This window comes from Drosophila erecta, unplaced genomic scaffold (assembly GCF_003286155.1).
Source record: "Drosophila erecta strain 14021-0224.00,06,07 unplaced genomic scaffold, DereRS2 tig00000092-arrow-pilon, whole genome shotgun sequence".
In the NCBI taxonomy this organism is placed as follows: domain Eukaryota; kingdom Metazoa; phylum Arthropoda; class Insecta; order Diptera; family Drosophilidae; genus Drosophila; species Drosophila erecta.
In genome coordinates, this window is record NW_020825207.1 from 8,465,116 (window position 1) to 8,526,063 (window position 60,948).

At 45.9% G+C, this 60,948-nt stretch overlaps 16 protein-coding genes and 1 long non-coding RNA gene across 26 annotated transcripts; 7 read left to right on the plus strand and 10 right to left on the minus strand.

The window, feature by feature from the left end:
- Window positions 1–4,885: 4,885 nt before the first annotated feature.
- On the minus strand, window positions 4,886–24,235 carry LOC6546593 (RNA-binding protein fusilli). 9 transcript variants are annotated; one of them, XM_015156858.2, is made up of 13 exons: window positions 23,017–23,608; window positions 19,315–19,608; window positions 15,000–15,254; window positions 13,206–13,482; window positions 12,958–13,047; window positions 12,839–12,893; window positions 11,876–11,986; window positions 11,466–11,736; window positions 10,965–11,291; window positions 10,725–10,871; window positions 10,413–10,659; window positions 6,092–6,330; window positions 4,886–5,957 (listed from the first exon to the last, which is right to left on the minus strand). In XM_015156858.2, exons 2-13 carry the CDS (start codon window positions 19,441–19,443, stop codon window positions 5,520–5,522), a joined length of 2,586 nt encoding a protein of 861 aa, XP_015012344.1. In that variant the 5' UTR covers window positions 19,444–19,608; window positions 23,017–23,608; the 3' UTR covers window positions 4,886–5,519. The 9 variants fall into 9 exon arrangements, with proteins under 9 accessions (XP_015012344.1, XP_026836535.1, XP_026836537.1 ...); XM_026980734.1 differs by having other exon boundaries at window positions 10,725–11,291; XM_026980733.1 differs by lacking the exons at window positions 4,886–5,957; window positions 6,092–6,330 and having other exon boundaries at window positions 7,480–10,659; window positions 23,017–23,925.
- Window positions 24,236–24,686: 451 nt separating this feature from the next.
- On the minus strand, window positions 24,687–26,878 carry LOC6546592 (mannose-1-phosphate guanyltransferase alpha). Its single transcript, XM_001975445.3, has 4 exons — window positions 26,032–26,878; window positions 25,277–25,979; window positions 24,952–25,216; window positions 24,687–24,899 (listed from the first exon to the last, which is right to left on the minus strand). The coding sequence occupies exons 1-4, from the start codon at window positions 26,277–26,279 to the stop codon at window positions 24,799–24,801; spliced, it is 1,317 nt and encodes a 438-aa protein (XP_001975481.1). The 5' UTR covers window positions 26,280–26,878; the 3' UTR covers window positions 24,687–24,798.
- Window positions 26,879–26,927: 49 nt separating this feature from the next.
- Window positions 26,928–27,616, minus strand: LOC6547126 (V-type proton ATPase subunit F 1). The gene has a single exon (XM_001975444.3). The coding sequence runs from the start codon at window positions 27,480–27,482 to the stop codon at window positions 27,108–27,110; it is 375 nt and encodes a 124-aa protein (XP_001975480.1). The 5' UTR covers window positions 27,483–27,616; the 3' UTR covers window positions 26,928–27,107.
- A 42-nt stretch (window positions 27,617–27,658) lies between these two features.
- On the plus strand, window positions 27,659–28,214 carry LOC26526248. The gene is made up of 2 exons (XR_003407902.1): window positions 27,659–27,789; window positions 27,853–28,214. It is a non-coding gene; the product is annotated as an uncharacterized LOC26526248 (long non-coding RNA).
- An 839-nt stretch (window positions 28,215–29,053) lies between these two features.
- LOC6547125 (importin-11) lies at window positions 29,054–33,734 on the plus strand. Its single transcript, XM_001975443.3, has 2 exons — window positions 29,054–31,285; window positions 32,534–33,734. The coding sequence occupies exons 1-2, from the start codon at window positions 29,180–29,182 to the stop codon at window positions 33,647–33,649; spliced, it is 3,222 nt and encodes a 1,073-aa protein (XP_001975479.2). The 5' UTR covers window positions 29,054–29,179; the 3' UTR covers window positions 33,650–33,734.
- LOC113564304 (spaetzle-processing enzyme) lies at window positions 31,336–32,576 on the minus strand. Of its 2 annotated transcripts, none has more exons than XM_026980737.1 (5): window positions 32,520–32,576; window positions 32,180–32,443; window positions 32,072–32,117; window positions 31,836–32,017; window positions 31,336–31,768 (listed from the first exon to the last, which is right to left on the minus strand). In XM_026980737.1, exons 2-5 carry the CDS (start codon window positions 32,394–32,396, stop codon window positions 31,380–31,382), a joined length of 834 nt encoding a protein of 277 aa, XP_026836538.1. In that variant the 5' UTR covers window positions 32,397–32,443; window positions 32,520–32,576; the 3' UTR covers window positions 31,336–31,379. The 2 variants fall into 2 exon arrangements, with proteins under 2 accessions (XP_026836538.1, XP_026836539.1); XM_026980738.1 differs by having other exon boundaries at window positions 32,552–32,562.
- On the minus strand, window positions 33,703–35,566 carry LOC6547124 (protein Cep89 homolog). The gene is made up of 3 exons (XM_001975442.3): window positions 35,076–35,566; window positions 34,518–35,024; window positions 33,703–34,453 (listed from the first exon to the last, which is right to left on the minus strand). Exons 1-3 carry the CDS (start codon window positions 35,292–35,294, stop codon window positions 33,749–33,751), a joined length of 1,431 nt encoding a protein of 476 aa, XP_001975478.1. The 5' UTR covers window positions 35,295–35,566; the 3' UTR covers window positions 33,703–33,748.
- A 472-nt stretch (window positions 35,567–36,038) lies between these two features.
- LOC6547123 (serine protease grass) lies at window positions 36,039–37,717 on the plus strand. Its single transcript, XM_001975441.2, has 4 exons — window positions 36,039–36,270; window positions 36,327–36,372; window positions 36,611–36,789; window positions 36,846–37,717. Exons 1-4 carry the CDS (start codon window positions 36,054–36,056, stop codon window positions 37,277–37,279), a joined length of 876 nt encoding a protein of 291 aa, XP_001975477.1. The 5' UTR covers window positions 36,039–36,053; the 3' UTR covers window positions 37,280–37,717.
- A 112-nt stretch (window positions 37,718–37,829) lies between these two features.
- On the plus strand, window positions 37,830–38,885 carry LOC6547122 (serine protease grass). Its single transcript, XM_001975440.2, has 4 exons — window positions 37,830–38,079; window positions 38,146–38,185; window positions 38,249–38,424; window positions 38,488–38,885. The coding sequence occupies exons 1-4, from the start codon at window positions 37,848–37,850 to the stop codon at window positions 38,883–38,885; spliced, it is 846 nt and encodes a 281-aa protein (XP_001975476.1). The 5' UTR covers window positions 37,830–37,847.
- A 249-nt stretch (window positions 38,886–39,134) lies between these two features.
- LOC6547121 (serine protease grass) lies at window positions 39,135–40,539 on the plus strand. The gene is made up of 4 exons (XM_001975439.2): window positions 39,135–39,365; window positions 39,428–39,467; window positions 39,528–39,706; window positions 40,105–40,539. The coding sequence occupies exons 1-4, from the start codon at window positions 39,140–39,142 to the stop codon at window positions 40,500–40,502; spliced, it is 843 nt and encodes a 280-aa protein (XP_001975475.1). The 5' UTR covers window positions 39,135–39,139; the 3' UTR covers window positions 40,503–40,539.
- A 247-nt stretch (window positions 40,540–40,786) lies between these two features.
- On the plus strand, window positions 40,787–41,877 carry LOC6547120 (transmembrane protease serine 3). The gene is made up of 4 exons (XM_001975438.2): window positions 40,787–41,000; window positions 41,058–41,100; window positions 41,161–41,312; window positions 41,391–41,877. The coding sequence occupies exons 1-4, from the start codon at window positions 40,808–40,810 to the stop codon at window positions 41,837–41,839; spliced, it is 837 nt and encodes a 278-aa protein (XP_001975474.1). The 5' UTR covers window positions 40,787–40,807; the 3' UTR covers window positions 41,840–41,877.
- A 1,464-nt stretch (window positions 41,878–43,341) lies between these two features.
- On the minus strand, window positions 43,342–43,878 carry LOC26526878. Its single transcript, XM_015157384.2, has one exon. It carries the CDS (start codon window positions 43,792–43,794, stop codon window positions 43,654–43,656), a length of 141 nt encoding a protein of 46 aa, XP_015012870.1. The 5' UTR covers window positions 43,795–43,878; the 3' UTR covers window positions 43,342–43,653.
- Window positions 43,846–44,529, minus strand: LOC113564320. The gene is made up of 2 exons (XM_026980917.1): window positions 44,316–44,529; window positions 43,846–44,253 (listed from the first exon to the last, which is right to left on the minus strand). Exons 1-2 carry the CDS (start codon window positions 44,489–44,491, stop codon window positions 44,223–44,225), a joined length of 207 nt encoding a protein of 68 aa, XP_026836718.1. The 5' UTR covers window positions 44,492–44,529; the 3' UTR covers window positions 43,846–44,222.
- A 205-nt stretch (window positions 44,530–44,734) lies between these two features.
- Window positions 44,735–46,417, plus strand: LOC6547119 (serine protease grass). Its single transcript, XM_001975437.2, has 6 exons — window positions 44,735–45,020; window positions 45,072–45,229; window positions 45,287–45,500; window positions 45,557–45,596; window positions 45,690–45,883; window positions 45,946–46,417. The coding sequence occupies exons 1-6, from the start codon at window positions 44,924–44,926 to the stop codon at window positions 46,356–46,358; spliced, it is 1,116 nt and encodes a 371-aa protein (XP_001975473.1). The 5' UTR covers window positions 44,735–44,923; the 3' UTR covers window positions 46,359–46,417.
- Window positions 46,375–47,175, minus strand: LOC6549008. The gene is made up of 3 exons (XM_001975436.3): window positions 47,073–47,175; window positions 46,813–47,006; window positions 46,375–46,756 (listed from the first exon to the last, which is right to left on the minus strand). Exons 1-3 carry the CDS (start codon window positions 47,117–47,119, stop codon window positions 46,647–46,649), a joined length of 351 nt encoding a protein of 116 aa, XP_001975472.1. The 5' UTR covers window positions 47,120–47,175; the 3' UTR covers window positions 46,375–46,646.
- Window positions 47,176–57,141: 9,966 nt separating this feature from the next.
- LOC26526683 (CLIP domain-containing serine protease B15) lies at window positions 57,142–58,129 on the minus strand. Its single transcript, XM_015157349.1, has 4 exons — window positions 57,922–58,129; window positions 57,818–57,863; window positions 57,622–57,755; window positions 57,142–57,563 (listed from the first exon to the last, which is right to left on the minus strand). The coding sequence occupies exons 1-4, from the start codon at window positions 58,127–58,129 to the stop codon at window positions 57,142–57,144; spliced, it is 810 nt and encodes a 269-aa protein (XP_015012835.1).
- A 209-nt stretch (window positions 58,130–58,338) lies between these two features.
- Window positions 58,339–59,655, minus strand: LOC6549007 (chymotrypsin-like protease CTRL-1). Its single transcript, XM_015156854.2, has 4 exons — window positions 59,414–59,655; window positions 59,310–59,355; window positions 59,114–59,247; window positions 58,339–59,052 (listed from the first exon to the last, which is right to left on the minus strand). Exons 1-4 carry the CDS (start codon window positions 59,643–59,645, stop codon window positions 58,520–58,522), a joined length of 945 nt encoding a protein of 314 aa, XP_015012340.1. The 5' UTR covers window positions 59,646–59,655; the 3' UTR covers window positions 58,339–58,519.
- Between the last annotated feature and the right edge of the window lie 1,293 nt (window positions 59,656–60,948).

A 60,948-nucleotide genomic window follows, 5' to 3' on the forward strand; every position in this document is an offset into this window, starting at 1 on the left:
ACGCTGCATTATGAATGTTATTATAGAATCTCGCTAGCTGAGGCGGCGTGTTCGTGTGTGTGTGTATGCATTTAAACGACTCTATTTACCACAAAATGGCTGCCAAACAACAACATGCCAGCAAACAATGAACGATAATAATAATGACACAACAGCAACAGCAGCAGCAGCAGCAGCAGCTAAAGTAGCAGTAGCAGTAGCAGCAGCAGCAGCAGCAGCAGCAGCAGCTGAAAAGGCAAACGTTTTAATAGCCACAGCAAAATATACTCTTGTGGGAGTTACGAGTGCCCGTGTGTGTGCACTCTGCAGCTATTTAAAATTTAAATAATAGCAGAATACAACGAATAAAACAAAAAAGAGAAGAACAGCCGCACGGAATAATAATAAATCATGGCAAATATATATTTTCATACGCACATGCATGGCTTACTATACGTATGTGTAATATTTCCAGCTACATTGTTGGCAGCGTTTTGCCATTTGGGCCAATGTTTTGGCCTGGCGCCGCGTGTTGATTTAATAGTCGTGGTCACAGGCATTATGGCATGCTCATGATTGCCCCGAAAATACGTGAGACCCCCCGCCCAACTCCTTTTGCCCCTCGACCCGTCCACATATCGCACATTGTTCCGGCCTGGGCTTTTCATGCAAATTTCCCTGCCATTATTTATTGTGTATTTAAACAGATTACGTGTAAGCAGCGTGGGAGCGGCGAAAGGCAACCAGGACTCCCACTTCCTAATGGCCAGCTACGCAGATTGCAAATTGAAAAAGGCGAAAAAATGCGCAAAAATAACCCACGAAAAAAAATATAAAATGGGTGAAAAAAGCGTAAACTGATGAGATGGCAGCCAACCAAGACGTCGACATCTGTAATCCCCTCCTGCAAGTGTGCCATAAAAATTCAAATTCGCCCCAGCTCATATGCTCAACAAATCCCACTTAATTGTTGGTGCGGTGGTTCTGCAATGAAATTTCATGTATTCTAATTTATGCAAACTTAACAAAGGAGCGCCGTTGCTGGCCACATTGCGCCTTCAGTTTTGTTTCGTTCTGCACTTGTGCATAACTACAATGGCTGAAATACAAAAAATACAAAAAATACAAAAAAAAACAAAAAAAGCAGGGGAGTCAGAAAGTAAAATAAAAAGTAAGGGAACTGGAAAAGAATCCCGAATGAAATGCAGTGCCAAACAAATGCAAACCAAACTCAGCTGAGGCGAAACAGTCAGGCAAGCAGCCAGCGGGCCACTTGGCGTGTACGTAATTCGCATTTGGGCAACAGCAACACGAACAACAATTGCAATGGCTACGTGCCAAGGCAGTGGAACAGGGACAGCAAAAAGGACGATCCAGAGCGAAAGAGAGGGGTAGTGGGGCCAGAAGGTAAACGGTATTAATGGCAGGACCTTCTTTTTGGCAGCAGTTGGCAAGCGTAACAGAAATAGCTGCAATGCGACTTTTTCGCTTTTTGGCTGTTGATGTCTTTTCTGCTGTATGTTGCACGTGGTGCACGTCTGTATGTCTGCATGTCTGCATGTCTGCATGCCTGTATATAGCGACTATATCTATACATTGCAGCAACATACAAATCACTTGAAACTTTACGGATATCCCTTGTTCCGATTCCAAAAACGCCCCATAAGTAATCGAATGCTAATGGAAAACTGTTGCTCATAAATATGCCAGGCAGCAATTTGTCGAAGGCTGGCCATAAAAACTACAAGGGCCATTTAACTTATGAGTGCTGTAGGCCCATACCCGCTAAGCATCCCCAGCCACCTTAGATTCCTTCCTTGGCCCGGGCCAATTGCCAGCGGCGTCAGCGTCGACGGCTCTTCAGCGTCATCAACACATCGTGTACGTGACTTTGCTAACAAAAATTAACAATTTCATTAGTGGTCCCCGTTGCAGGACGAAGGATGAAAACTGGCGACTGGCGACTGGCGACTGAATGCTGGATGCTGGATGCTGTATACGGATACTGAAGGATGGCTGAAGGAGATGACGTAGTGTCAGCCGGAGAAAAGAAAAATGAGGAGCAACAGCAGTGCACTGCGAGAAAGAGTTTCAATTGGAATTGAACTGGTGGTAATAATATCTAAAGAGAAATACTTGATTCAAAGGGGCGCATAGAAACTGGACAGCTTAGATAGAGCTTGCTTCAAAGCATCGAATGGCCGATCGATTGCGATGGCATTTTCTTTCCGTGCAGCAGTGAGTAAGAAAAAATAGAAGAGCTGGCGGGGGGCAAAAAAAATTGCTGCCACTTATCAAACAGACGCCCACACACACACTCACTTCCTGTCTGTTTGTACAGCTCTCCCCTATCTCCCTCTATCTTTCTATCTCCCTCTCTCCCTCCTTTCTCCTCGTGTGCAAGGGCGGGTGTGTGTGTGTGTGTCAAACTAACGAACCGCGCTGTCCTCATACGCCCCTTTTGCCGCCCACTGCAGTCATTTACAATACGTCTAAAAAGGCGCTGCGTGTCGTACGTGCATCAAGTGCGCTTCAAATGCACTTCATTGCCTCCGAGACACACACACACGCACAGCCCCATGCATGGATACTCGGCGACACACACACACACACATGCTCGGCAATTCACACCCACACATAGAGTGCTTAGGCTTTGTGCAGCACAAAGTAAATGAAATCGTGTAAGAGCAAAGAGTAGCAGCGAAGGAAAAAAATGAAGGAAGCACACACAGCACACAGCAGGGACATCAAAAAGCGCTGGCTCAGTTGCCGGCACCTTTTAGATACACGGATACAGAGATACGCGCACTCACAGTCACTCGAACACCCGCCGCTGAGACACTCGCACACTCACACACCTACATGCATTCACTGCTCACAATCAATTGCCTAAAGTAGTTTGTAAAATAGGATAAAGTTGCAGTAAACTTGGAACTCTGCAGCAAAGGATTCCCCGAGACAGTCTCTAATGAAAACGTAAAATCCAGCCGCACTTGCCCGCTTTTCCCACTTTTCCACTTTTCCCTCCTGAATTTTCCAGCTTTATTTGCCCAAGATTTGTGAGCAAACATACATGGATTTCGTTGCTTCGTTTTCTCTGCTTTTTATTTTTTTTTTGTGCTCAGCTTGTTCTTTCTTATTATTTCGATTTATCTGCTCCTTGCGAACGGCGCACTGCAGTCATTTCACTTGGGCCCCCTTGGGCAATTTTAAAGCCCCTCGCTTTTCCGATTTGCGCCCCTTCTCCCAAAAAAAAAAAGGTTGCAAGTGTGTGAGTGTGGTTGAAATTTTGAGGGCAGCCAGGCGAATCTGTCAAACGGCAAATACGAGTAAATAATAAAATCAAGTTGCCAGGCTGGTAATGTGCCCGAAATTGATTTTTTGTTGAGCCAGACAACTAAACAGGACACACAATTGGCCAAAGGGGCGGCGTTGTTTAAGGTACTCAGGTACAAAGGCAAATATTTGGTCAAAAATTGTCGTGCAGGTGCTGTGTTCTGTTTTTGTTTGACCCCGAAAGCAGGGCATACAGCACAGCAAAAAAAGTATGAAGCAGTAAAAATGAGAGATTATTATAAAAGGATTATTGTTTAAATAGCTATTTGCATACTTTATCTTGCTAATTTTGAATTCAAATTGGTATTTATTCCTCGTCAAATATTTTAATCCTTACATTTGTGCAAGCTCATAAATTCCATACCTTTTGCACAATTTAAGGACTCCGTTTTGTGGTAAAGTGCGAATCGTGAAGCACTTAAATTGTGGGCTATGCAAAGTGATTTTTTCTTTTGGCCCGTTGTTGTCTCCAGCAGACCTGTCAACTGAAATGCTCGCTGAAACGCAACGAAAGCCCCTAAATCAATAAAAGTTTCGATGGCTTAATACCAAAACGGAAGCGGGTTTTTCGGCACTCGACAGTGGCGTCGACAGTCGCTAGGTCGTCGAAAATATGCCGCCGCCAATTGGGGATCCTTGTTATTGCAATCCCGCTGCACCGCCGACTGGCATTTGGGTTATATTTTTTATTGACTTAGTTTCGAGTGTCAGTGCCGCAAAGTTTGCAACTATTGCGCGGCAAGTTCTCCATTCGGTTCTCCATTGAATGGGCTGCCTACTTTAGGCGTTGTCTGGCGATAGTTTTTCGGCTTTGCGATTACAAATGAGATTTATACGGCCATTTCCGAGCCATTAGAGGAAGTGCAGGGCGGCGCTGCCTAGTCAAGTGTGCGGCCATAAAGAACCCCGAAAAGAGGAGGGGTAAAAATAAGTATTACTTCTGCAACCGCCGGCCTCATATTTTACCATTGGCCTTGGCGCATTAACCGACGCTTTTTCATTTACTTCTCTCACTTTGCAGGCCAACTTGTCAACGGAGCGGCACGCCTAATGTCCTTTTGATAGGCCCGCTGGCCGCTCCAGGAAGCGGCAGCCGGCAGGAGGAAGTGGTGTCCACTGCAGCGGCGCCAGCGCTTGATAAATTATCATGTGAGCGGAGGGAAGGAAGCCAGAGGGCCAGGAGCCGGAGGAAGTGGCAGGATGCGGCTGGATGCGGCTGGCAGCTGCAGCAAATGATGCTGCATAGAACTAACCCGTTCACCTGCGACGATTTTTAATCTATTTTAAATGTGATACGAGACCATGGTAATGGTACGGTGCGACCGGATGATGGTTCACAACGACCGTGTCCTTTAAACGGGTCGGTGGGACTTTCGTCCGTTTGTAACGCCATTTGTCAACGATTTATCAGTGTCCGTTCGAGAATTATTTATGATGCCGTCTTGCACCTGCCGTCCATCGATAGTGGCATTAATTGATTCGTAATTGCATCCTGTTCCGGAATTAATGTTAAGCCGCTAACCCCAAACCCTGTTAATCCGTATATCTCGACTATGCATTTCAAATAAAATGTACTTGTATTTATTTAATTTAAACAAACGATAATATCTTTTCATTGCGAATGGGCTAACAAACAAAACAGATTGCAAGGGGACGTTTGTTTTCTGTTTTTGTTTTTTTTTTTTTTTTGTTTTCTGTGAGTGCACAAGGATAATAACAATATTTGATGGTGTAGCCTAGGGATAAAAACATGGATAATCGCTGACTGATTGGCGGCTTCGATAACATTAACATGCGTTTACAAATAGATAATTGTATAAATAATTTTACTATTGACTAGGGATAAATTTGTCGTATTTGCTTCGATTCTTTGCTAATTGGCTAATGTGTATATTTGGATAGAATGCAATGCAGCAGCAGCAGAATAAATAGAACATCGAAAGAGTTGCACTGGGGGCAGCCTAACTACTTAGCATAAGCGGATTATCTGATATAGAAATTCATGAGGCGGCGGCGAGATTCCATTGTTTTGCTCGTGCCGTTTTCAAAAATTTAAACTTCGAGTTTTGTTTCGCCGCCTTTGAAACTCACCACGCAGGTGTGAGACTCGGCTAGAGTGGCGCGGGCGTGTGGTTCTAAACTAGACTAACAGATAGGTTTCTTCGATTGGCAAGAGAATAAAGCTCGGCTTTTCGTTCGCTTCTCTACGAGATGTAAAGTTCCACGCACGAGTTGCTCACAAGGGGCGTGGCAGCTGCCCCCGCCGCCCCCTGGCTCCCTGTCTTCAGCGGGGGCGCCGCGGCGGACGTGGGCGTGCCATGGTTTGTGTCTATGCTGAGCAGCGTTTGTGATGCAGACGTCTCTTGAGGCGTCGACTGAGTGTCCTTTGCTCCTGTGGAAGTGTCCCCCTCCGTCCTGCCATTCACAGCGATCAATGGCATATGCGCTGGCACCGCCTGACCGGCTAACTTAACGCAACTGGAGCTGGGACTTCCGTTTCCGGTCGTAGTGGGCGAAAACTGCTTGGGCGGCACAAAGGAGACGGCCGCTTTGGTGGGCGTGAGTATCAGGCCAGTACTTGTGTTCGGAATGGACACGTTGGGCGGCGAAAGAGGCGAAGGTGGAAAGAAGTCCAGCGGATACTGCAACATACACAAATAAGTTAATGCTTCACTATTCGTTTTTAAGCTAATTAATGGACTTTAAGCCACAATTTGAACAATATACGGAAGGGGACTCTTTAGGGAGTGTTACTCTGGGGTCATGTGGTCCTTACCAGGGGCTGCGAAGGCGAGTGTGCGCCCGGCTGGCTGTAGTAGGTGGTGGGCGAGACCGGCGGACTTGGGTAGGGCCAGTAGACGAGCGGCGGCGGGTAGAAGGCGGAGGCCGGGTGGTGGTGCGGATGGTGGTGCGATCGGGGCGTGGCCAGCAGGGGCGTGTGTGGCGGCGGTGGGGGCGGGGCCGCTCCGTAGGCCGGAAAGGGACCGCCGAAATGGGCGCCCAGTACTGTGGCACCTAGTGGAAAACAAATAAACAGTATTATTTCGCTGAAGTGTCATCTAGTGTAGGGGTTCGTAAACAGAAGGGGTTGGGTTTCAGTCTGGGAACTCTGGGGTAATAGGTGTTGTGAGTATGGCAATTGCTTGTTGATAGGGAAGGACAAGGGTCAGCAGACATATACAAGATATACAGGTATATATGCGTGGATCAGCCGAGGTTCTCAGCTTCTGCAGCTTTACTTATGCGGATAATGCGGATAGCCATTCACTTTCTTTATTTGTGGTTCAACCTCACGTTTTAGTTGTTACTAGGTTAATTAGTGATCTTATCTCCGTAATTAATTGGCCAGTTAGTTAGTCGATTAGTAGGGGCAAAATTGTATTCAAATCACTCACCGTTTAGACATTGCAAATGGTAGGAGAGACATATATAGTTGGTATTTTGGAACGAGTATCTTACCACCTCACCCAGAGACCATGAAACAGTTGCGCACAAGTACGAGTACAAATTTTGAACATGTTTGGCCGATTGTTTTGGAAATTTTAATTTGTTTACTGTTTGCTTTTTTTTCTTTTGATGTTTCGTTTGATTGTTTTGTTTAATCCAAGCACCAGGCCCTCGCAGACCGTAATTGATTATATAGTATGCGCCCGAAGGAACAAACTGCGTCGAGTTACATACAGGATGCGACTATGACTAGTACGATGTACGATGGACATTCCACTTAGAGTTACGATAGTATTTATGTGGCTAGAACAGTGACGGAAACAAAAACCAAACAAACTCCAAATGCCGATTCCGGATATCCACTCCCAGCGTTTTGGCCCTCGGACGAGGCGCTGAAATCGCGATCGAGTGTAAAGCGTAGCCCAAGACCTGTATCCCAGTTACATGTACATATATGTAGGGGTGTGAATGGGGTAGAGTGTGGTGAATAGGAATAAGGACTAGGGATAGGGATCTTGGTTGGAGGCGTGGTTTTCTTCTCGGTTTTTGGGGGTCATCAGTGTTAGTAAGGATTTAAACCCATTATGATCTCGTATTGCTTATTAGTAGGTCTAGGAATGATCCTCTACTCATCGGGCAACACACAAAAGAGCGAAAGGGATGGTGGCAGTGTGAGAGAGAGATAGATAGAGAGAGAGAGAGAGAGAGAGAGCGGGCTTAGTTTAGGCGGTATGTCGTATTTTATTGATGTAAAAAATTAATCAAAGATTGTTCACTAACATCTAGTGGTAAAAAAGAATGGAATATCAAAAATCGTAAAATTTCCAAAAAACATTAAAACTGCTGTGCGTACAAACTAGTTAAGTAGATATAATTGATTATGTGTTGTTTCTTTAAAGTGGCCAGTTTAACCCGCTCGGAAGCCACTCGTTTGCCATTCTACGTAAAACTAATGGTTAAATTAGGCTAAGGATTAGGCTAGGCGCAGACTATCTTTCCCATGCCTTTCCCTCGCTAAGCTCGATCTTCCCAAGCCGAGCGAAACTTAGTGTTAGACGCAGCAGGAGAAGGGAGTGGTGGATATATGGATTTTTGTTTTGGGAGATTGGGTAGGTCGGGGAATTCGTTCCCGAAGACGCTGTCAAAAGCTCCTATTTGTGTAGAAATTCTACAAAATGCTCATTAACTGAATTCATATCTTAGCTCAAAGGATGTTCCTTATCTTATATTGCAGAGTTCTAAACTCATGGTAAGCTACGCCGAATAGTATATTATAATTTTGTAGACTTCTTATTATCATATCGTTCCGAAATAATTACTTCTCAAGAGCTAAGACAGTCTTAAATCTAACGAGCACTTTGCAGGATTGTAAGCCCAAGTCACCAGTAACCAGTTATCAGTTATCCGATTATGTAGACTAGACACACTATATATATAGACACTAAAGCGCCCCAACTTACAACAAGCTTTAGACTATAGATCTAGCTGATCCCGACTAGATTAGTGATGACAGAGAACACACAAACAGTGAGAGGTATTGATATCAAGAGGTAGAGAGTGATACAGTAGAGAGAACTATCCCAGTTGCGACTAACACCAGTTACGCACACTTAAGAGCTACACCATAGATCTAGGCACTATGTATTTATAGGGTGTACGATATTGCAAGTCAGACGATGAGATTATTAATAATTGATTGTTAGCGGCCATGGAGAGACACGGGAAAAGATCGCCGGTAGAATTAAAATGCAATCCCATTTCACAAATCGCACAAACTTAAAGCTAGCGTGTATAAATGTAGTTATATGTATAAGTCGATAGGCACACAACTCCACCCATCGATGGGTATTCCAAATAGCTTGTCTAACAAAACAGGGTTTCGTGATATTCGCTTAACTCGTGTTAGCCTGTAAACAATTCCGGGTTTCGATTTCGTTTCAAGTTCTGTTTCAATTTGCGCTTGAGCCAACACCTGACGTGGTTCACGGAGGGAGGGGAACTCATGGAGGGCGCCGCCGAGTGGCTATATTATAAACAGGATTACATAGGGTAAACACTAAAATTAGATTGCACTAAATGGGCTTGGTGGCCACCAAGCCGCCCATGAGAGCTCCCTGCCCCATTGAACCACGTTAGCCTCTGTTGATTGCCTTCGAATCGGGGGACAGTCGAGGATATATATTCTCAAGATACATATATACTTTCTCCTGCCCCCCACACGCGTGCACGCACACACACACCAAGCATATATCGGAATATAAAAATAAAGGTCCATTGGCATGGAATGCTTAGTAGAACACTAGTGATTAGGACACATTGATCCTTTTCGAAATGCCCCTGTTAGCTGGTGTACTTATGCGTGTATGGGTGAGCAGTGCTTGCAGGTGTGTGTGCTTGTGTGGGTGTGTGAGTGCCCGCGTGTGTGTCTCGTTGTATATTAATTATAGTAAGTATGGTTCACTTAAACCATAGACAGGTATGCTTAGGCTACTACGAGTACTCCATACAAGAAAAGTACTTATGTCTACATTCCAAATCGGTAATTATTAAGCTCTAGATGTCTAGAATGTCTGGTATGCGTTGTGTGTGAGTGTGGCCATGGTGATACATGATATGGTTATGTGTGCGCCTTAATGTAGGTATTAAATGAACGCCCCACCCACTCGCGGAATGTGCCCGAAGTGCTGGAGTTGGAGCTCTTATTTCAGGTTCAAATCTTTCATTTGTGTGGGAGCAATCTAGGGTCTAGATCCCCGAATTGTAGTACGAGTAAACGCTGCTGGGCTGGCGGCCCGTTAAGGCCCGCTTAGCAGCACTGGCCGCCGCTGCCGCTCCCGCTGCCTCCTGCTGAAAGGCGTTCTCGTACGAGCGCTTCATCGATTGACCCAGCGAGGAGTTGCTGGCCGAAGGTGATACTGCTGCTGCCGCGCCGGCAACTGCTGCTCCTGGCGCCACTCCAACGCCCGAAGCCGCCCCTGCAGCGGACATATAGCTGAGCGGAAAGGGCGGCAAGTAGGCGGCCGAGGGCCGTTGCATGAGCACAAATTGGGGCTGACCCTGTTGCAACATGGCACTGGCATACAGTTGCTGCTGCTGCTGTTGCTGTTGCAAGTACAGCGGATGCTGTTGAAGCATTGCACTGGCATAGAGTTGTTGCTGCTGCTGCTGTTGCTGCTGCTGTTCAGCGGCCAAGGCAGCAGCGGCAGCCTGCTGTCGCACCAACAAATTTTGCTGGGCGATGAACTGAGCCTGCTGTTGGGCCAGCAGGGCGGGAGTGGAAGCTGCTGCAGCAGCCGCAGATCCTGGCGGCGGCAGCGAGAAGGGATTGAGGGCATAGCCCTGAGGAGCCAAGGCCACTGCGGCATTTTGCAGCGAGGCAGCGGAATGGGCAGCTGCGGCTGCCGACTGCTGACCGGCCGACATGAAGGAGGCCAGACTGGATGCAGAAGCGGCAGCCGAAAGACCCGGCAGCATAGCCGATGAGGCGGACAATCCGTGGTGGGCGGCGGCGGCCGCCGCATGGGCGTGGCCCGGGGCGTGCGCATGCGCATGTGAGTGCGGGTGAGTGTGTGTATGAGTGCCGCTGAGCGGCGACTGAGCGGTACCGGCGGCTACGGTCGTCGGCGACTGACCCGCCGAACTGAACATACCCGTAGTGGCGGCCAGCAGTGATTGCTGCTTGTGAGCGTGGCCGAGGTGAGGCGGCGGCGGTTGTGCCACCGGAGAGGCCAGCCCTCCGTTGAGGACCATGTTCATGTCGTCCCCGGAACACTGGAACACCTCGATGTAGCGGTACTTCTTGCCGAACATCATATAATGATTGTGCCTGCGCTGAGCACACAAGCGAGCTGACTCCTCCAAGTCCATCTGGATAAAGGCCTCACCGCTTGGCTGGCCCTAAATCAATTTGAAACAATGGATTTATAATATTGAATATAGAAGATATCTATTGGCAAACTAACCTGCGCATTGATCACCATATGAACACCTTGGTAGATGATGTGCTTTGCAAAGTCGTCGAGGAAATGCAGAATGTGCTCGACCATCGCCTCGTAGGGCAGTCCGCGCAGTCGGATGCAGTTCTTGGTGGTGCCCGAGGTGATGAGGTGCTGTGTGGGGAGAGGGAGAGCGGGAGGTGGCACGGGGGGGCACAGGTTAGCGGGGCTGGCTCCGAGGCTGTGGCTGAGGCTGTGGGCACCCACCTGCGGCAGCAGCGGCAGCTGCATCGTGGGCAGTTGGGCAATCAACGGCGGCTGGCTATGCCCGCCACCGGACTCATAGTTCTTGGGATCCATCGACCGGTTGAGCACCTGCTGCACCTCGGCGGTCGTGGAACGGAATAGCTCAATGTACCGCTGCCCAATGGACTCACGGTGCCGGCACAGCGCCTTGGACGCGTCCGACTCGTGTGCGAATAACACAAAGGCATCACCCGTGGCCCGTCCGTCCGGCTTCTTAACGAACAGCACGCCCTCGTTCCCGTCGAGAACATGGCAAGGCGGCGTATCACCAGCAGTGAAAAAGTCCAGCTGAAAGGGAAAATTAGTTCATTAGTATACATCCGGAATATTATCCGGAAAATACTCCAGTTCTGTTGGCTGTTTCTTTAATAATTTTTCTTTAATCTTGACGTGTCTGTCTATTGACGTGTCGCCGTCAGTTGGAGAGAGACACTGAGCTGCTGGACAACTGCCAGTACTTACCACTTGCTTGGCGGTGGCGTCGTAGGGTAATCCTCGCATGCGGATGATCACCTGGGCGCCCTTCGATAGGAAGGCCTGCGCCTCATTGGAGGCTCCGCCGGCAATGGCCAGAAAATCCTCTCCCGATGCCCGGTACACCTCGATGTAGCGGGTGCCGATGTGGTGCTTGTGCCGCTTGAGCGCCATGTCGCGATGCTCCTGGCACACAAACCGGATCAGAGCCTCGCCGTTACGACGACCCAGCGGAGAAAGACAGAGGGCCACGCCGCCCCTGGAATTCGAAGAAGGGGAGCGGTTAGCGGGTGGTTAGATGATAAAGTGGGTCGCTCGTAATCTCGACACGACCGACCCCTGAACTGTCTTATCAATGGGTTGGCGTGGGCCACTCCAACACTCCGCACATTACTCACTTGGCTACGTTGAGGCCGCGAAAGAACTTGGCGATGTCCTGGTCGCTGCTCTGCCAGGGTAATCCTCTGGCCCTCACTATGCAGTTGCCGTCGACCTCGTCGTCAATGGAGCTGTGCAGAAAGATGGGAAAATCCGTAAGTATGGTGCTTCTGGGAAACTACCTATCCCGAATGCGGCTTATGCAACACGTGTTGCTGGGCCCTCTTCTTGGGCAAGGAGAAAAAGGCGTCGCAGTCACGTTCCGATGTGCAACCAAAGTTCTTGACGATTACCAAGTCGCATAAACATTTCTGCTGACTCTCTCGCAAACACACACTCGCGCAAATAAAACAGAATGTCATGCATAAATGGGCCAGCAAAAAATACAAAAAAAAGGAAAATAAAACCCAACGAGCTGAGCGAACAAATAAAAACATGAATAATCTGAGTTGGCAAGCGGGCACAACAAGGAGTTTCAGAAAATTGCCATTCCATGTTCGGGGTAGGGGTTTACCTCTGTCGCTCGCTAATTGAAACTTTTATAGTGATTGGCCCGAAAAACAGACCCCAACCTCTAGGAAAGTTGATAATTTCAGGGCGATCTGGCGATAACAAGAGCCGTGCATTCACGTTGCCTCAGATCCGTTACGATGCCACCCGATACCACACCATGCCATCGGCTCAGAACCGATCCCGTGGAAACACTATGGCTATGTGGCTCTACGATCGAGCTCTTATCGCCTCCCAATCCAAACGAAGACTGACGAGAGCGACGCTCCCAGCTCGGATTTGTTGGGGAATTCTTCCAGTGTCGCGGTTTTCGAGTGATTTCATAGTGGGCTTGGCGATCGTTTTGAGTTCTTTGAGTGAGTTCTGCCCACTCGAAATAGTGCTTGGATCAGCTGAGAGGGGCTTGAGTCGAGTTTGGTTTCGGGGGAACCAGTTCAGACGGAGCCAAAACACCAACTATGCGCAGTACTCACCAAATTCCCGGTTCCAGTACCAGGTTGACCAATTCGTTTGCAGCAAATTTGTGACCTGTGAAAGGAAGCGCTGCAGGTAGTTAACAATTCGGAGAAAAAATCTCAGTTTATTAGCTTACCTGCCTGGAGCAGCGTCTGGATCACAGTGACCATGTCGCGGGATTCCCGAATGTAAAAGTCGTTGTCCTCCACGGATGAAATATTGAGTTCTGTTGCGCGAAAAGTAAACAAAGCAAATTTATCAGTTCATCCAACCATGCAACTAGTCATCGTTTTATAAGCACAGCTTGATTGAGACACATATTAGCTCAATATGCATTTAGTAATAATTATTGAAGATTAAGCAAAAATTGCAATCTCAACTTACCTCCCAGCATCTCGGCAATGGACTGGGGCATGGGCAGCGTGGGCGCCTGGAGCATCTTCTTGACATCCTTGACGGGAACGAGGGCGCGGGCAAGGTCGCCGGACTTGTAGCGCAGGAACTCCTTGCGCAGATCGCTGAAGCGATTGTAGTACGCCGGCAGCTCCACATCCTTGGCACTGGCCTCCCGATGGAGGCACTGCCTCAGGGGCAGCTGGCCATCTGTGACCAGCTTGATCTCCGTATCGTGGAGCGACAGAGATCGCAGATAGGCATCGAACTGGAGGGCGGAGACACGGGGAGCACACATTAGTTACCAATTGCACTTAACCTAGTATTACGACGCGCTAGGACGGACGGGTAAGGACGGGTGGGAAAGAGGGATTGGACCAAAGGTTAATGATAGCATTGGGAAAAATACCCCAAACATTCCATGGCCCGTGGGGGAAAAGTAGTTACTTTGGGTCACTGATAGTGCTACATTCCCCAGATTCGCCCCAATGCCAATGGCTTAAACCCGTTTGCTGGCCCTCAATTATGGCCAATTAAGTGAACAGTTTTCAGCCGTGTCATGGTGAGTAAATATAACACGCGGCTTAATGTCGCATTACCAGCTCGAAATCGCTTCAGAGCAAGGAGTGTAATCCAGATGACATCACTAATCGCAAGCCACCTTGCGGCATTCGAGTGCAGCTTTATCTCCGGGCAATGGCTTTATTGGCCCTATTGACTTGGCCCATTAGCATGCCAAACTTGTGCCGGTTTCCCAGTGCGTCACGCGCCAATTTCGCCAGGGAACAAAGATCCCAGATGCACATATAAGCTAAGTAATTGCCTTGACCAATGGAATATCGCACAGAAAAGATTATATGGATTTATCAGATCTACGCTTTCCTAACTACATGCTAAGTATTAGCAGAAGCATTTTGGGCTTATAGTAATATCCACATTTATATGAAACAATCATTTGTAACTTCAGTGCTGCTACTAACTGATTAGTGACGGTTGAAAGGGCATCAAATGTTTAAAGTAGTTAAAATTGGTAATAAATCAATCCCTAAAAAAGAAAACTTCCCATCGCTTTGCTCCCCATTCATATCGAGATCTTTTATCTGCATCACCAGCCAAAAATGTGTGTCGCATTTGTTTGCAGAGCGGCGTTTTCCAGCTCTTGTGCCCGAATGGAGCAAAAACTGGAACCGGGGGCTTGCCTGGAGTGCTCGTGTTATCAGTGGGTCAGATAAGCGCTCAAGCGGTGGGAGGTTGTGCATACGTACTGCCGCCCTCGTTGCCAATGAGTTTGGAATCTGTGGTGGGGCATGTTAGTCAGAGGATAATGCAACCCGTCGTGCCTGCGCGAGAAACTCGACCAAAAGCCATGACTCCCTCGGTTCAAAATAAAATCTTCGGTTGATTACTTTGTAAATTGATGCTGGGTGAAAAATATACTGCATGAAATTTGGTCGTAATACTTTAAACTGCACACAAATTCCCACTGTGTATTTGTTTGTATATTCCAACCCGGGTAACTCGATGCCCATTGATAAGGGTCCACGCAACAGGCCTCATAAAACTCGGGGCAAGGACCAAGAACTCTTGGAACTCACTCTCTTTCAAGAGCGAGCGTTCCATAAATAGACCTATCCGAAAATCACCCAAAACATGTGCATTTGCTTGTGGCATAGTGCAGTGTTATCTTATCGTAATCAGCAGATAACCATTTTGATTCAAAACGACCCAAAACAACCCGAACAACGTGCTCCGATTACCGCATGGATCAGATTGGATTATACGCACCTCTTCAATGGCCTCGCTCAAAGGTTTGCCAGCCGCCTGGGCCTCTGCAATGGGTAGAATCAGTTCGGATCCATTCTCCAGACTGCTTCCGTTGCCACTGGTGCTTCCACTGCCATTATTGGCATCCCCGATCGCCAGGGGCGGGGAGCTGGCCGTGTTGTTGGTGACACTCGAGTTGTCCGAGGAGCCCGAGATGGTGCGATCCTTGATGAAGTAGCCATCCGGCCGGACGAGTATTTGTTTGGTGCCCACGATCTGAAAGTGTGCATATGGATGGGGAGATTTAGTCATTAGTTTACTTGACAATGATAAGTGTATGTAATAATGATAGGGGTAATAGGAGGTATAGTCTGAGCTATGAGATAGAAATTCCCTTTCAAAGGGTACACTTCTGCGCCTATCGAGATTGCTTATATATTATATACCAAGTTCTGGCCTTCCTTATACCTTTAAAAACAACTATAGGTGTAAGATAACATTTCAAAATTCAGAAAAACAGTAATCATGACTGTTCCCAGCCTTATCACGTGGCCCAGAAATCGCTCTTGACCGAGTCAACTTTTCCTATCACTTTTGTCCGATAGTGGAGTACACCTGCTACTCAGACCGCAAATGGTTCTGGCTCTTTCTGGGAAATAGCTTCCTAGGAGTCTTTCCGGAAACCTCCAATCTTTCGGAACCCAGAAACCGCAATCCAATCCCAGTTTCTGTTCCAGGGGAACAAAGAATGATGCTTGCGTCAGCGGATATGCAAAGAAGTTACGATCCGATTCGGATTCGGGGTTCTCTGCAGGTAGTTGGGCGCTATGTAAATCTAGTAGGCCTTAGGCAGAAAACTTAAAAAAAAAAAACGAACATGGCGATTTTCTTTGTTTTCCGATTTCTGTTGGCGTTCAAAAACGATTTACATAGCCTTTGAATGAGAGAACAGTACGGGAATTGTGGGTTTTAAGGGAAAAGAACGAGGGGTATATGGCAGTACGGCTCCGAAGAAAATGAAAAATGCATGAGCTGTGGTCATGTTATATTCAACGGTCAAGAGAGTGGGGGTTAAGAGCAGCCCTAATTATGCCAGCATGGGGATCTCAATATATCCGATGAGAGGGTATACACATATATTTCCACTCATTGCAGCTCAATAGAAACGCCGATTAATTAAAGTTTAGCCAACTAAGAGTTCTAATTGGTTCAAGAGATTAAGAGCTGGCCCGCCTTTCGCCCGTCTTGCCCCTCGGCACTCCATTTAGACGGCTTTTTGCAGTTTGTTTTCGAATGTTAATTAACTTTAATTGTTGCCATACGAGTCATAACTAGCCTGTAATTAACATGCCAATTACTTCATCTGTATATGTAAGCCAGCGAGTGTGCGAGTGCTTCTATATTATATCAAGGAAATTGCTCCCCATCTAGAAATCTGTAACAGTGAAATTCAATTTCTGATCGAGCTGACATGAAAATGGATCACCTGAGACGGAAAACGATGTTTCCGTTGTGGAAAGTCTGCCTAAAGTCTTACTAAATTCTCTTATCACGTTGCTCGAGCAAACTCTATAATCAAAACGATCCGATTTGACAGTTTGGTCGTTCTCCCCTTCAGCTGTCCAAAAAAGAAGACCAGCAGTACACCTCCATTAGGCAAGCAAATGGCAGTCAGAATCGTCAGCATATTGGCAATTATAATTATAGTTCGGTGTCGCTTTTATGGCAGGAGGCCTTCAAATGCGATTTCGATTTCAATCGCTGTCAGCGGAATATTAGGATCGCGACGGCAGCCACTAAATCGAGCTCATCATGACATGTTAATCTAATGTGGGTATTCATTATGTATATTAGAGAGGATCTTTGGCGAAATTTTAGTTTTCGATAGTTATTTCTACCAATAATAGAGTGATATACGAGTATAGAGTTCATTTTTTGCGTAATAGAAGGCAAATTCGACTTTACTCAGATGGTTGCATCTCTTCTTTTCATTCACGTTTCTGTCTGCTGACCACCGATAAGTTTGTACATAAATTAAAGTTTGGTAATCAACATATTCAAAATTCGTTTAAGTAATTCAAATAGTGACACTACCACAATAGTGTCACTTTCCAAATTTTTGAAGCTTTACCGTTGAGGATTTTATGACTCCGATATTAGCATATATTTCGCAGACTACATTTCGTATTCAGATATGCGACGACATTTTTAATATATTTCATATAAAACTCTGGTCCAAACGGGAATTCCTCACTAGAGGGCTGTGAATCTAGACGAGGGGTAGTGGAGAAAGGGAAGGATTTTGGAGAAATTTCAGCGTCTGCCGGTGACCCCGTGACCCGGCTAAAAATAGCAAGAGGAAAGCGATACATTATTACCAATAATCTGCGACGGGGACTCACCGCAACGATTAACATAAAAATTGGCCCCAGAGCCGAAACGTTTTGCGAAAGCCACACTTAGCTGGAAGCCAGAGTTTAAGCTTAGATAATTAATTCACAATATTTTGGCAGCCGACACAGACAGAAGCTGGCTGCTCTGGCAGCGGGTCAGGGCCTTGGGTGGATTGGTGGGTTTAAGATCTCGCACAGAAATGGAAGCGTTCGTAATTGCGGACCCTCAATGTCGCCATTAAATGCCACTTAAGATCATGGGAGCGGAGGTGGACTGGAGGTGGGCTGGAGGCAGGCAGGACGGGCTGGGAGTAGCTGTACTTACTAAAATATTGCGTGCGCGTCATAAACTCGCGACAATGTCAGGCAAATATCTCGAATACCCCCGGTTAGTGCCAGCAAATAGCCTCAAGAGCCCCGACCCGAAGGTACACACAGACCCATCTAATGGCCGGCAATTTCCTTCATCAGTTCTAGTCGGTGCGAAAACAACGTCCACTATACATGCATCCAAGTGTATATAGAGGGTAATACCGCCCAGAGACGGTTCCTCTAAACACGCAGCCTGCGACGGAATCGAAGCGCCTACGTAATCCCCAGATATTATACCATACACTATGCCATACTATACCATACTATACAATACTATACGATAATGTACGAACGAAGCGGGCTTTTGTGTGCACTCGAGATTGTCAAGCATTGGGCAAATAAAATTGCGTATTGAAAGCGACATTATAAGACGAAATGCATTGAAATGGGAAAATCGAATAACGAGTCAATGCAACCGATAATGGGAGGAATAAATTATTCCAAGATGATTGGGTCGCAAAAAAACGTTTACAGAAAATAAAATATCTGAACTGATTGCTCACGATAGATACAACACGATAACGTGTTTAAAGTGTGACTTAAATAAATTTATTAACTAGATAAGCTCTTTCGAGAATATTTAGGTAGCTATTTTGTAAAATATATTTCAAAGGATTGCATTACTGAAGCATTACATAATTTGCAATTTAAAAAAACTTCTGTGTGCTTTCTTGGAAAAACTGGCATTGCCGCTTGACAAATAAATTTTAATGGCAGGCGATAGTTAGTCGGGGGAATTTCGTAATGCCATAGAGCCAAGCTCCGTTGAGGGCTTCAGCCGAGACTGCCAATCTCGGTTGTTGGCCTGCCCTTAGCCACCTCGGATGTTTAAAGATTTTTTCCAAACAATTAGTGTCAATCGCTTGGCAAACTCAAAATATGCAAATATCCATATACAATGTGCTGGGCTCTCAGTTTCCCATTCGTTAGGGATCTTCCCGAAAAACCGACACGTGAGGCTAAAAAAGTCTACCAAGTGACAGGGCAGTCAGTTTCAATCTCAACATTACTTTGTAAATACATGAGGCTAGAAAATAAGTAGATTAAAGTCTAAAAGTCATGGAAGTTCGCTCCATCTATTTAAAATTCTTGAATCATATAAAATGATTTATGCTTGCGTTGAATGCTCTCTACGAACTTCGATATAGCTACCAAATGGCTTCGCTACTTTATAATTTCCAAAATGGCTTGCCCCATTTTGACCCTCGCTTAGCATCTCAAACATTTGGCGAATCAAAATCGAGAGCTGTAACATAATAAGCGATAGCCGCCGCTCCACACAGTTGAAAGTGCAGCGCTTATTTCTCTCTGTGTGAGTGGGGTCTGTTATCGCACAGCATTCATTAATTAAAGAGCAGATGAGAGCCGAGCAGTTCGACAAAATGGTGGCCAGTGGGCGGCGCCAGTCGAGCTTTGCCCATTTAGATGATCAGGAATAATAATAGATCGTTATTTAAACTGAGCACTATTAAAGTAAATGTTGATGCAAGCTCATAATACTCCAATATAAAGATTCCTTCTCTATTGAGCCTAGCAAATTGAAATTAAATTCAAAACTGAAGGCAGCTCACCTGTCCAGTTGAAACCTCTAAGAGGACAAAGACCAGTAATATGATCTCCTTCTCGTCTGATCCCAGGCCTGATCCATTTTGGCCACAGGTCGCAATGTACAGTGAAACAACGTGCTCGGGAACCTGCATTTTGTCAATCTCTTCCTGTGATGGTCGATGTGGCTGAAGAAGTTGGATCGCTGGATCCGGGTCCCTTGATTAGAACTATTGCTAGTGATTGTGCTCAGTACAACTGAAGCCTCAGACTAGCTTTGGATGATCTGCATCTCAGGGCTGCACCGCCAGCGGTTGTGCCTGTAATTAAAAGAAAATAAGAAAGAAATCAGTGATTACGCAATCCATATGGAATACGGCAAACTGCAAAACTGCAAAGCTGCACACTTGGACTTTGGGCTGCATATTAAGCAAGCACTAATTACGAGTGCGTTCAAGAAATGTCAAACAAAACGAATCGGTTTGTGGCAGAGTTAAAGCTTGCCAAAGTAAAACCACTATAACGATAGACTTTACTATATGTGTGCTGTGTGTGCTTGCACTAAAAAAATCGAAAAGAAAGCCAAAGTCCGGTGATTTGCGCGAAACTTGGCAAAACGCTTGACACCGCGACATTTTGCATATGCAATCCACTGTCCGTCTGTCCGTCCGTCCGTTTGTCCCTCCGTCCGTCACATAACCCACGTGACGTTGCCAGTTTTCCCGCCACATTGCTGCTTTTCAGCTGCATTTGTAATTGGCTCGGAATGGAGCTTCTAAGACCGCTGACGTCAAAGGGGTCAAATTGAAATTAAAGTATTAACCTACGGCTGGCGATTTGAAATTTAATTTCGCCCCGTCCGCCAGGCTGAAAGCGAAATGCCAGTCGGAGAACGGACGAGAAATTACAGTGCAATTTTATGAGCATTTTTAATGTGAAAAGTGTTACTCTTAATGAAAACACAAGACCCTCAGAGTTCAAACAAAAATGGCGTTCGTGGGTTAATCGGGCGCGCAGGCGCAAGTCGCTCTTTGTTGCTTTTGTAGTTGTCATGACTGCTCTTTGCCGTAATTAAAATTTCAAATAATTCATACGTGCAAAAAGGCCAGCCTGTCATAATTGAGCCACTTTAAATGCTTCTAGTGTCGGATGTGATCAGATCGGAAGGGAAGCTGGCTTACAGTCCAACCTCCCCACTTTGAGCCCTAATGTTTCAACGCCAAAATACCAAAAAAAGTTTTAACAAAGTGGATTCTTTAATGGTATCTTTTTAAATGTATTATAAAAAGTTTCTCTCTAGTCTAATGTTTCAAAATGTAATGATAAAAAAAATTCTATATAATAAAAGTACTATTTGTAATAAAAATTACATAAATAAATTCAAAATTTAATCGTGGAAGCCAAATGCACAAAGATATACCAAAGCTAACGAGCAGCGTTATGAGAAAATACCAAAATTCCCAATTTCTAGAATGAAGTTGAATGTTGTGCTTACAGAAGTTGGACTGTAGCATAATGCCCTGCCTTTATAGTCTCCACTTGACTTGAAACTCGACTTGTTCGAGGGGCTTTATCATCTCGAAGAGCGACCGTGTCGTAATGAGGGATTGCGGTTATAATCTTGCGTCTTGTGCAATTTATGAAGTTTGCTTTTTACGGGCTTTTAACGTTTAACGTTTTTGCATCTTGCACTGCCCTTTGGTTCATTTTTTCCGTTAGCAGGAAGTCATCATCAATACAGGTTCCCACGATTTCTTACTCCCCAAAAGAACCACGGCATTCATAACCAAAAAGCCGAAACTGGTTCGTAAGTTTCTTAATTTTGACACTTCTCCGACCTCCGGTGTTAGTTAAACCGAAAAGCTGCGTTTACTATTGCCTCAAAGTGCCCTATTTCCTGTTCAAAGACCTTAAGCCCTTACAGCCCATTAAAGCCTGTTGATCTATGTATGTACATCAACCTTTCGAGAGTTGTATATGAGATGGCTTATGAGATGGTTTATGCGCTTTTAATTGATTGTAGTGGTAACTATGGAAAGATACGGTTATGCCAGAAGGGCAGACACGCATTGATAAGTTTCCCTTTCGTTGGTCACTCAATGGCAGATGGAAATGGAAAAGGTACTCCATTCGTTAATGAATGAATAACGGTAAGCGAGTCGCCCAATTAAGTAAAATAAAGAATGACCGAATAGACAAACGCGAAAGCGTTGCGGCCGTCATTAAAAATAAGAAACCCCAAACGCAGACTCTAACTGGAAAGCACACTACAGTGAGACCATCCCATATTGAACTTTAAATAACTTTAATAAAGTTGTATTTTTAATGCTAAGCTATAAGGCTTAAAATATTGTGTCTCATATCACAGAAATCAATAGAGATCAACAGCTTAGTTTTTAAAAACAAATGATTTTGATGGTTTAATGCGAATACTTCATTCTGTTAACGGTATACATTGTACGTATGTTAATCGCCCGATTATTTAAATATAGTGAAAAATGTTGCATTCTACAGTAGTTTGACTGACGTGTAGATCGATTTTCGGTTATTACACTGTGCGAAAGACAAAGCCATCAAGCCGCGATTAAATTCAAATTAGTGACAGGCGCAGCAGGAGTGGAATAAAAAGCTAATACCACAAGCAGCGGCAACAACTATTGCAATTAATGAATTGCTATCTGTGCCGATTGGTAAACCAGAAAGTGAGCAGATTTTCATTGTTGGTCGAATGTTTGTTGTATTTCGGACTGGCTTATTAAATTATGAATTTCGCAAGTTTCTTTTTTACGATTTTTGTTTTATGCATTGTTCCTCGCTTGCAAATACATACATACATATGTTTTGTTGTTGTCTCTGGCGTGTGCCAGAGACACAGTTGTTGTTGGAGCAACAGGAAATCTATGATTGCGCAAAATTGCTGGCGAGAAATGCCAATTGCCAAAGTTATTCGCACAACAAAAAAGTGGTAGAAAAGCGCAGTGAAGAAACGAAGGAAAATGTTTTGTGCTCTCGCTCTATCTGGATTTTTATCTCGTTCCCTCTTTTAACTGGATCTCACGCAAGCAACAAGTGCAACTCTGAAATTGCTGCTGTTTTGTGATTCTGCAAATAGGAAACCAGATTCAGCACTAGGCGATCTTCGAATACGCTTCAGCAGGTGAATTTCAAATTCATACCTGTCTGTTTTTTCCGAAGCAGCATGAGTATCAATTTGGGGTGGTATCTTATCTTGAGCAATTCAAATTACTAAGTAGAAATGTTTTCAAACCAAACTATTGGGATATTGATGAATCGAAATATTTGCACTTCTATTTGAATTTTCCTTTTAAATGAGTTTATCTGCAAAACAATGGCTTTAAAATTAAGGCTTTGTTGATTGACAAACTGTAGACGTTTCTAATGCAGGGTATTCATAAACAAGTTGTGTTCTCTTTCTCTCTTCATCTTAGTTTTGGGCTGCGCTAACTGTAAATTTGTTTTCACTTTGTTTAGCGCATCGCCTTACTGTTGTTTTTGTTAATGTCGCTCATTCATTTTGGTATATTTGATAGATTATTTGATTAACAGCAACAACAAGTGGTTCTCAATCGGATATTTCCCCTTCCCATCGACACTCTACTCTCCATCTCGCTCTTTTGATCTTTGTGGGATGCCACAGGTTTGTTGGTAAATGATATCTACAGCTTCCTCTTACTCCTCTTCCTCTGTTTCTTTGCTTTCTTACTCACTTTTTTCTCCCTCTCTCTCAGCGCGGCGACTTAACTGTTTTTACTGTTTTCTTGTTTTATTCCGTTTTTTTCCGTTCAACACGTTGTATACATTGCACTTGTTGGCTTTTCACAATTTTTGGTTTTTATTGCACTTTCTTTTCTCTGGCACACACATACACGAAAGCCCAAATGTGTTACAGTTACATTTGATTGAACGCCTGCAATTTTTGTTTTGAGGCCTTTTGAATAGTTTACTATTTTAATTTAAAGCCAGCAAACAAGTATTTTCGCCTTCTTCTTGACCTGTTGCTTCCACCACTTTGTCTTGTTGTCTTTTTCTAGTTTTTTGAACTGGTATGAGTGTGCGTGCAAACGTTTGAGTGTATGTGTTTGTCGGATCTGTTAACTTGTTTAGCCCGTCGCGCATCCGCTTGGTTTCAAGTTGAAAAAACAACTGATCGCCGCAGCGAAACGCAGGTAACCACGAAGGTAAATTAAGGTGAGCTTGGTTCTCTCTGCGGCGGTTGACTGAGAGCGAGAGAGCAGACCAAACAAGATTCCATCACGCACATACCAACAAAAACAATAACATGGCCAGCTATGAGTTTGCCAATAGGCCTTGCTGTAGTTGGCAACGCGGCGGAGAGAGTGAGCAACAGAGAGAGTTACACATACTCCGCTTATAAAGCTTGGCTTAAAGCAAAGAGTCAGTCCATTAGTTTCCCACGCTGCGCAAGACAGTTACGCTCAGTGAGCATGACCCGCGCTTTTCCTCTCTCTCTCTCTCTCTCTTGTTCCCTCTCGCATAGAAGTTACCTGTGCTGCTCCACCAACACACTTGTCCTCCAACACACACACCCACACACCTGTACACTGTTTGCCAAGCTCTTCTTCTTTCTCCTCCTCTTCGCTTGCTCAATTACCAACGGAGAACGGTGAATGCCCACGTAGAGGAGACTGCTTACCTGCGCGTACCTTACCTTTTGGCCAGAATCATGATTGCCAGCTATTGGCCATCATTTGTTAGGTAACTTAGTAGTAAATTTCACTGCTTTAGAAGCGGGCGATATACACAGAGCAAACGCAACAGGCGACGGCGACTAACTGGCTGACAACCGAGCAACGTAAACGCGTTTTGGTCTAAACGAGAGAGAAATAGGGAGAGTGGCAATAGAATTGAGAGCGCGCAAGTGTTGGTGTGCGTAGGCCGCTTTCGTTGGGAGCACCCGTGTCACGGCTCTTAACCACTTATCGTTATCGGAATGCAAACTCCTGTTTTAAAGGTGCAATATATGTAAATACTTTACTCAAATAATAGTTAAATTAATTTTTAAAAAGTAATCAATACAATTAATGGAATTCTCACAAACCTGGAGTTATAACAAACTCACTTTATTAAGCTACATATGTAACTTACCTTCTACTTTGAATCTATAAACAAAAGAGATCAATATAGTCGGGTTTCCCGACTATAAGATACCCTTTAGTCCGCCAGTGGGAGTGCAAACGAGAATCTACTCTACGAGTAAGTGTTACTTCACTTCTATACGAGCTGCGGCCTAGACCTCTCGATTAAGCCCAATAATAATAAAATAAACTTTCAAAACTTTTGACAGTGCACTTTACTTAATGTGTCGGTTTTTAAACTCCAGTCCCGGACATAATCTAAGTTAGTGCAGAGGAAAGGACACATTTAATATGTAGTTTTTTGGAATATGGCTCAATATAAACATATAAAATGGCATACTGATAGGGACAAAGAGCGAAGAAAATAGATCAATAGATCAAATAGAAAATAGATCACAAGATGATCTCGTTTTTGAAGCTGCGACTGAGCTCCTTGTGCGGCAATACAATGCTGTTCAGCAAGATTTTCTCGGCGGGCACCTGCACGAAACAGCCTGAAATGGAAAGAGGGTTTTAAGAATGTCATCACTGATTCAAAATACCTACCCAGTATGGTGATCGAGGGGTTCAGCTTGCCCTCGTTGTTGAACAGAGGTGGGTTCTCCATTTTGGCAAAGGGCTTGTTGGGATCCGGATCGCTGGGTGTGCCCTCGACTCGAGCCCAAGCTCCAATGGTGGAACCTCTGCCCACAATCGAGTGCAGCACGAGCGTATGGTCCAGGATCTGCGCCTGCTCCAAAACAATCGATTCACGAATGCGCACACCTGGTCCAATCGTTACTCCAGGTCCAATCGCCACATTGGGCCCCAGCTGGGGACAAGACATTGCTGTTAGAAACATTTATAAAATATATATTTAATTTATACCAACCACTGCGCTGTGATGAACAGTGGCACTGGGATGAACGTAGACGTCCGGAAGCACTGTGCAGATCAAGCTGCCGTCGCCCTCTCCGCGTTTGGTCCCCACGTTGGCCAATCTCTCGGGATGCGTTTTCTTGTACAGGCCTAAGTAATGACGATTGGCGTAGATTGCTGATCCAGCGGTCTTCAGCTGGGACCACCAATTGGGCACTGGCATGGCAAAGAGCTTATCGGTTCCAGCCAGGGGCGTGAGCACCTCCTGTTCCCACTTGATGTGCCCCTGCTCTCGTCCATTTCCATTTCCGTTTCCATTGCAAAATGCCTGGCAGCTATAGTCCTGACCTCTCGAGTGAAAGATCTGTGCCAACACCGTGAATATATCCATGGAGCAGACATACACCCCACAGTTGATAAAGGTGGACACATAGGAGCTGGGCTTTTCTACATAATGCGAGACAGCTCCGCTACTGCGATCAAAAACCAGACAACCGTAATGCAAGGATTGCTGACGTGTTGCCTCCGTAGACATGATGGTGACCAGAGCACTCGCAGGACGCTTCTCGTGAAAGTCGCACAGTTCCTGCAGCGGAAAATCAGCGCATACATCTCCGTTTAATACAAAGAAGGCTCTGGGATTGCCAGCTCTAATCTGATCCCGGAAGTGGTACATTCCGCCTGCAGTTCCCAAGGCAGTGAACTCCTGAAGGTACCTATGAATAGGGGCGGAGATCAGAAGCTTTCTTCCCATCAAAGTGCACCCACCTGATGTTGATGTTGCTGCTGCTGTACAGGGCCTGCATGTCGCCCACGAAACCCTCCATTTGGGTCTGCGGATAGTAGCCGATGATCAGGATCTCGCGGAGATCGGGCAGCTGGGCACAGGCCTCTATATGATGGGCGATTAGTGGACGACCGGCCAGTGGGAAGAGCGGCTTGGGCGTGTCCAGCGAAAGGGGGCGGAAGCGGGTGCCCTTCTGGGGACCGCCGATCAGGATAACGGCCTTCAGCATGGTGTGCGTGCAGCGGCAAGATGACTAATGGCGATCGATCAATTTGTGGCCAGGTTCTCAGTAAGATATATTTTCTGTTTACGTTGCCAGCTAGAATATACTCGGTTCCCGAACAGCTGATTGCGCTAACAGCCCTTGGAATAGCTGATAACAGACTTAACAGCACGCTGAACTTGTTATCTTTTAGATTTATGTAAGGTATTCCTTAGCCTTTTGAAACTGCAAGACCAAATTTAAAATATAACAATACCCGTTGAAAATGTATGGAACATCTTTCAAACCAGCTAATCTAAATGGAATATGTAATATTTGTTTTGATCGCTTAATGCCTAATGGCGTGGCAAAGTGGTATTGAAGTTGTCAATCAGCGGCAAAAACAGTTTATAAACGTATGCACTTCTGCCAGCTAACTGATAATTAAAAAGCGGTAACAAGAGATCTTGCCTTTATACAAATACATCGTTACGAATATACTGAGATAAGCAAACATTAACAGCAGTTCAATTATAAGTCCATGATATTTTTGATTAAGCGAATGCGCACTGTATCTCCGCTGGAAGAGTTTTACCCAACATCGCTGGAAAGACCTTTCGATGGGAAACCTCCAGTTATGTCTGCCCACAATTGAGTTGATTTTCCAGTATTTGATTTGGAACAATTCGATTTTAATCTATTTATACAACGAAAACCATTTAATAAATGTCTTTAAATACACGATAAGAACAAAGGCGAAGCACTGAATCAATGGACAGTTGTTTACAGGGTGTAAAGCAATACTCTGGCGGTTGCAGCAATACGAAACAGTGTCCTCGATAAGAATACGAGGAATTAGCGCACCAGATCCTCCGGATTGAACATGCCACGGGCGCGACGCAGGATGGAGTCCTTGCTGGCGTCGTACGGATGGTCCTTTGAGGGAATCTCCAGAACCGCGGGCACAGGCGATGTATGGGCATCGATCACATGACGAATGAGCTCCGCGCAGTTCTGGTTGATCAGAATGATGTCGATATCGTCCCGCTTAAGGAAACGCTTGAAACAGTCCTCCAATTCGCTGACGGCCGTATTTTTGTCGACCACCATGAAGTTGGGGTGGCGATTCTTGTTGATCTCGCCCACTCCGCCAAGCAGGAATCCCACGCAGGTGTCCTCGTCGCCGATAACGCTGATCAGTTTCCCCTTAATTGCCGAGTGGAGAGCCATTTTGATTGGTTTTTCTATATTTTTTCTGCGAGCGATGTGGACAGCGAAATTAAAACCTGACTCTGGAAAACGTACGGGTCAGCTGGTTTCTATCACATGACACAGTTGCGCTTGACAGCACTGGAAGGCGGCTAACAGCACCGCGGTGCTGTAGTATTTGGTATTATTACATCGGTTGCGCTGTGGCGTAACAGTCTGTTCATGATGTGTGACCATATAACACATCGGTTTTTGGCGCTTTTTAAAGAAATAAGAATACTGTTAAGAATTATATTAGTTAATGTTTATTATCGCTGATAGAAACCAGGTAATTGTTTTAAATTTATTTTGAGTTCCGGACATTAACGTAGGGTACCAAAATTAAATGTAGTATTTAACAAGTGCATTCAACATCCAAGGTTCTGAAAGTGTGCACAATTGATTGCTAATTACTTTTCGTACATCGATACCTATTTTTACAAAGTGCGTTGGCTTGATATGCTTGATAATTTTCCATAATTTTAAGCCGATATGCATTTTATTGAACGAACAACTCAAGCCGCAAATGGATAACATCACACAATTCACAGCAGTCGGCTGGGGATCAACGGGCTATAAGAAGGGCAGCGACGAACTTCAAATGAGACAAATCCACAGAAAGAACAAGACACTTGCTTTAACAATTTCTGGATCGAATTGCTCGACTCACAAATCTGTGCTGGCACCTCAGGCGACAGCGACAGCATTGGCGACTCCGGAGGACCCTTGTACACACATTGGTTGTATGGACCGATCTATAGAGCAACGCAGCTCGGAATCAAAAGCGGGGGCGAAAAAAATTGCTGGGGCACCGGTATCTACACCGATGTAATGGGCCACATCGACATGATCGAGCGCATTGTCCTGGACAATGCCGACATTGAAGTGGTGCTACCGACATTCGGTGTGCATTCGATTAACTCAATAATCAACCTGTTCAAACTTCGCGGCTAGAATCAATTCGACCGATCTGCCTGCCCTCACCAAGCAACGAAGCGGCGCAGAAGAAGTTCCAAAGGTGGGCTGCTGATCCTTCGCAGAAAATTATCACCGTTGGCAGGGGCATTCGGACTCACGTGGCGGTGCGATTGGCAAAATTACCAGGAGATCGGAGAGAGGCAGTTGTGCGTGGAACGACCTGCTCATCATATCCTGCGCTTGGGCAGTGGCAGTCCTTTGGTAAGCCATCTACCCCATGGAAACAGAGAGGCATTCAGCCTGGTCGGATTGGCCAGCTTCGGCAGGCGCCAGGACTTCGCTCCAGATGTCTATACCAATGCTTTGGGTTACTTAAAATGGATCGGAGATTCGGTGACGCTAAAAACAATCCTTTGATGAGTTACATACATATATTATATCGAAGAGTTATTTATATCGAAATGCGTTGAGTTTTGCGATATGAAAACCATTTGAAGTAATAAAGTTAAACTTTATATCAAGAACTTCATACATTGGAAGTCCTATTAAAATTATATTTTAACTAATTTAAATTTAAAATTTGATTTATGATTTATGTTTAGACAAGCAACTCTGAAGCTGTTTTAGTATTTATACAGACGGTAGTATTTTCCAGCACTCGCGGCCGGTCACACTGCAATTCAAGCAAGAAGCAGCACGCGCCGCAGAAATTTGCCAATAATTTTCGTCCTCGCAAGCGTCGCAAGAGGAGGCGTCGTGTGATGGCAATGGCAACGGGAGCAGCAGCAGCGGGTGCAGGAGCGTCGGTGGAGCAGCTGGTAGCCCACACACTGCAGGCGGCCACAAATCCGAGCCATGAGATTGTCCAGAAGGCGGAGGCGCAGCTGCGCGAGTGGGAGCAGCAGCCGGGCTTCTTTCCCACGATAGCCCGTCTGAGCATGCGACGAGGTGGTGGCGGCGACGGGGTGTCCAGCACGGAGGACTCGGAGGTGAAGGTGCGCTGGATGGCCGCTGTCTACCTGAAGAATGGCGTGGAGCGGTATTGGCGGCCGAATTCACGGCAGGAACTGCCCGCCGAGCAGAAGCAGCAGATCCGGGAAGTTCTCCTGCGTCACTACGACGCTGAGGAGGTGCCCCAGGTCGCCCTGCAGATAGCTGTGCTCCTGGGCCGCCTGGCACGCACGGATTACCCACGATTTTGGCCGGAACTCTTGCCGACTCTCATGAAACAGCTGCAGTCCTGTAGTCCGGATGGGGATTCGGCCCTGCAGCAGCGAATTCTTATTGTCCTACACTATGTCCTCAAGGCCCTGGCCTCACGGCGACTGATGGCCGAGCAGCGGGCCTTCGAGGAGCTGGGCTCACAGATATTTGGATATCTGGCGTGGGACATCTGGGCCCCACTTACGACGCGCTTTTTGCAGCTCGTGCGAAAGGAACAGGCCATGGCCCTCAATGCCCTCCAACGGGCCTATGTGGTGATGAGATCCCTGCGCAAGCTAGTGGTCTACGGCTGTGCCAAGCCGTACAAGTCCACAGACCACATGAACTTTGTGGAGCAGCTTTTTCAGCGGTTACGACAGTGCCTCGAGCTGCGCTATGAACTGAAGATGGGATCGGCCACGCCTGTCACTGCCACGATACTCACTGAATTGGAGCGCTTTGTGATTAAGATGATGAAGACCCTCAATGAACTGATGGAGCGGAATTCTGTATCCTTTGCGAGGTTCGTTCCGGTGGCCCTGGAGTTCAGCTTCCACTATGTGTTCCACGAGGGCACCGCCCTTATTTTCGACGCCGGCGATCGGATTAACTTTAAAAACTTTGCCATACAGGCGCTGAACATGCTGAAAGGAATCATGCTTAGCGGCAACGATAGCATCAGTGCTCTGCCCGAAGGTGGAGCTTCCATAGAGGATGAGCTGTTAGCCAGCGCTGCTCAAAGCCACGCCAAGTTCTTCACAGCGGAGCGAGTGACCTACATCTGTGAGAAGATCGTGACTCACTATTTTCTGCTCACTCAGCAGGAGTTGGAGGAGTGGCAGCAGGATCCAGAGGGCTATGACCAGGACGACGGCGGTGGTGATGCTTGGAAGTATGCCTTAAGGCCTAGCGTGGAGACCTTCTATTTCACCTGCTTTACGCAGCACTCGCAGGTTATGATCCAAGAGGTGCTCCGTTTCGTAAGACGAGCCCAGCAGCTGCAGCTTACCCCGGAATCTGACCTGAAGGTGATACTGCTGAAAGACGCCATTTACAATGCCGTAGGCCAGGCCGCCTTTCACTTCTTTAACAAGCTGGATTTTGGGGCCTGGCTCACATCCCAATTGCTGGCCGAGCTGCGCGTGGATGCTCCCAACTTCCGGATCCTGCGGCGTCGCATCATCTGGCTAGTCGGCCACTGGGTTGGCGTCCAGCTGCCCAGAGAGCTGCGTCCCCTGGCTTACGAAGCCTGCCTGCATCTCCTCCGGCCACAGGAGGACATGCCCACAAGGCTGGCTGCTGCCAGGACGTTGAATCTTTTGATCGACGATTTTGAGTTCATGCCGGAAGCCTTCCACCAATATTTCTCATCCCTCTTCGAGGCCCTCTTCTTGCTGCTCCATGAGGCCGGCGAGTGCGACACCAAGATCGTGGTGCTGGGCACAATGACGCTGCTTGTGGAGAAGATGAGCGAGTACATCGAGCCGCAAGCATTGCAGTTCATCGCGTACTTACCCCTCCTGTGGCGCGAGAGCGAGGAATACGACCTTCTGCGCTGCGCCATTATTGGCACCCTAGAGCAGCTGGTTCGAACGATACGGGATGTCCCAGAGCCCATGAAACCCTTCCTCTACAGCGTTATCGAGCTGAGTACGGATCTTCAGGTGAGTGATCTTATATAGATTTGTTATTTGCGAAAGGTCGTTTAATCCAGTTTTGCTATACATTTATTAAAACCTCTACTTTTAAATAAGAATGTCACTGGTGGATAATATCCAGTATCCACTTCGTAAAACTTGGAACGTCTGTGTAGACTCCTGGGCCGCGACACAAGTGGTGACCATAGCTAACAATTCCTAACTGAACGGTGCGGGTCATTTGGCCATTTGACATTTTCCTTAGCAGCGGACCGCCTGAGTCACCGCTACAGGTATCCACTAGCGCTTGTCCCGCGCAGAACTGACCGTATGCAAGGAAAGTGCGCAGGGATTGCGCACACTCGCTTTGGTCAAGCCTGTTCAGGCTCACTGTTTGCAGAACTGTGGCGGTGTTGATTAGATCAATATTACCCCATCCAGTGGCCTCGTAGGTGGAAGTAAAGGGAACTTGTCCTGGGTTTCGGAACAGGCAAACTGGTCGAATGAACGCTGCAAAATGAGAATGTACATCGCTTAGTAGAGGATCCATACAGCAATATAAAATTTGGCATCTAACTTGTATAAGAGACGATCCCATTAAGCTTAAGCAATCCTATGTCGTTGCGACCATTTAGTCTTTTTTTAAACATTATATGCACTTGGCCATCCTCAACGGTGTACTCCTTATACGTTGGAATGCAGAACTCGGATGTACAATCTATGCGTGTAGTTGTGTCGTATTCCCCAAGGCGAACCGTTCTGTGTTAGAATTTATTTAGTTTCAAAATCAAATAGTTCATTCTTTGTACTTACAACAAATGGTACTGGTCCATGCAATGCGCTGCTGTGAGTACAAATCCTAGAAAAAACCATGTTTTATATGATTTTAAAATCACAACATTTGTTGTTGAAACTACAAACTTTTTGTGATTAATGTGCCTGCACAAACTAAAGACGAGTTTATGTGCAAGTAGGCCATCCACGGATTAGATCCTATGTGTGCAGTTCTACCTCCTTTGATTCTATATGAGTGTGGAAAAGCGATTGCAGTTCCGCAATCGGGATCAATAAACTGGGCTCGCAATTGCTCTGTCAGGCAAATCAGAAACGCGAAAATAACAATCCACAGCGATTTCATCTTAAACGCAAGACTCGCAAGCTTTCTTTCCTTACAAATGCGCTAATCTGTAATAAATAATGCTATTATTACTCTCACATATTCGCTATAAAGCTATAATATATAATTTTATGCATCCGCAACCTCTTTTGTTACAGCAACACTCGCACGTCTACCTCATCGAAGATGGTATAATGCTCTGGCTGGCGGTGATTGGGAACTCGACTGCACTGACGCCCGAGCTACTTGCTCTGTGCGACCACCTTCTGCCGATCATCGAGATGTCGTCAGAGAACCTACGCACCGTGCTGCAGCTGATTCACGCTTATATATTGCTGGACGCTCAGGCTTATCTGAGTCGCTACGGCGAGGGTTTCGTGGCCTACTGCGTGCGCTCTTTCGAGGACATACGTGTGGAGGGAATAATCGCCATGCTGCGCATCTTCGAGACATGTCTGAAAACGGACGCGGCGATGGGACTGCGGCTGGTGCGCCCGGCACTGCCATTTGTCTTCCAGCAGGTGTGCCTTAAGCAGGAGTATCCCATGACAATGGGATGGTATCTGACCATCGTGGCTCGCACCCTGCTCATTGACCAGTCTGTTTTCATGTCGGTGGTGCAGCAACTGCCGCAAGCGGACGCTTTGGCTCGCATTCTGGACGTTTGGATCGAGATGTTTCCGAAAGTTCCCGATACGCACGCTGAGAAACGAAAGCTCTTCTGCCTGGCCTTCGCCTCGATCTTTGGCAGCAATGAACTGCTGCTTGCTCGCCTGCCTCATATCCTACAGCTGGTGGACGAAACGCTGGGCGAGGTGATGGACAAGCAGTACGCCGCCACCGAGGAGGGTGCGTCTAAGATCACGCCTCGCTTCTATGACTCATTGGTCATTCATGACGAGCACGAGCTGGACGAGCTTCAGCAGCAGCTGGGCAGTGGCGGCGGCGTCAGCGAGGACTTCCACACCAAGGGCTACCCGGCCAAGAGCTACCACGACGACCGCCACCGGCAGCTGGTGCTGAAAGACCCCGTTTACAAGATCCCCCTTACCGAGTATCTCAAGTGGCAGATGCAGTCGCTGCAAGCACAGCTGGGATCTCAGCGCTACGAGCAGGTGATGTGCTCCGTGGTTCCCGAGGTACTGGAGAGGATTACCATGTACATAGAGCAGACTGTGCCCAAGGCTTGTGTGGTGTGCGCGGGCTCCGGATCCGGCTCCGGATCGGGGGCGCCTACGGACGAGACGCTCTCCGAACAGGTCGAGTCCGGCTGATTCCGGACTGCTGTGCTTTAAAAGCTTTCTACGCTAAGTTATTAATGTATTTTGTATTGAAATTATATATTTTTAATTGTTAAAAGCTAGGTTTCGGTGTTAATCCACCGCCGGTCTCCGCTCCATTTTGCCCCTAAGCAGCGCACATATCGTTTCCTCCTTCTGCTGTAACTTATGTCGCAACTTGTCCATTTCCTCTGCGTTCCGGGCGTGCAATCCGCGCAATTGGGACTCCTTGTGCTGGACCAGCACCTCCAAGCGCCGAACCGCCTCGTAGGTATCGCGCACCTCAGCCTGTCCTGCCTCCAGCTTTTGGGCCCACTGCAGCGCCATTCTCAGGCGCGCCTTTAACCGATCTCTGCCGTGCTTGGCCTTCTCCGTGCTGCGGACCAGTGACGCAGCCCGTGCGGTAGCGGCTTGAAGCTGTTCCTGGAGGGCAGCTCGCTCTGTCGCGTGCTCCTGCCGCAATTGCTCCAGCAGCGCTTTGCACTGGTGTAGTGCTTCGGATTCGGAGGGAACATGGGGAGCAACCGTAGCGGGAGCAGCCGATGAGGCACTTTTGAGCGCGGCTAGTTCAGATTTAGTGCGCGCGTAGGCCGCCTGCAGGTGGTCCATGTCCAGGAGCAGCGTCTGCATGCGCTGTTCGTAGCAGTGCATCACCTCCACCAGCTTCTCCTTGGCCAAGTCTGTCTTGCGAGTTTGCGCCTCCGCTTTGGAGCGGCAAACCCCCAATTGAGCCTGCAGGCACACACGCTCCTCTCGCCAGCCGCCGAGATCGCGACGCAGTTGCTCCTGAGACTGCAACTGTTGGGAATTACATTTAGGTAAGATGAATTTCGATTTGAATGGCGGATCATTGCGTCCTTACCAGCTTTGTGTTCTCCTCCAGAGCTCGCTTCAGTTCACCGGTGAAATGCTCGAACTCCGTGTTATATTGAGCCAAAAGAGCGTCCTTATCCCTTAGAGATTCATCGTAGGCCTGCAGAAGTGGACCCAACGTGTGAGTGGGCAATGGCGGATACGGGGCAGCTGACGAGCTGGCTTTTGCTGATGCTCCACATGGAGCCCCATCCCCGAGACGCCTCTGATCCTGGTAACTCTCAATTTGCACGTTCAGCCTGAAGACGAGTGTCTTCAGCATGTCAACGTCGCCGGCCAGTGTTCGATTCTGGCCAAGAACGGTGTCCAGACGCTGGCCAAGCTGCTGACAGCGGGTGCAATTGGCCACCTGCTGTTCCGCCTCCGAAAGACGCCGCTCCAGCTGGCCGCTGTCCTTGCGTAGTTGGTCATTCTCCTTGGCGAACTGGTCGTTGTACCGATGCAGGGTGGCTAATCGCTGCACAAGCTGTTCCAGCTGCTGCTCCTTGGCTTGCAACTGATTCATATAGTTATTTTGGGATGTATTGCAGCAATCCTATGAGCTTACCAGCGTGTTAAGAGAGCGATCCTTTTTACGCTCTTTGTTGGCAGAACCCAAGTTATCCTGTCGCTTTACTTCCACCTCCACGCTTCGTGAACGGCGATTAAAATTGCCCGAGAGCGTCTGGAGAACCTTGCGGTTCCTTTTGGGATGCGGCTGCTGCTGCTGCTGCTGCTCCGGATCTGGCTGATCCAGGTCCGTAATCATCACATTTCGCGTGCTCATTGTGCCAACTTGACTATCCGAGCCCTGACACTTTCTGCCTGGCCTGCTTGTAAACAATATGGAAACCACACCCGCACTAACGCCCGTGTCCTGGCCACGTTGCCATGGCTCCTGGTCGGGTGTTTGACCCCGTTTTTCGACCAACCTGTCAGCCACCCTCTTCCGGAAAGAAATACCTGTATTAGTTACCTGTTCTACTCACCAAAATATGTTGAAAAAAGCGAGCATAAGTAAAGCATTTTTGAAGCTTGGCATTTAACGGGTATCTGATAGTCGAGCCGCTGGACTATAAGTCTTATACTCCTTATTGTCTAATGGTGGACAATAAAAGTAAAAATCTTATTAGGTAGATTCCATTTGGTCAATTTTAAATATTTCCTTGACTATCTCCTTCCGCAACTGTTGCGAGTACGAGGGAGAAATTTCAAAATTATTTTGAAATTGAAAAAGGAAATAGAAATTGGCAATCAATAAAAGTTTTGTTCACTCAGCAGTAATCTATGTAAATGCTAACATTTATTTTAGTACCAACTTATCATCTTATATATAGTATTTTAAAAACAATATAAATACAATGTGATACAATTTTATATGGGTTCCTTAAGAATAATTGCACTACAAGAGTAATCAGACATAGTGTTTGCTTTATAAATTTCAATAATTGCAAATGTGTTGCTGAGATAAGGTTCTTAACAACTATATGCGTTTATAAATATGGTAAAGCACACTTAAAGGGCAGTCTGCTGTCAGATCGTACAGATGTGGGGCGCTATTGTAGCGATCACAGTTCTTGTCAGTGGAGTCCTTTGTTCTCTGGCCAATGGGGAATACTTGGAACCAAGGTGCGGCGTTACGGGTGCGATGCTCGGTTTCAAAATAACCGGAGGCACTGCTGCGAAAATAAACGATAATCCCTGGATGGCCTACATCCATACCTCCGTCCGTTTTATCTGCGGAGGAACTCTCATTACCACGCGTAAGTATGTGCTGGCAGTCGAGTACTCGAGCGATGACCACAGATTCCTTCAACAGGTTTTGTCCTGACAGCAGCGCATTGTGTTAGAGACGGAATAGCGATGTAAGTAGCGAGAGAACTGAGATAATTTATAATGAAATTATAATGAGTCAACAATATGTATATAACACTATTTTTTGCTATTTTAATTTATAATCTAAAACACATTAATTAAATATCTGTTTGTACGTATGTACATACATGTAATTTTACATGTCATTTTATATGTCATTCTACATCCCACTTACATGTCATTTTACATGGCATCTATGGCTGTTTCCCATCTATTCCGTTTGAGTAGAAAGGTGCGACTCGGGGAGTACGATGATACCACGACAGAGGACTGCGACAATAAGGTCTGCATCCCAAGAGCTGAGGAGTACGACGTGGACATGGCAATCCGGCATGGAAAGTTTTCCGGGCGACGAAACTATAACGACATCGCGCTGCTTCGCTTGGCTGCATTTGTGACATTGAAAGGTGTGATTGAATTGAGTCATCTCCATTGGGCCAAAATACTCAGTATCGTTTTGCAGCTCACATCATGCCCATCTGCATCATTTTGGATACCTCGAAGAGGGAAAAATTCGATAGCGTGCAGCAGTTTATTGCCACCGGCTGGGGTGTCACTAAAACGAACAGGACAGGAGGTGCTCTGCAGACCACACATCTCCAGCGCTATGATCCAGCCTATTGCCTCCAAACCCTCGGCAGGAAGGTGCAGGAGAACCAATTCTGCGCCGGACGCGTTGGTAGCGATACGTGCAACGGGGATTCCGGCGGCCCGCTCCTCCAGAACGTGAAACACATGCACAAGATGCGTGCCGTACAATTCGGAGTGGTCAGCTACGGCATCGAGAATTGCTCCGGAATCGGGGTCTACACCGATGTGTACAGCTATTCCACTTGGATCGCCACCGTAGTGTACCAGAAAACCCATGTGCCGGCACCATTTATACCTAGCATTTGATCTTGTTTCAATATGAATTACTAATCAATTGTAAAATAGTTGTATTGCGTTAGAGAAATCCTTTTTGGGGAAGCTTGTATTTTGCTTGCATTTTCCTTTTGCAGTTTATCAAACGATCGAGGTCGCATACTACAGATATTGTGTTTGTGTACATATACATAATAATTTCTTTGGAAACAAGGATTAAACTGTATTTCGTTCTGTATTGCATTTAATCAATATGTTTAGTTTCGTTGGAAAAATACAAAGTATACAGTGAGAAAAATCGGAGCGCGTTCAAAAAATGCTAATGGATCACCTGTTCATATTCTGTTTAGTAATGTCGTTGAGTGTTTGAATGTAAGCTATGTAAACTATTTTCTTGAAAATTAATGTCTTAAATTCCATTATGAAATTTGTGCCAATTGTCAAAGTCAAATTAAAACAGCTTGACTGAAACAATTCTTTGCTGTGGAGGGAGTGGCATGTTCAATTCCAAGGAATCTCAACGGATTAATGCAGCTGTATGCCCATTTATTGATTGACGCTAGTTGTAATGGGCTCAGTAACCAAGTCGCCGTTTAGCAGGATGAGCACTTTTCTCGCATCGATTCCCTTTTACATCTACATGTGCGTCTGCCTGATTCTCCAGGAAGAAGTGGCCGCCCAATTCTTGACTCCGAATTGCGGTTTATCCTATGAACCCAATATGGCCACTAGAATAGTTCACGGCAAGGAAGCTTTACTAAAATCGGCTCCATTTATGGCCTATTTGTACAACAACTCGAAGCTCCACTGTGGCGGAACGATCATCTCCAATAGTTCGTATTACGAAGCTGTCTAGTGACTGCTATGACCTCAGTCATAACTAACTAATTCAATTGCAGGGTACATTCTAACGGCTGCTCACTGTATGCGGACCTATCTGTAAGTGTGCCACATTTCTACTGAGACATCCAGCTTGGCAAGGTTTTTGTTAATCCGATCTAGGAAGGTGCGACTGGGGGAACACGATGTTACCAGAAACCCCGACTGTCAGGGGATCTCTTGCTCTCCACCTGTCGAAGAATTCGACATCGTTTTGGCAACAAAGTACAAGGGCTTCGATGGCAGCCTGGCCAATGATATTGCTCTGCTCAAGCTGAGCAGGCTCATCCGTTTTAATGGTCATTATACAGATAACAATCGAAAAGCTAGCTTTATTTAAAAATAACCATCCTGCTTCTCAGCCCACATACAGCCGATCTGCCTGATTCTTAATCCGGCTGCAGCGCCCAATGTGCAAGAGTTACAGGCTTTTGGATGGGGCTACAACGAAATGGGGCAATCCGCCAATGTGCTCCAGACCACGTTTCTAGTCCGCTACGCCCTCAACTACTGCAGATTGATGCTGGAAAGGCCTATCACCGTTAACCAGCTGTGCGTCGGGCTTAAAGGATCGGACACCTGCTCCGGCGATTCCGGCGGACCTTTGGTGACCAAGGTGAACTACGATGGAGTTTGGCGTTACTTGCAGCTGGGCATCGTTAGCTATGGCGACGCATTTTGCCAAAGCCCGGGCGTGTATACGTATGTTCCGCACTACATTAGATGGATCCAAAATGTTATGCAGACAAATGGGCATTAAACTCTTCTAACAGTGTATAAAATGTTAAAGCCTTGAAAGTAAACGTGTGTGAAGCAAAATTATTGATTTATCCTGTGTTTTCTCATGAGCTTTGATTCCGCATAATTCAGTGGCCTTACACTTTTAGCGATACATACGTATACTTCTTGATAATCACGGATTCCCAATAACGACTTGATAAGACCAGCATGGTGCATACTTAACTATCATCGTCAGTTGCATTCAGTTCAGTAGTTGCAAAACAGTCACTCGAAATGAATACATCTCCCGCTTTGTTTGTCGTCTTCTATGGCCTGATCCTCCAGCAGCGGATGTTGGATGCCCAGTTCCTGAATCCGCTGTGCGGGATCTCCTATGAGCCCGTTGCGGGCAAGAGGATTGTGAACGGGAAGGAAGCTGTGCTTAGGTCCGCTCCATTCATGGCCTATTTGAGTATCAACCAGTCGAGAACGCGTTGCGGAGGATCGATCCTAAACTCAAGTTAGTTATTCAAAAAGCGCACACTAATAACATATTTGAATGGTACATTTAACTAATTTTAGGATACATACTAACTGCCGCCCACTGCGTTGTTCCCGATCTGTAGGTTCCGGTTTTTTTCGCACGATACTATTTTCTCAAGCTCTTGATCTTTCGTTTTAGGCGGGTGCGACTGGGGGAACACAATTTAAATTCGGATCCCGACTGCCAGGGACAGAATTGTTCTCCCCGTTCTGAGGAGTATGGCATTATGAAAGCAATAACCCATCGATCATATTACCAGGGCACCATAGCCCACGACATCGGTCTCTTAAAACTGAACAGGAGTATTCATTTCGATAGTAAGTTATTCCTCAGTTATTATAGCCGTTACTCCTAGTGTAGAAAAGTATCTACATTCGTTGAATAAAAGTGTATGTATCTTGCTTAGGATTACCAGCCGAGTCGAGCTGGTCATGTCCGTATAAACGTCGAGATCTCACGAACTGTAAAAGCTAGAAAGAGATCAGGCAAATTTGTTAGCTGATTCTATTCCAACGCCGAAACGCCGATTTTAAGAAAATGTTTACGTTTTTTTCATTTTATTATTTGTATCCCCAGTTTCTACCCGTATTCCACAAAATGTTGCAATTCCTCGTTCGCACTTCCACTAGCTGAGTAACGGGTATCTGATAGTCGGGGAGCTCAACTATAGCATTCCCTCTTGGTTTTCAACTATTTTTAACTTTCTACTGCCCAGTTCATATACAGCCGATTTGCATACCCATAAGTCCCGCTGTTGTGCCCAGTGTGAGTAGATTTCAGGCCTTCGGCTGGGGAGACACCAAAAAATATGGAATTGCCCATTTGCTGCAGACTACGGAACTGCGGCTATACAACGCCACCTACTGCACGAGGAGTCTTGATGCGCGTATGAGCGGGAACCAGTTTTGCGCCGGCCATGAAGATCGGGATACTTGCTATGGGGACTCCGGTGGTCCTATGGTGACCACTGTCGATTTCGACGGAGTTAAGCGCTACCTGCAACTGGGCATCGTGAGCTCTGGCCTAACGAGTTGTCAGGGCTTGGGACTCTATACATATGTGCCAAATTACATTAATTGGATTCAGAGGGTAATGCAGATTAGTGGGTTTTAAATGCTGAACGATCTTCTTAGCTTGCAATACTGTTATATTACCGATCTAATGAATAAAGAACGTGTATTCAACAAAATCTAATATTTATTCATATGTTTATTAGCACGTTTTCTACCCTGCGATGGCTATGCGATTTCCCAGTAATATTTCGATGTATTTTCTTGTAATTCCTGTAATTGACCTCATAGCCGTCGCTTCGAGTCGCTGATAAGGCCTGAAGCTACTCTGCAGAGCGTGGCTTAAAAGGGCGCTCAATGCGAAGTGATTTCTTCGAATTTCAGTATGAACGCGCTGATTCAATCGGAATGAACGCCACAATAGCTATCGCATTGCTCGCCGCCAGTCTGCTTGTTTTATGTTCCAACTCCGGATCGGGTTATTATCTTCACGAGCAATGCGGTCTTATGCGCGAACGATTTTCAGCATCTTTGGGTCCTTGGACGGCTCTACTGCACCAGAATGGAAGCATCTTTTGTGCCGGAGCACTGATAACTGATGGTATATGCTATATATGGTAACTCCCATGTATGTAAACCTCAATCCATTTGTTTCTAGCGTTCATACTGACTGCGGCGAGCTGCATTCGAGCAAACACCGTGTAAGTAATTTAATCTAAATTGAAGTGTGATTAAAAGTACACTCATTCTTTTTCTCGCAGCAAAGTGCGCCTGGGGGAATATGGTAGATATTCCAATGAGCTTGCGGAGGATCACTTGGTTCAAATGTCGCTGAGGTACCGAGTGTTCAATAATGCATCGCTAGCCAACAACATCGGTCTGCTGAAACTAAGCAAAAGAGTGGAGCTCAAAGGTGTGTGTTTGTTTAGTTAAGCCAGCGCAAAACCCGTCAACTACGAGCCCTAACTACGAGTTTTCATCTTTCTCACAGCATACATCATGCCCATTTGCATTGTCCTTGGCCGGCGGCAGCAGCCATCAGCCATGCACTTCATCGGAACTGCCTGGAGTGAAGACAGCACTGAGTTTCTCACCAAGGAGCTCGTACCCATTGTCATCCGGCTTAAGCCGGGGATGTGCAACAACCTAGACTTGTACACCCAGTTTTGTGCTGGCCACTCGGGGAATTCGAGGTCCTGCGACAGTCTCACCGGCTCGCCGCTGATCCAGAGCTCTAGGTATTGGAACAAAAATCGGCACGTGCAGTTCGGCATTGCCACTGTGAACGACATGGATTGCCAGGAATCGCAGAGTTACACCGACGTCTTGAAGTTCAGCTGGTGGATCCAGGATGTGTTGTTACTGTTCAACAATTATATCTTCGAGTATAGGCCTAAACAGAGTTATGTTGTAGGCGATTATATTACGGATAACTTCTGATTTCGCGAAACTTTACTTGCGGCAGCGAATAAATAAAAGAAAATATACTTCCATTGGTTTTTGCATTTTTTAATGCTGCAATTTATGCATACTATAAAAACCAGTAAAAATGTGTATTTCCTAAAATGTATAAGGAATAATATATACTGCTTGCGCCGATGAAATTCCTCATTGGTAATGTACAAAAATAACATTTTGCGGAATAAAAGCAGCGATAAGGCGCACTGTTCTGTATACTGCAGCAGTCCAAGGATCTACGTCACTATTCTTGGAGGAGGGCTGCGGAGTAGTGGCTCAAATAACCTGCAAATTCGTAAGTGGCAAACCATCGGGATCCCCAAGGGGTCCCCAAGGTCGAATCATCTCGATCTGCGGCAAGGAGCGGTATGTCCAGATGGGCATCACCAGCACGGACGTAGATCGATATGGCAAATGGATCAAAAAAGTAGATGAGTATGGACGGTGAATAAAATACTGCACCATTGTATTCGATTGAATTTTTGTTTGACAAAAAAAAAAAAACAAGTTGTGCATCCAAGATACGATTAAACTAAATTAGACGTAGCATTTAGTAACTAACTTGATTAAATAAAGTTTAAAGTAAATCAAATGAGAACTACAATTTTTACTTTGTTCTTTTGCTAGCACATTTCCAGAAATAGCACCCGCGGAATCCAGAGGAATCCAGACTCTGAAGCGAATAAAAGCTACAGTAGCTCCTCTAATGATCAGTAAATGAGTATGACCCGCTGCGCAATGAGCAGCTTCATCATTGGAGGCGCAGTAATCGGCTGCTTCTGGCTCCGCGTCCAATGATTTCAATTGTTCCTGGAAGGGAATTGCGGGGTACTGCACAAAATTTTCAAACGAAGTGTAGATGCCAAGGAACCGTGGATGGCCCTTTTGATGACTTTGTTCACCTTAGTACTGGGCCATCTAAAACAGTGGCAATTTGTATTAAGCCAACTTCGCATTTGTGATATGTAATGTAGAAAACATTCGATTCTACAGTGTTGGTTGAAAACCAGGCTAAGCTTATGTAAAATTAGGCTGATGTACGTAGACTGATTTATTATTGTGTTGGGATTGTGTAAAATTAATATAATTGAAAACTATTTCATTTTATTTCAATTCGTTCTTTCTATTAATTTTTTATTTTACTAAGTAGCTTATTAATATAATTAAATTCCGTAAAAACAAGTCGTATGTACCAATGTTCTTCATATCACCAGTAACTATTTTGCTCGAAAATTTATTGCTCGAAACACTTGTTCCAATAATAAAAACGAGATTGCTGATATTAGCTCAGGTCAGCTTCTAGTGTGTCAGGGATAAGGAAAGACATTCGTGCTCAAGTCGTTTGAATTTGCCCCACTCATGCACATTATAAATGTTTTTTATAAACAAGTTCGGATCGCATTAAATTGCAACCCGTTTTGCGAAGAGTGCAAATTGCTTGCTAATCGCTATTTCAGACCCCTTCCGATCTCAAGCCACATATATGGAAGTTGATGGAAAGTAAACAATTCAATCGATTTAATTGCAATTAATATTTTATTTTTAAACTATAACTAATGATATTTATTCTTTCTAGATGCTAACATCATAGCACACACGTGTAAGTTAGATTAGTTATCCTATTTGACGAGGGGTTGAGTTTTACATAATTATGTTCATAAATCCTAACGTTATTTGCCAAGATAATAAACTCAACCGGTTATTCTGGTGCATTTTCGAGCGATTTGAGCGATTTGATTGCTTGATCGGACATCGGACTAGGGTAAATCGATCTCCAGAGAGATGCCACGATGGAGCTACTGCATGGTGTGTCTTGGGTGGATGTAGTGGGAGTTGCCGGAGTCGTTTTCCTCCCGGTAAATGGCGGTCATCAGGAGCAGCAGAGTGCCGGCGATTACGGCTGTGAGGGCTTTGCCAATGAATCGAATGTGCTCCATGTTCTGATGCTCGTCGACTACTTGGGCGTAGGAATTAGCAATCTTTGCGCGTCTGGCTTTGAAACGTTACTGAACGCTCAGCTTGATAGCGAGCGGAATTTATTGCAGCTCCAAGCGAGGGTGTGGGTGTTTTCCCCCAGCTGGCGATTAGAATGTGGAATTGCCGCGGTAAGGGTAGTTTCCCCAGCCACCGGTTTGGAAATGCCCCAATCCCAATTAGTTAGTGCCACAAAATGCTGTATTTATGCACTCTGCAGTCACAACAAAGCGATTACTCCTCTCAGAACGAGATCGCTGACTGCCTCTGTGCGTTTCGCTATAATTAATTCAGCTAACACATTTTGGCATCGTCAACGTGCCAAGATTGCAAATCAGAAGCAATCGGTTGAAAGACGAGTCGACGGCGCATTTTCTTGGATCATTGCTCTTTAAAACTGGCAGAGACTGGACTCGAGGAATCTGGAAGCATCGATCAAGGTAGGGACCTTCTTTTATATGCATGTCATTGTATCCACACTCACCTAACATATCGTTGGAACATGGGACTGTTGCAAAACTGGAGGCAACAGCGCCACATGTTCTGCGATATCTTTCGATACAAAGAAAGAGTATTTACGGCGAGACTACTCGAGATCCGAATGGGATTCAAGGTCCAGTTGAGGGGAATATCCCGCTCGATGTGCTGCAAGTGCGGCATCTCTCGATGAGCTCTCGATTCGGACTGATGACCAAGGAAAATATGATCTTAGGTAGGCGAAGGCAGCTGCATTTTCTTCGCGCCTCCAGATGCCTAGGGGTAGGTCATGTCTTTGTGAGTAGGACGGGTGAGGTTCAAATTCTGGTTACCTACCAGATTCGCATTTTAAGTAGCTGGTATCTATTATGTTAGCTGAAAACAGCGTGCTATGATTAAAGAAAGAAAGACATTTTAAAAGAAATGTGTGTACTCTGTGTTCGCTCTTTGAGATACATTTTGCAGTTGCTGGACTGCAGTATTACTTGTTTCTCTGTACATTGAATCGCTGTAATCACGCTAGGCGGCCTGCAACCAGATAACCGAGAAAGATGCATTAAAGCCTGAACTGGATTCTGATTCTGGATTCAGTTCACAGCTGAGCTTGGTGACGCAATGACGGTTCTGCGATTGCTGATCCTCGCAATATGCCTCAAGCTGGGGCAGCAATCCTGGCAAGCAGATGCATTGGGAAACCAAACGAAGAAGCCCTGTAAGTGCCACCTGATGGGGGGCGACCTAAAGTAACCATTCCCTCCACCAGATCCCACATACTGCACTACGTACGATCAGAAGCCAGGCAAATGCGTAAACTACAAAGATTGTCCGTACATCGCGAACATAGTTTCGAAGCCAAAGGGGCAGCTGACCGCCAAGGACTTGGAAATAAAGAGGAATGCCCTATGCTCGTCAAATTCCAAAGTGAGAGGTCATTCGACAAACCGAGATACATTACTGTGAGCCTCCAGTCTTCCACAGAAAATCGTCTGCTGTGAGGAATTCATCAACGAGTCGGGCATGGAGCTGCTGAAGGCCAGTGAGAGTTTGTGCGGAGAATTCGGGGATCAGAAGGTCACTGGAGGGAGCGAGATACAAATGGGATCTCGACCCTGGATGGCTTTGCTTCAGTTCAATTTGTCAGATCCCTATGAGAGGCTATCCTTTGCGTGCGGTGGCACTTTGATTACACCACGTACGTATTTTGAGCACCGAAAATAGGAGTCCTTGCTAATTTTTTGCCTTGAGCAGGCTACGTCCTGACCGCGGCCCACTGCTTGAAGGGTTCATTGTAAGTATTACTGAACTATGGTGTGCTCATTACAATATAGATACATATATGTGTAACACATATCGCTGAAGTTGATTGACTCATTCCACACAGGAATTCAGTTCGATTTGGAGAGCACACAATCTCCACGGAGCGAGATTGTAAGAACTATGCCACAAAAGTAATCTGCCTGCCTCCTTACCAGGATGTACCTGTCCAAGAATCCGTTGTCCACGATGGATACGACGATGACATGCTCCACTATGACATAGCGCTTCTCCGCCTGGCAAGATCTGTCGAGTTCACCCGTGAGTACCTGACACCCCAACCAGTGTCACTATATCGATTTCCCAATTGCATTGCACTGCAGAGTTTGTCAAACCCATATGCTTGCCCCTGTACGAGGAAGTCAGGCAGAGCATCTGGGACGAGCGAAGACCACACCAAAAGGTTACCGGCTGGGGTATTTACGAAGAGAATATGCTATCCGATGTGCCCAGGGAGGCCGACGTGACCCGCCTGAGTCTCGACCAATGCTCCGTGGGTCGGAATACAACTTTGCTGATCGGTAATCAACTTTGCGTCAGTGCCTACCAACAGGACAGCTGCCAGGGCGATTCCGGCGGACCCCTAATGTATCCGTACCTCTACCTTGGGCAACAGCGATTCGTCCAGACGGGCATCGTTAGCAAGGGACCCACGAGATGCGGCGCTGGACAGTCGGCCATTTACACGGACGTTACTAGATTTGTGCCCTGGATAACCCAGAATATAAAGTCCTAAAGTGCTGCGCATTTCATTTTGATGCAATAATATAATAAAGTATCACATTTATTGCCTTACTTCGAATTTGTTAATTACTTGTTATTTCCACTGTCAAGTTATTTATGGCGCAAGGAAGGTTATTAAATAGGTCACATTGATAAGATAATGCATACACTTTAACACAGGCAGATGGGAAAAACAACTTAAGATCAAAGTCCTTACTGCTGATCGTTTTTGGGCTTATCAAGTGTATTGGAATTAATTGTACCCTTAGTTTGTTGATGTTTTACTGCAGATACTTTCGAGCTAAAGCGTTTGGCTATCTACGCCGAGGGCATCCACTAATTGGGCAATTCGTTGGGCTCGCGTCAATTTCCACGATACGCAGGACAAAGCCGTGATGAAGAAGCCAATCGCTGCAAGCCGAAAGTTCAGCAAGGTAACCATCCATTTAAAGCCTGAAGTTACTCACCCATCAGCAGAATGGCCTCGGAAGTCTCATCCTGCCAGGCTTTCGATACAACGCACAGCAATATGAATCCGCTGAGCAGGCAAAAGGATCCAACTACTACGGCCAGTGTTATGAGTATGATCACTGGATCATTCAGAGGTCCGTAGTCGAAGAGCGTACGGCAGAGGGACGGTTTCCGGGGCATAGAAGTGCCACTATTGCATAATTAGATGTCAAACTATCAGATTGCGTTTTCTTTGCCAATACCGTGCACTACGAACCAGGCTTGTGAGTAGGTGGGCAGAATGGGCACAGCTCTGCACTCCATGGCGCTCCTGATGAAACTAAAGTTGGAGCTCCACACCAATACATTTGGGTGGCTGGCGCGGGCCCTACTTCTCCACTTTCTAAATTTAGCCCTTAGACGGCTGACGATCGCAGACGCGTGTTTGAGATTGGAGTTAGGGCGTCACAATCTCTATTTATAGCCATCTAGGAAATGGTTCGATCCGGCGGAACCAGCGGAACAGATGTTTGAGTTCGGCTGGCACTTCTTCAGTCTATTCAGGCAGTGCGTCTATTTTCGTATCTATTTCCTTTGCAGAGTTCAATGCTCTGTGCTGTGAGCTGAAGAAATCGAAGATCCCGAGATGTCGTGTAATGCAATAAATCAACTTCATTACTGCCTCAGAAAAGCTGAAGGGGGCGTGGCAGGGGCGAACAAGTGCGAATCATTAACTCGATGTCTCGAAGTTCACGTTTCGCATGTGCCAAGGTAGCGTTGACAACCGACACGCGCACTTTTCCACCCGCATTTTCCGCCCGCATTTTCCGCCCACCTCCGGCGTAGTTATAGAAATATACTTGGCTGCTGCATTCAAGCGAGCTGTAAATTATGCAAAATAACGACGTCAAAGTTTCAATATAATGAAGCCAACAGACTGGCGGGTTGGGGCCCACAGGTTGGGGCATATTATAGTCTGAAATTTCATCCCTAATGTTTCTATGCCATTAAGCCAAATAGAAAACGAAAAGCAACTTATGTGTCATAATGTAATACCTTTGGAGTCATAGATGCATGAGGGTGAACTTAAAGTCCCATTTCATGCACGTATTTAAGGTTAAATGCTTTTCAAAATAGTTGTGAGTTCCCATTAAATATGTTACATTTTAATATTTCGAAAGTGTTTAATTGAGTTTCTACTGCCTTTTAAAACTCGAAGGGTGCTTTAAATAAGCTGAGTGCTAGCAGTTATAACTTTGTCCTCCTTGAGGCTTAGTTATAGCCGGACCAACACTCAATCACTGCCCCAAGCCGTGAAGACATAAAAATCAAATCGAAGCCGTCGCCATAAACAATTATGAACTTTGTTGCACATTGTTGTCCACACATGGCCACACGGATCCTGCTCCATGTCGTCGCCTTGGTTACATTGTAAAACGTTTTATTGTCGCCGCCATCTGGCGACGATTTGCTGGCAACCCAACCGCCCAACCACCCACTGAAACCACCGAAGCCACCAGAGGTGCCAATATGTCCTTTTTGTTTGCCCATTCGGGGATAGAAAAATACTACCCAACAGTAGAAGATGACCTTTAGACTGACTAATTTTAAGTCCAACTGTAATTACTCTCAGATAGGAAGTTGTTTATACCTAATATTTGAGATGTGCTTGATAAAAACCCATATCTAACAAATAATAACAAATCTTATTGGATTTGAGAGCTGCTTTGCTCATCACTACCGCTGAACCCACCCTAAAAATTGGATTCCAAGGTGTGAGCCGGCGGCACGACGACAACTGTTATGCTTATCGGATGCTTTCTGAATAAGAATAAGAATTCGGATGCGGATGCGGATGTGGATGTGGACGGGACCCGAGTGCGGAATCCAGGAGCTGCGGCAAATTGCTGCTGATTGTCAGGTTCAGGCGACGCTGCGTAAATAACTGAAAGCGGTCCGAGGTGCCAACTGCCTTTGAGCCGGGCCCAAAAGTTTGGCCAAGCACATTAGACGGGGATGGCCAAACTTCTCACCGATTAAGTTGGGAGTCCAATGAAAAGGGCAGTTGGCAGTTGGCAGTCGGCAGTCGGATGGTGATGGTGATGCTGAAAATCTTATCGCCGCACAAGAACCCGTTTCGTTTTAGTGTCGCAATCAGCGCTGTTCACTTGCAATGGCCGTGGCAGGACAAATATTTTACTTTTACTCTTTCGCGTCCGTTTCGAGATTCATTTTTTTGTATACCGTCTCCGTCTCCGTTTCTGACTTTAACTTTCGCCCCACTCCCGCAAACTTGAGCCCTCTAATGCGCTGCAAAAGTGTGCCAAAGACGCTGACAGCGAAATCAAACACAAGGCGGTTGGAGTGGGCAATGTACATATATACGGCCAAGCAGTGGAGAAGGTCCTGGAGAAGGTCCTGCAGAAGGTCCGAGGAAAGGATGCACAAAGTTAAAATTAAATTAGCGTTTTTTCGAGCTGCGCAGGGTAGCAGGCGATGTGAGGTTGGGCCATTCTGGGCCACGGAATGAAGTCCAAGGGCACTCGGTTCGCTGGGGCATGCAGGGTATCTCTAGGTCGAATCCGAAAGCTGCCCGCTAACAAGGTATTCGCCTCCTAGTGCCACTGTCTGTCACTGGCTGCTACTTAGCCAAATTAAAATTTCACAGCACTTATGCGCTGCCCGATGTGGGGCCTCATGATTTGGAAGCCAATTTAACGAAATTCTTCTAATATAATTTTGAAAAGATATAAATTCATTTCATACTCATTACGTTTTTGGCACTCTTCAGTATGCAGAACATCTTATCTTATATTTTATATAATACCAAATTAGTTGTGTTATAATGAGATTTTGTCTGGGAATCATATAAATTTTTTTTTAATTTACATTACCTTTTGAATGGTCGTAGAGCATTGATCCTTCGACTAGCGAACTAAGCAGTTTCGCTTCCGTTTCGCTGTTAGTGTCCTTTTAGCGCTTCGCATTTATGCTTGTTTAAGCAAATGCCGTGTTATCGTCCGGATCCGGATTCGTGTCCGGGTCCGTGTCCGTGTCCGTGTCCGAGTCCAGTCGAAAGGATAATGCGCGTAATTGTTGTCCGTGTCCGGCAGTTGGCGCTGAAGGAGCGCCTCTATTTGCATGGAACGCATTAAAAGTCGCTGGCGCAGCGCCGTGGCAATTCAATTTAAACGAGTGGCATAAGCGCAATCTGGCAAACTAGGATTACCGCTAATGCCGCACGTATGCATGCACATATATACGTATATATCCGGGCTCCAGAGTATAGTGCATATATGCCAATGCTCCGGGAATGACTTTATCGTTACTCAATGGCTCAATTGTTGGACAGCCTCTGTGACTTTCGCTCTCAGCCCTCTCGACACATATTCGCATATCCGCATACAGATCCGCATCCACATCCGCAGCTGTCAGCAGAGCCAACAGCAAGGGCACTTCGAGTGCAGGCAGTTCAGGTCGAGTGGTCATTAAGCGGGATCGATGGGTTGGCATATGGTCACCGTTGCTCGAAGTGCTTGGAGAGTAAAATGAGGTATGAGGCATGGGTGCAATTATGTGTCCACGATTTGAGTTTAATGTATACTACTTCGAGTACACTCACATGCTGTTTATCTAATATCCTTTTAGCTCATTTTACCCAATCATTCAGCTTTAACTTTGAGCTCAGAAAGAGGCATTAAGAAATCTGTGGGCTTTGATAGTTCGGACTTTAATTATGATATTTTTATATTTCACATCACATTTCTGCAAAAGACTGGTGCTGAGTGTGGATTAAACTTCCATTAAGAAGTGTCCTTTGTTTGCCAGAAGTTAAAGCCCATACACAAGAAGATTTGGCTTCGCTTCAATTCACTTCACCCGAGTTTGGCTGCGAAATTGGCATATAAGTGGTTGAGCGACTAACAGGGAATATCAAAAATATTGCCATAAAATATGCCAGACAAGCGCCGCAGCCCCATCCGCATCCGCATACACATCCGCATGCTGAACCACAAGCAGTGCAGATACGAGTTCCAGCGTCTTGACAGCCAGCGATTGACATGGAAAAGAGTTGGGGCAGGGGCACTAAACTGGGGTTCCGTTGGAGACAAGGTAATGAAAAATATTTCCATATTGCAAATAAAGTCAGCTTGCGAACGTGGCAACCCTAAAACCTATTTCTTAACCCTTGTCGACAGGCCGCAGGACGAAGGACGAAGGACGAGGAGTGGCCCTCCTTTACCTGCTGCTGCTGCTGATGCTGATGCTGCTGCTGCTGCTGCTGCTGTTCGTTGGCTTTTGTTTTGGCAGCCTGGCATATTTCAATTTGGGACTCAGGACGATGGGGCCCCAAGTTTATGCAAATTCATTTCAAGTTTCCTGACGCAACAGCATTATCAAGTGCAGGACTGGCGACCTCCGACCTGCAACCTCCGGCCACGACGATGATGATGCCGATGATGGAGATGTTGCACTTGTGCACACGTACATATATATGTATGCACATACCTACTTGTTGACCTGCTGCCTGGCTCTGTGCCAGTACGCAGTTGTTGGCCGCAAGTGTCGGCATCTGTATTATTACAATTATTACGTTGATGTGCACTGCTTTCCCTTTGTAGCGGTTGCTTCACGTGTGTTTGCCTGTTTGCGGTCGGCAGTCAGTTGCTGCTGCACTCGAGTCCAGCACGGCGTATACGCAATTAGCCATATTGGTCAATATTATGCCAAGTTACGCGCAATTTCGCGGTCCTGGCCGTCATTAGCTTTGTGCAGTGGCGCAGTGGACTCAGTGCCATCAAATATGTGCCTATCCAGCGGATATATATTGGCCCAAGGGAATGATCCAGGCGCTGTGAATTTGCGACTCGCTTCGATTCTTTTTTTTTTTTTAATTAAGTTCGGAGCTGGCAAAGTTTTGCCTTGGCTTAAACAATGGCCGGCCACTCGAGACTTGTTTTCTTTGTTGGCAGCCACCCTGCCAGCAAGCAGTGCATAACTTGATTAAATTTCACTCCTTCCCGGCGACTGCAGCCATAAACCACGCTCGTTTAATTTCAATCCAAAGTCTAAGCAGTAACAAGAGCCAATTCAATAAAAATTAAAAAGGAAAGCTACTGAGGGGGGTGGGGGAGATGGGCAATGGGGGGCTTACCGAATGAAAGGGATGAAGCAATCACAGGAAAGCGGCAAATAAACTTGAAGAAAATTAAAAGTGGCAGCCAAGAGAAGCAGACGAAGCACACTGAAGTTGCCATCCAACTTTGATGGAGGCAGCCGAAGGATGGGGCAAGGACCACGGCCTGGATGCTGTAATGGGTGGGGGAGGGGCGGCAGAGGTCCCGGAAACGTATCGACTTAATTGAACAAATCGCAGTAAACGAGCCGTAAATTTTTAATATGTTTCGGTTTGCGTAAATAAAAGCTGACGCAAACTTCCTTTGGCAAAGGACTACCGCAAACGAAAGAGAGATCGTGTCCGACTTCGTTTAGGTAATCGATTGCGTCAGTGAAGCCTGGCCAAATTAATAAATCAAATAAACGCCGAGTGGAAACGGGCCGAGGTAAGCTCATTCAATTAGCAACTAGCTCCTGCTCCAGGCTCACTTAATTACTTCTGACGTCTGCTGACTGATTAAAACACAAGGCTCGGGCTGGGAAAAACACAGCATTACCGGACTGCGACCCGGATCCGGATCCGGACCCAAACCCGAACCCGAACCCGTAAACTCCGGACTACGTCCGACTCTAAGCTTTGACATTTCGGCATTAGCCGGAGGGGCAGGAACAATATTTTCTTTGGCCATTCTAGCGCAAGTCGATGTGTCTGGACTGCTGGTTTATTTGCCTTGGATTTTCCTTTTCCGCTGGGAACTCAAGTGTTAATCCAGCCAGCTGGCCAGACAGCCGGCTAAGCGGAATCCTGTTTTTGTTTTCAGACATCACTCTTTCACTCTCCTCGCATTATAGACATCTTTGGGCACTGGCTACACTGGCTGCACTGGCTAATCCCGTAGAATCTGAACGTGATCTCGCACTGATCAGCGCTGCAAAAAGTGTACATATTTCACACATGCGGAAAAGCGGTAACGGAAATCCAACCGAAGCGTAAAAAATGCCCGACTGCGACTGCGGGTCGAATTGTCATTGTAATAGTAATTTATTGTTTGCAAAACTTTGCCAGCAGCTCGCACATGTCGCCACCAGCAGGAGGAGGCGAGAAAAAGCAATGCTGAGTTGGAGAAAAATGGCTGTGGGACAGCGTTTGACATTTGACATATGCGAGTCGTTTGACATACAAGCAAATTACATGGAACTATTTGTCTTGTCGGCTAAATCGCATAAGCTGCGAGCGGAATCCGGAATGCGGCCACATAGCTAGAACCGAGCTGAGATCCAGCATCTTTGCATGGCAAACATATTGAGTGGCATACGGGGCGTATGAGTAATGTTGCAAGAGTTATTCGAAGCGTTTGGGGGCAGTGTAAGTGTTTTACGAGGCGTATGAGCAATGTGAGCGTTATGCTTATGGCAGGCAATATCGGCAGCATCTCTGCACTGGCAATTCATAATTAACCAGCACACGGGGCGTATGAGCGACGCGTTGCACTTGGCCGACCAAGCGAAGTCATTCAAAATGTCCAGCACATTTTGCCGGCGCAACTTTTCCCATTGTTTGGATGTTTTCGTTGTTGCTGTGCTGCATTAAAATGTGCTGCAAGTTAAATGTTTTAATTAAAATGGGAAAACTTTTCCAATTACGGGGTGGACCGAACAAAAATTATCAATTCAAAAGCTGTGTTTTTAATTTCGCTCTATTCTTTTTTCTTGTTCGGCCCCCAATAAACGTAAATGTGCCTTTTTGGGCACTGCGACTGCGACTGCGACTGTGACTGATTCGCCGCCTGTCACAGTCCGCGTCACTGTGCAGTTCCTTATTGCGAAAGGCAAATTAATTAGGTGCAAAAAGCGGCAAGAGTGTTGGCAAAACTTTCATAAACTCGGTAAGTCTGCTAATTGCATCAGAGAGCGTGTTTAACTTTCGAAAACTGTAACTTAAACGAGGCTAATTAGTTGAAGCACAGCCAGCTTTAAGCTTGCAGGAAATTCCGTACTTGGTAAGAGAACTGCATCGATAATAATAATAATAATAATGATAATGATCAAGGAGGGCATGTGCATGGCTGTGCATTCATAACAGTCCTGCAAAAAGGTCCTTCCTGTTTCGTCCTGCACTCGCTCACCTGCGCAGAGATTAAGTTTATGTGGCGCCGTGTCGTCCATGTGATTAAGTCTCGGCCGCACTGCAAATTGCTGGAGGAAGCCGTGCGCTTTCGTTGCAATTAAGCCGCAACTGCCACATAATGATAAAAAGAGGGACCTCCTGGCATAAAGGAGTGTCGACTGGCGATGGAGGGGAGCGAGGCGAGCGCTGTGATGGACTGCGTTTTAAGCCAGCCTGCCTGCCTGGCTGCCTACCACGATTCCACTCTTTCACTAGTTACGGCCAAGATTGCCACCAGTTCCCCCGGGCTTTATTTTCTTTTTATTTTGCATGTAGCACAAGGACACTTTTGGCTTTCTAACTGGGTTACCGCCATCGTTATGGTCCGTGAAAATTAAAGCCATCGCCTAGTGCCGGCACTTAAACGCCTCGACTCAATTGTCAGGCATAAAGGCAATGTAGCCAACTTTTGATTGCTTCGCCGTGCCGCCAGTTTGAGGCAGTTGCAGCTGGCATGTGTGGCGTCGACAGTTTTAATAAGCAGCCAAGTTGGTGGCACATTTTCGCCAGCATCTCGATCCCATCTCTCAATTCCCACGCACCTGAACCATCCGCAATGACCTGGCCCGGTCTTAATAATAATTAGCACTCAGCTCCCGCTCTGCTGGCCATTTGGCATTCCGGATGGTCAAGAGCCATCCTGCATTGCAGTTCTGGCCGTGACGTGGCACGGAATGTGTTATATATAGTACTCGTACTGGTGAAATCTGCGCCTGTGTTTCAAGATTTCGCTGCCCATTTATCAGCCAAGAATGCGCTGAAAGTTTTTCTCATCCCTTCTCCACTATAATTTTTTCTCATTTTTTTGTTTTTTTTATTTTTTTTTTTTGCCGTGCTTGCAGTGAATTCTTTTTATGCTGCTCGCTCTTTTTTCACTTTTTGGTGGGCAAATGGTAACGGGTTTTAACGGATTTGGCTCGGGGAAAAGGCAGCGCATTGCACAATTTTAGAGAGATGCCTTTTTCGGTTCGCTTTGGTGGCAGCAACGTGCAGATTTATTGCATTCAACTTTCGTGTGACTTTCACAACAAACTTTTATGTCTTGAAACTTTTCAAGTTTACTTAAGCAACAAAAGTTTGTCCTCGCCCATTCAGATTTTTCCCATTCTCGTCGAATTTATTGCCAAAAACACAGCCATCCAAGCTTAAGCGTAGACCAAAATGAAGTGTTCGTAATATGCCATGAATTATGCGCATTAAATTTTCCAGTGTGTGCCATAAAAGTTTGCGGTTTTTCCGCTGATTCCCGCTAATGAGGCGATGATGCGTGTGGAGTGCGTCTGCATCCGGCGGAAATGGGTCTCTCGATTGTCGTCGTAAATCATTCGATTGGCAAGGCGAAATATCGATTTAGTGCCACTGCTACAGCGGGCATAGCTCGCATTAGAATTATTAAAATTCCTGCTGTGGTTTCTCCTTTTTTTCCCCATGCCACATGCCACACACACACACACACACACACACACAAAACCCACAACCACTCCGTGCCGAAGTATCATGTATAGGTATGGCTTTCACTTGGCTGACTGTGCCATTTGGCAAATTAAAAATATTGCCACAGGGGCGGAAGGGGCGCTCTGCACGCTGCTCGACTGGCAGGAAAAAAAAAAAAAAAATTAAAAAAAATAGAAGATGAAGAAATAATAAAAACGTAACCAGAGTGGAAGTGGCAGCCACAACAGTGGCAACAAAAATGAGCAAACATACCATATTTATGCCAAACAAAATCAATATCGAAAGTGGCACACAAAACTGCAAACAGCCGTAAAGCGGAAAGCTGAAATTTCGGAGCGGGGCAGTTGGATATTTGAAATATTAGCCAGACCCAAATATTTTCGCGGTGCTCATTCGATGCATGATTTCTATTCAAAGTCAGCAAATGGAAATTGAGCGCAGTTGTATCTTAAAGTCTAAACTGTGGATTAAGGTTGCTCTTTAATATTGGGTTGCTAGTCAAAATTGAAATATATAAAATGTAATGTAGTACTTAAACAAATTAAATTCGTTCGTCCTTACCATGTGAGATCAATCAGCCAACTTAATAGTGAATCACATCGATACAGAACATTGAAGTCTGTTTCCAAAGTAACTGCCAAGCCATTTAAGTGCAGGAAATTGAATTTTGAAATGCTCGCATCGAACGCTGGATGGATGCTGTTGATGTGGATGATACGAATCTGCGGCAACAACTTGTTGTTGGCATCGGGAGCGTCCCTTCAGTGGCTTCGTCCTTTTCAATTAGGAGCTCTCATCTCGACAATTTCCCGTTCGCTGCAGCAGGGCGGAAATTATGGCACGCCCATTTTAATCATTCGCCATTTCCGGTGCACAAATACACCGTCGAATATGTCGAGCGAAACTAACGAATCTCCATCTCCGCCTGGATCTCGAATCTCGATCTGCCGAGCTGGCAAAGTTACGAGGGCAATTTGGGCAGCCCACCTGGTTGGCTGGTGGGCTAGTTGGTTGGTCAAAGAACGCAGGCGGAGCAGGGATTTGGCCTCTTCCAGGACAGCGCTAATTGCACTTCTTAACAGGGTGAAGGTGGCCGAAATGGAGGTTAGTCGAAAAACGAAAGGCGGGGGCGGAGTGCGACAAATTCCGTGGGCACAGAAACCACGCAAAATTTATGGTTTCAATTAAAAGTTTCACCATTTCCGTTCATTTGCGGCACAAACAAGCAGCCAGCGGCAAGTGGCAGCCTGCCCCACTTGGAAGGTTAAGAGGGAAGCCGATGGGGAACGCAATACGGTAATGAGCCTGGACAAAAGCGGGCCCCAAAAAACTTGTTACTTTTGCAGCTCAGCGCTTAGGAAATGGACAAAGTTTTGACCATCCGGCCGGCAATAAAAATGTGAATTATGGGAAATTTCTAGCTGCAATTTACTTTTTCCTCTTGTGCGAAAAGTATAGCTCATCAATCGGGCAGTTTTTTACACTTTGACCTAAGAGCATTCAATGTGAAACCACTAAAATTGCACATTTGCAGAATGTAGGTAAAGTCGCAGGAAATTTTGCAAGATATTCCTTATTTATTTATTTATTTACCGAAAGATCCTCTTCAAACCAGGATCTGTGGCGCACTGCTTACCGTGTAGTTGCTTACCACCCCAAGAATGTATTCGATATAGCCCGATAGCCTGGTGTAAACCGCTGGATTTCTGCACTCCGAGACTCCAGCACGGATGATTCCAAGTTGCACGTACCGCAGAGACCCATTCATATCCACCTTTTGCATCAACGGACCTCCGGTTAAGCTTACGCAGGTGTCCTCGTTCTGATGTTCTGCGCAGATATGGTCGTCGGTTAGGTTCCTCCGATACATATTGTTACACACGGATAAATTGACTTCGGTCAACTCTACGGGTTTCAGCACTATCGATAACGCCCCGCTTGCCGTTTTTTTCCAGCCAGCAGCCCGGAAGGTTTTGACATCGGGCACTTCAGCGGGATCCGTGATGATGCAAATGGGTCTGATAAAAGCTTTGTGAGGTACCCTGTTAGAAACCGTTTTTTCGAAGGAATGGTTTGATCATATTACCATTAAACTGCACATCCGGTTGTATTTGAAGTAACGCTGCCTTGATGCCATAGTCAGCTGCAAAGTTCTTGTCCCGAAAGGACCTGGTCACTAAAAAGGTCTTTGCTGTACTATATTCTCCAAGACGCACGGCACTAGACGACAAAACGAAATTGAACATGGGAAATATATTTGTTTGGTACCGAAAAGTACTTACAGAACCTGGTTTCTTGCGATGCAACGGGCTGCACTCAAAACGAATTCTTCAGGAAAATCAAAGTGTGAAATGAAAGCTTAACTGAAGAATTATATTGGTCTTACGCTTATGAATAAGAGTTCCCAAGCATACAACATCAGCTGTTCTCTCAACATTATATTTGAGTATAAATGCCTTCCAAGGATTGCTTACGGGTCTCGCATCCTGGCCATGCACTGTTAGGTTAGTGTACCCACAATCCTGCTCAAGGAGCTGTGACATAGCTCCTGGCCAGAGCAAAATCGTGAAAAGAACAGACTGGCTGAAATACATTACTTATCTCGCTTAGAAAACGGAGTGTACTGGTGGTTCTTTCACCGAGCTCATGCGAAATAAACTCGCATTCAGTTGCTTATCAGGAAATTAATGCTGTGCTACTATTGCTCTGGAATCATATTTTAAATCATTTATTGTTATACAGTTGCTTGCTGTTATTGTATTATAAGAAGTATATATTTTAATAGGGGGCAGCAGCTCCAAAGTTTGTTTATTTATTTATTACCATAACATATTTAAGCTTTTCGGTAACCTTCGTTATCTATGCAGAGCTGAACAAATTTCGCTTTAACAAAATAAAATCTTTTTCTTTGAAATCGCCACACAAATCGTCGTTTCATTTCATAGGAAATGGCTAATTTAAAAGTGGATTAGCTCACATGTGTATCACTGTTTGTCATATCGCTTTGATGAGTGGCTAGCTCGCTTCCGGTGCGAGTCAATGCCTTTCCTGGCAAACCTGCCGCCTACATTCCACCGCCCATCAGAAAGGGATGCAGCTGCAGAGATCTTCGGTGAACTGCGTGCTGTGTACTTGTCTATCACCATAAGAATCCAGTCGGTAAAGCTCGATAGACGGGTATAAACACCTGGACCTGTGCACTCCGAGCCTCCAAAACTGATGATTCCAAATTGCGCGTACCGCAGAGACCCATTCACATAGACCGGATGAATCAACGGACCTCCAGAGTCACCATGGCAGGTGTCCCCGTGCGGATGGCCTGCGCAGATCTGGCTCTCGGTTATATTCACCCAAAACAAATTGTAACAGTAGTATGCATTATATTCGTACAACTCTACGGTTTTCAGCACTCTCGATGACGTCTCGTTTTCTGTTTTTCCCCAACCTGCAGCCTGGAAGGTTTTGAATTTGGGCACTTTTGCGGGATCCGTGATGATGCACACGGGTCTGATGAAAGCTTTGTGAGATATCTCGCTAGGAAATCAGTTTAAACAGAAAAATGGGTGGGACCAAATTACCATTAAAGTACACTGGTTGTATTTGAAGTATCCCTATATCGTTGGTATAAGTTTCATGTCTAAAGTACTTGTTCCGAAAGGCCTTGGTCACTGCAAAATTCCTTGATGTACCATGTTCTCCAAGACGCACGGCACTGGACGTCGAAACGAAATTTAGCATAAGAAAGATATTTTTTGGGTGTCAAAAAGTACTCACAGTATATGGTCTTTTGAGATGCAATGGGCTGCAGTCAAAACGAATTCTTCAGGAAAATGTAAGAGTGATATGAAAGCTGAACTTAAGAAAGGCTGTGGTCTTACCTTTGTGAATTAGAGTTCCCCCGCATACGAGCTCAGCTACACTCTCATCTTTATATTTGAATATATATGCCATCCAAGGATTGCTTCCGATTTCCGCCTTCTGACCATGCATTATTTTGGGGGTGATGCCAGGATAGCCGCAACCCGGAACAAGGAACTGTGACATAGCCCCGCGCCAGAGCCAAAAACTGATCGTGATAATCGAGAATATAACACGATGGGTGACAAACATTACTTCTCTGGCTTGGAATACGGAGTGGACTGGTGGTCTTTCAGCGAGCTCATTGGATGTACTCTAGCATTCAGCCGCTTATCAGTAATTTAATGCTGTGCAGCCTTTTTTCTGTAATAAGTATACGTTTTGATAATTGGTTCTTTTTTTAACTCCAATTGCATTGACCAATCGAACTCAGTGCGCGTAGTGTATGTATGTATGAAAGTGCTCGGATGTGTAAGCACTGTTTGTCATATCGTCACTAATTGAAGTGCAAATATTGATGAGTGCCTAGGAAGTGCAAACGCGCTCCGCTAATTTGCACAATTCTCGCGTTCCGCCGCATAATGCGCCGCAAAGTATGCCATGCCAAGTCAATGCCACGCCTGGCGCACCCACCAGCCCACCCGCCCATCGGCCGCGCCCACCGGCGGAAAAGCAGAACCGGCGAATGCAGCTGCCGAGATCCAGAACAGCCAACAGAATCGCAATGGGCGACAAACAGACTAAATGCCGGCACAGCCAGACTCAGCAGAATTTCAAATTTATTCAAATCAACTCGTTCTCGTTCGCGGGCGAAAAGGGAACCGAATTCGTGATGGGGGCGTGGCGGGGGCTGGCAATGAGCAACGCAACCGAATGAATCATTCAATTAGGCATCAAATATTTACAGCAGACGTTTAAATATTGCGACAGACAGATCAAGCCGACTTGATATGCCCGGGAAATCTCGGCTGAGCTGAGATTTGCTGGAGAACTTTTCTAATTGGCCGCTAAGTGCGTTCGTTGGCCCTTGAGCTCTGTCTTCCAGTTCGACTCGCAGATTCCACTCACAAAACTGGAGCAAATCGGGGGAAGGAAGACAGCTGCATTTTGACGAGGGCACCGAGAGTTCAATATGCACACTGCATAAATAAGCAAATAACTTGCCATTGTGTCCCCCTCCCCACCGCAACGCTTTTCCTCCATTTTCCAGCCCAAAGGCAGTTGGAGTCCCAGTTTTTGTCTCGATTCTCTGGTCTGGAATAGTTTTCTTTTAAATTTATGAGTTTCTCCAATACAAAATAGTTGTATGAATTCCCCTTTCCTGTGTGTGTGCGGGTTTGTGCGCTTGTTCAATTCAAATAGTTTGATTACAAAAGTTTTTCCATTGAACATTGCTGGCATTCGAGCAGGTGGAAATGCTGTTTTGCATGGAGGCTGCTCTTCAGCTCTTCTCTTTTTGGGTGGAAAATATTAATTTAATAGGAGGAAAGTGGAAAACGCGCTCTCCTATTTTTGCACATTTGTGTAATTTAATTGGATTTGATTTGCAAACATT

Excerpts from the sequence above, each read along its gene's own strand:
- LOC6546593 (XM_015156856.2), bottom strand. The coding sequence starts at position 19,443 with ATGCAGGTTCCCGAGCACGTTGTTTCACTGTACATTGCGACCTGTGGC. Across the intron at positions 15,255-19,314 it reads TAGAGGTTTCAACTGGACAG|ATCGTGGGCACCAAACAAAT; the intron begins GTGAGCTGCCTT and ends GCACACTTTCAG. Across the intron at positions 11,987-12,838 it reads GTACTGGAACCGGGAATTTG|CTCCATTGACGACGAGGTCG; the intron begins GTGAGTACTGCG and ends CTTTCTGCACAG.
- LOC6546592 (XM_001975445.3), bottom strand. The coding sequence starts at position 26,279 with ATGCTGAAGGCCGTTATCCTGATCGGCGGTCCCCAGAAGGGCACCCGC. Across the intron at positions 25,217-25,276 it reads CTGTTCATCACAGCGCAGTG|CTGGGGCCCAATGTGGCGAT; the intron begins GTTGGTATAAAT and ends TCTTGTCCCCAG. Across the intron at positions 24,900-24,951 it reads CCCCTCGATCACCATACTGG|GCTGTTTCGTGCAGGTGCCC; the intron begins GTAGGTATTTTG and ends TTTCCATTTCAG.
- LOC6547126 (XM_001975444.3), bottom strand. The coding sequence starts at position 27,482 with ATGGCTCTCCACTCGGCAATTAAGGGGAAACTGATCAGCGTTATCGGC.
- LOC6547125 (XM_001975443.3), top strand. The coding sequence starts at position 29,180 with ATGGCAATGGCAACGGGAGCAGCAGCAGCGGGTGCAGGAGCGTCGGTG. Across the intron at positions 31,286-32,533 it reads AGCTGAGTACGGATCTTCAG|CAACACTCGCACGTCTACCT; the intron begins GTGAGTGATCTT and ends CTTTTGTTACAG.
- LOC113564304 (XM_026980737.1), bottom strand. The coding sequence starts at position 32,396 with ATGAAATCGCTGTGGATTGTTATTTTCGCGTTTCTGATTTGCCTGACA. Across the intron at positions 32,018-32,071 it reads ATGGACCAGTACCATTTGTT|AACGGTTCGCCTTGGGGAAT; the intron begins GTAAGTACAAAG and ends ATTCTAACACAG. Across the intron at positions 31,769-31,835 it reads TGGGATCGTCTCTTATACAA|CGTTCATTCGACCAGTTTGC; the intron begins GTTAGATGCCAA and ends CTCATTTTGCAG.
- LOC6547124 (XM_001975442.3), bottom strand. The coding sequence starts at position 35,294 with ATGAGCACGCGAAATGTGATGATTACGGACCTGGATCAGCCAGATCCG. Across the intron at positions 35,025-35,075 it reads ATCGCTCTCTTAACACGCTG|TTGCAAGCCAAGGAGCAGCA; the intron begins GTAAGCTCATAG and ends TATATGAATCAG. Across the intron at positions 34,454-34,517 it reads TGGAGGAGAACACAAAGCTG|TTGCAGTCTCAGGAGCAACT; the intron begins GTAAGGACGCAA and ends AATTCCCAACAG.
- LOC6547123 (XM_001975441.2), top strand. The coding sequence starts at position 36,054 with ATGTGGGGCGCTATTGTAGCGATCACAGTTCTTGTCAGTGGAGTCCTT. Across the intron at positions 36,271-36,326 it reads AGGAACTCTCATTACCACGC|GTTTTGTCCTGACAGCAGCG; the intron begins GTAAGTATGTGC and ends TTCCTTCAACAG. Across the intron at positions 36,790-36,845 it reads TGCATTTGTGACATTGAAAG|CTCACATCATGCCCATCTGC; the intron begins GTGTGATTGAAT and ends ATCGTTTTGCAG.
- LOC6547122 (XM_001975440.2), top strand. The coding sequence starts at position 37,848 with ATGAGCACTTTTCTCGCATCGATTCCCTTTTACATCTACATGTGCGTC. Across the intron at positions 38,186-38,248 it reads CACTGTATGCGGACCTATCT|GAAGGTGCGACTGGGGGAAC; the intron begins GTAAGTGTGCCA and ends AATCCGATCTAG. Across the intron at positions 38,425-38,487 it reads CAGGCTCATCCGTTTTAATG|CCCACATACAGCCGATCTGC; the intron begins GTCATTATACAG and ends CCTGCTTCTCAG.
- LOC6547121 (XM_001975439.2), top strand. The coding sequence starts at position 39,140 with ATGAATACATCTCCCGCTTTGTTTGTCGTCTTCTATGGCCTGATCCTC. Across the intron at positions 39,366-39,427 it reads AGGATCGATCCTAAACTCAA|GATACATACTAACTGCCGCC; the intron begins GTTAGTTATTCA and ends AACTAATTTTAG. Across the intron at positions 39,707-40,104 it reads CAGGAGTATTCATTTCGATA|TTCATATACAGCCGATTTGC; the intron begins GTAAGTTATTCC and ends TCTACTGCCCAG.
- LOC6547120 (XM_001975438.2), top strand. The coding sequence starts at position 40,808 with ATGAACGCCACAATAGCTATCGCATTGCTCGCCGCCAGTCTGCTTGTT. Across the intron at positions 41,101-41,160 it reads TGCATTCGAGCAAACACCGT|CAAAGTGCGCCTGGGGGAAT; the intron begins GTAAGTAATTTA and ends TTTTTCTCGCAG. Across the intron at positions 41,313-41,390 it reads CAAAAGAGTGGAGCTCAAAG|CATACATCATGCCCATTTGC; the intron begins GTGTGTGTTTGT and ends TCTTTCTCACAG.
- LOC26526878 (XM_015157384.2), bottom strand. The coding sequence starts at position 43,794 with ATGGAGCACATTCGATTCATTGGCAAAGCCCTCACAGCCGTAATCGCC.
- LOC113564320 (XM_026980917.1), bottom strand. The coding sequence starts at position 44,491 with ATGCCGCACTTGCAGCACATCGAGCGGGATATTCCCCTCAACTGGACC. Across the intron at positions 44,254-44,315 it reads ATGTTCCAACGATATGTTAG|ATTCCTCGAGTCCAGTCTCT; the intron begins GTGAGTGTGGAT and ends CGATGCTTCCAG.
- LOC6547119 (XM_001975437.2), top strand. The coding sequence starts at position 44,924 with ATGACGGTTCTGCGATTGCTGATCCTCGCAATATGCCTCAAGCTGGGG. Across the intron at positions 45,021-45,071 it reads AAACCAAACGAAGAAGCCCT|ATCCCACATACTGCACTACG; the intron begins GTAAGTGCCACC and ends TCCCTCCACCAG. Across the intron at positions 45,597-45,689 it reads CACTGCTTGAAGGGTTCATT|GAATTCAGTTCGATTTGGAG; the intron begins GTAAGTATTACT and ends CATTCCACACAG.
- LOC6549008 (XM_001975436.3), bottom strand. The coding sequence starts at position 47,119 with ATGGAGTGCAGAGCTGTGCCCATTCTGCCCACCTACTCACAAGCCTG. Across the intron at positions 47,007-47,072 it reads CCCACCTACTCACAAGCCTG|TGGCACTTCTATGCCCCGGA; the intron begins GTTCGTAGTGCA and ends ATTATGCAATAG. Across the intron at positions 46,757-46,812 it reads CGAGGCCATTCTGCTGATGG|CGATTGGCTTCTTCATCACG; the intron begins GTGAGTAACTTC and ends TTCGGCTTGCAG.
- LOC26526683 (XM_015157349.1), bottom strand. The coding sequence starts at position 58,129 with ATGTATTTCAGCCAGTCTGTTCTTTTCACGATTTTGCTCTGGCCAGGA. Across the intron at positions 57,756-57,817 it reads ATCGCAAGAAACCAGGTTCT|TGCCGTGCGTCTTGGAGAAT; the intron begins GTAAGTACTTTT and ends TTTGTCGTCTAG. Across the intron at positions 57,564-57,621 it reads ACCGGATGTGCAGTTTAATG|CTTTTATCAGACCCATTTGC; the intron begins GTAATATGATCA and ends TACCTCACAAAG.
- LOC6549007 (XM_015156854.2), bottom strand. The coding sequence starts at position 59,645 with ATGTTTGTCACCCATCGTGTTATATTCTCGATTATCACGATCAGTTTT. Across the intron at positions 59,356-59,413 it reads GGGAACTCTAATTCACAAAG|AATTCGTTTTGACTGCAGCC; the intron begins GTAAGACCACAG and ends ATTTTCCTGAAG. Across the intron at positions 59,248-59,309 it reads ATCTCAAAAGACCATATACT|TGCCGTGCGTCTTGGAGAAC; the intron begins GTGAGTACTTTT and ends TTCGACGTCCAG.